General features: G+C 42.5%; 3 protein-coding genes and 1 pseudogene across 5 annotated transcripts; 2 read left to right on the forward strand and 2 right to left on the reverse strand.

Moving 5' to 3' along the window:
- Window positions 1–2351: 2351 nt before the first annotated feature.
- LOC123483423 (growth/differentiation factor 6-A-like) lies at window positions 2352–8702 on the reverse strand. Its single transcript, XM_045213403.1, has 2 exons — window positions 8232–8702; window positions 2352–3903 (listed from the first exon to the last, which is right to left on the reverse strand). The coding sequence occupies exons 1-2, from the start codon at window positions 8581–8583 to the stop codon at window positions 3011–3013; spliced, it is 1245 nt and encodes a 414-aa protein (XP_045069338.1). The 5' UTR covers window positions 8584–8702; the 3' UTR covers window positions 2352–3010.
- A 16067-nt stretch (window positions 8703–24769) lies between these two features.
- Window positions 24770–33692, forward strand: LOC123483421 (annotated as a pseudogene).
- Window positions 33693–39818: 6126 nt separating this feature from the next.
- LOC123483424 (receptor-binding cancer antigen expressed on SiSo cells-like) lies at window positions 39819–48887 on the reverse strand. Its single transcript, XM_045213404.1, has 7 exons — window positions 48580–48887; window positions 46929–47023; window positions 46533–46611; window positions 46111–46263; window positions 45432–45539; window positions 44547–44641; window positions 39819–40595 (listed from the first exon to the last, which is right to left on the reverse strand). The coding sequence occupies exons 2-7, from the start codon at window positions 47009–47011 to the stop codon at window positions 40478–40480; spliced, it is 636 nt and encodes a 211-aa protein (XP_045069339.1). The 5' UTR covers window positions 47012–47023; window positions 48580–48887; the 3' UTR covers window positions 39819–40477.
- A 398-nt stretch (window positions 48888–49285) lies between these two features.
- LOC121555949 (dual specificity protein kinase Ttk) lies at window positions 49286–60525 on the forward strand. Of its 3 annotated transcripts, none has more exons than XM_045213407.1 (25): window positions 49286–49385; window positions 49755–49862; window positions 50138–50360; window positions 50906–51012; window positions 51339–51482; window positions 51701–51812; window positions 51943–52027; window positions 52584–52690; window positions 52776–52857; window positions 53051–53159; window positions 53347–53569; window positions 53679–53785; window positions 53891–54034; window positions 54268–54434; window positions 54638–54777; window positions 56791–56923; window positions 57119–57211; window positions 57540–57697; window positions 58433–58584; window positions 58722–58846; window positions 58956–59030; window positions 59174–59350; window positions 59463–59562; window positions 59693–59778; window positions 59868–60525. In XM_045213407.1, the coding sequence occupies exons 2-25, from the start codon at window positions 49772–49774 to the stop codon at window positions 59952–59954; spliced, it is 3027 nt and encodes a 1008-aa protein (XP_045069342.1). In that variant the 5' UTR covers window positions 49286–49385; window positions 49755–49771; the 3' UTR covers window positions 59955–60525. The 3 variants fall into 3 exon arrangements, with proteins under 3 accessions (XP_045069342.1, XP_045069341.1, XP_045069340.1); XM_045213406.1 differs by having other exon boundaries at window positions 49343–49385; window positions 49770–49862; XM_045213405.1 differs by having other exon boundaries at window positions 49369–49385; window positions 49736–49862.
- Window positions 60526–67696: the final 7171 nt, after the last annotated feature.

Consider the following 67696-nt stretch of genomic DNA (forward strand, 5'->3'; position numbering starts at 1 on the left):
ATGGCCATTTGGTTATGCTCAGGGGAGTGGTTGTTGTGTCAGTCATTTGCAGGGGCAGCTAAAGAGTGCACTTAGTGTCCTCTCTTTCCCCCGGCAACCATGTGGGGAGTGACATGATACTGTACAAGAGCCTGGACAACGTATAACATTTCAAAGCCATTTCCTAATTGTTTCCAGGCCAAGGTCGATAGCCTATATGGAAGCAATCCCTGCTTTCAAACTTTTTTCATCCTCAGATTGGGAAACATTAAAGTGTTAAGTAAACTTGACCCAGGGGGGTGGCTAATTCATTGGGAAATAGCTGCGGTTCATTCATTCAGTACCATATCAGTGACAGTCAATGTATTTCCTTCTACTTGAACGGCCACCACATGTTAACATAGCTTTAGCATAGCACTGAGTCCGAGTCGGCCAAACACTGAACAATAACACTCATTGTCTGTGAGGGGAGGTTGAACTGTTTACATGTTAGTGAAAACACTAAATTATCCTGTGGCTTGAAGCAGAGAGCCCTATGACTTCCAATAAGTTCATGGACTACACAGTACCATTATATCAATCATAGCCTATATCAACTCCTACCAATAAAGATGAATGATTTGTTTACATTGCATAAACTTTTAAAGAAAGCTGAGCTCCATTGTCACCACCATTGAGTTATACTGCATGAGTTCTAAAACAACTATAAGGCTCAAAGTCAACAGCTTCGGTGCTGTAACCAACAGCACTAATTATAATCCTACATGGGTAGAATGTCCTGTATCCCCTGCTAGAAATAAAACACCATGCTTTGCTAAAAGCTAGTTTTGTAATTCAAGCACATTTAATGGTTAAGATTTGGAAATACATAATGGATTCATTGTGATCCGATAAGACTGATATTAATGAAATATGCATTGATAGGGTTGAGCAACAGAACAATGTACAAACAAACAGGATCTGTGCTTATATACAGGCTTTGAAAGCAAGGGGGAAAAAAAGTGATTATTTTTCCATAGTTAATATAATCCAATGATCAAAGGAGACATTCTTCTCACTTCTTATTTTGGTCAACATGAAAAATCGCACAAAGGTCTGATTGAAGTGTGAGTTTTTCCCATTATTCAAATAAAATCCTTGTAGACCACTTGATTAAGCATGATACTTCCAATAACGTTAGGTACTCTAATTAGTGTGGTTCATAGCTGTAACTTCATTGGAAACAAGCAGAGTTATAAATCACTTAAAAACTATATTTTCTCTCTGTCACAGAGGATCAGCTCTGGGAAATTCAAGGGGGAGTTGAGTCATCCAAAGCACAAGAGTGTTGGATGTTTTTTTCTTCACTTTATTAGTACAGTAATAGTGTGGAATAATATCCATTAATATATATATAAATATATATATATATATATATATATATATATATATATATATATATTAGGCCTATATAATCGTATAATTTCATATATCATTTAAAAAGAACTTAACACAGTTGAATGCACCTCAGAACTCAGAACCTAGGTAATTATGAGGTAGACATCAATAATGGTATTTCCACCCTCAAATGTTTTATACAGCTTAAATTACTCTTATCAGTGTAAGAAATATATGATTATCATGAAACTCTGTACATCACAATTAATAAAATTATTATAGAATAGATATTATAACGATTTGAGTGCATTTAAAGTATGTACATTTACAAAGAAATGCATTTTGTCATTTCTTCATTCGGTGCACTTGTAAAGTTTTAACTATACAAATATTTACAGCTCAAATAATGAACAGCAGTGCATTCAAAGCTAATGTGCATTTAAATATCATCTCGTTTGCGAGTCTTTTCTGGTCAGTCGATGTATCGTGAAAAAGGCGTTCTTCCTGACTACATGACATTGGCGCAGTCAGTTGTTGAAGTGCCTTTCGTAAAGATGCAGACGTTGAAGATGCAAATGTTTGTCTTGATTATTTAACGTGGCCTCTGGTGTCCCCACGTGCTCCTGTGCGCAACCGGGTCCAACTGCCTTTCACTGTGCCTTCAGCAAGTCATCGAGATACAGTCAGCCGTCAATGGCAGCCACAATACGAATGTCTATGTCCATTGAGCCCATGTTTATAATCGTTCTCTTGCATTCGTTTCCCCGGCTGTGGTGACTCGAGCGCGCACTCCATTCCGATGAAGCAGGGCGCACAGGAAATCTCTTGTAGGCATACCTGCGCTATCTCTTTTCCTCAGAGCCCATTGTGTGTTTGGTAGATTACATTCACATTTTGAGAGAGAGAGAGAGAGAGAGAGAGAGAGGGGGGGGGGGGGGGGGGGGGGGGGGGGGGAAGAGAGAGAGAGACGGGGGAGAGAGAGAGAGAGGGGGGCTAGGGCCGATTGATAACGCATCAGAAGAGCTCGATAGTTTCTGCTGGACACTGGCAGTGAGCCTGGAAACACCCGCTACAAATGAGTCCTCTTTGCAAGACTGTTGAAGGGAGCTGCAACAATGCACAAGGGCTATCCCGTGACTGCGGCCTAGTTTGAACAGGTGCATTCCACTGTGCCCATTTCGGACGCAGTCCACTGATGGAAGACCAACAATTCCAAGCCTGCTCAGGCATTAACAAATAATAGCCTATCACTAGCATGTTGATACCCACTCCTCTCCTGCGGACTAATGGTTTATGACGACCTGTCTATCCATGTCGGGGCCTGGCAAAACAATAGACTATGCCACTGAAAAACATATCAGACGGATGGAAAAGTAGGCTAGGAGTATGTATTAGTTTAACACAACAATTGGACAGCTAAGGCTATGTGAGATTGTACTGAGTTTAAATTTGACCAAAATAAATATGCTTGCATAGGCCCACACTACAAATAATTTCTCTCGCGGATCCCTTTTGAGTGAAGTTTAGGCGCACCAAGGCATGGGTCTATATGCTTCAGATATACCACAGCTTTCATATTCTGACCTGGACCGACTGACATATCTTTGATTTTACGGGGTTTAAATACTTTAAAGTGTCGCAGTAGAATAGAACGCTACCTGCAGCCACACTGCTCTACCACCATGTCCTCGTACTGTTTGTACACAACGTTATTACCCGAGTCTATGTAAAGAATGCTGATGGGACTTAGTTTGGTGGGAACACAACAACTAGGAGGTGTGCTATTGGGGTCCATTGAATTCATAAGAGTTTGAATGATGGCATGGTTTGTTGGCTCTAAATGCGATCTCAAAGGGAAGTCGCACACACCCTCGCAGTGGTACGCCTCATAATCCAATGGCGCAATGATCCAGTCATCCCACCCTAGCTCTTTAAAATTAACGTGCAGAGCCTTTTTGCTGCATCTAGATTTGGACTTTTTGCCATGTCTTTTCCCATGCCGATTGTTCAATGCAGTCCTCCGTCGGCGCCTGGCTTTGAACTGCAGGCCCCTCTCCTCCTCCGACCTGCTCCCCGATCCACGCGACTTGATCTTCTCTTTCATTTCGTTGAACAGGTTCTCCCTTTTCTTGGACCTGGTGTAAACCACCAAGATGGCCTTCTCTTGCTGGGTTCGGCCGGTTCTGTCAAATCCCATCTGTTTTAAATCGATTTCCATTTCTGATTTACCAAGAGTGCCCTTGAGCTGGAGACAAATCTGGCTCCCCTGATCAGAGTGATGCCGGTTTTTAAACATTTCCCACACGTCCAAAACCTCCCATCCTGGTTTTCGGGAATCCAGAGGATCAAGGGATCTGGAATCCAGTAGCCGTTCTGATCGACAGGAGAGTAATTGAATGTCATAGAGACCTGTCGGGGACGTTTGCAAATCCCCGGGCACTTTTCTAAATATCCTTAATTCAGCTCCAACCAACTCCTCTTTGTCTGAAAGGGTTGAGACATCAAACAGATACTTTTGTCTTCGCAAAGGAGAGTGCAAGAGATCGTCTGCAAGATAAAAAGAAATAATTGCAGTCAGATTCACTTAGGGTGTACAGTGTTCAGGAGAGGGAGGGAGGAGGAGGGTTCACATTCTCACAAAGAGGCCAGATCCACTGGCCTTCTTTCTTGTTTTTCAGTGCCCACTCGAAAGTCGAGCTGAGACAAACTACGATTGACACGTCATCAAATTAAATAAAAAGGTCTCATGGTTAACATCATAGGCTACTTGATATAATTTCTGAGCAGAAAGAGTGCATTATCATTTTGGTACTGTATAATAACCATCTTCATTCTTAACATCAATAATCAACAGATGCAAACTTAGCAAAACAGCTACCATAATAATCAATTATTTAGTTTTGACCATTAGGCCTAATATGATGAGGTGTCGACTGTCTGAATCAAATGTATTTCCATGTTACTAAGCTATAATTGTTGAGACAGTCGCCTGAATATTGTAGGCTAAGCCTATGATCACAATACAACAGCTGGCAATTACATATTTCTCTCTCTCTCTCTCTCTCTCTCTCTCTCTCTGTACCACACTCTCTGTACCACACTGTCCTTTTGGATTAGGCTTTAATACATTTTCGATGTGCAAAATACCGTTCAGTAGCCTATAATCCTATAATTTTGCCCTGTACTTTAATTGATGTCACTTTATATTATTAGAACAGAATCGAAATATAGCCTATGTATTTTAATTCTTATGGGGAGAAATGTGAAATTCGGAAACAAACTTCAATTGAATTGTCAATTGAATCTTATCATTAATTTTAAATGTTAATGGTTATTAGGCTATTGTTTTCTAATAACACCCCAAATGAATCACACTTCTGAGAATACTTTGCTTTTTCAATGTATGCCTATCATCACTAAACGAAGAGCCTGGTTAAATTTGTGAATATTATATCAAACAAGTTTATTAATTATTCTTTGCTTGGAAAAAATAATTTCTGAAACAATTATCAAAGTTGTGGAGCATAGAAACTAGGTGCCTAGTGACATGACGGGAGGGGATTCTGCCAGACTCAACCGACCAAAGGCGACATAGGCTACTGTACACTCAACTGAACAATACACAATTAATACATTATTCCCTGCTCGAGACCCACGAGGCCTAGGCGACACATATATGATCCCATCGAAGCAATGTGCTTTCATATAAGTTATAATATTTTACATTTCTGCTGTAAAGGGTTTACCTGCGGTATGCAGTGTTTTTTATACCTAAACCCCAAGGTTTCATAAAATACATTATAGCTTTTTAAAACACCGTTTTCTAAAGATTTTTCGATTACTTACGAGAAATTTAGATTTTCGTAATGTTTTATCAGTCAAATATACTTATACATACGCATAATAGGGGAAATGCTCAAATAGGCTGAAGTAAAAACGAATCTGTTTTACTTTTATGGCTACCATGAAAAAAAGTATTTGCCCAAACAAAATGCGATTTTCTTTAGGATTCACGATAACAGGAATATACTAGGCCTACATAAGACAGATAAACCTGTTGTGTTCTGAAATATCCATCAAATGTGATTCCGCTTACCATTTGTCCATCAAATTAAATGCACTGAAAAACATTTTATTTAATAAAAACAACAATTGTTGGTAGCCTGTTCTAGGCCTAAACAATTGCGCCCTGTGTGTAGGCTATTAATCTATAACTCCAACATAGATGCCATATTTCAAAAAAATATGATGTTATTCGAAATAGATATTTGAATTTGGTTGCCAGTACTTTCCCCCCTCTGTGAACCCTGCAGAGTTTAATAGTAAAAGTAGATTGAAACCTTGTGTTTGTTTCAGTAACTTTGCACGTATGGTCTGCATTAAGGTTTTTTATAAGACCTCAAACAAATCGAATACAAGGTCACCAAATAATTAACAGTTCTGAATTCCCCTCTTCCTCATTAAAATACTTCCCCGCTTATATTTCATCTCCTCTTGCCAACGACAACATTCCCGGTTCAAAAGTGCTTGGCCTGATTATGCTGACTTTAAGTTACAGCGGGAATCTGTTTTAAAGAACTTGACATTGCAGTTTGTTGATTTTGAGATATGATTCGACAAATTAAGAGACCCGTTTTGATTCACCTCATTTGCTTGGAAATTATAAAAATGTGGACATAATGGAGCCTGTGCGTAATTTACATATGAATCTGACCAAAATATGAACGATAAGGCGTCATCCGCTTATGTTAGGCCTATTGTCATATTATCTGAGGTTATGGACAACATATAACATTGATGTTACGCTTTCGTCTATCTATTAGGCTTTCTAACTGATAAAGAGAGCGAAGAGGAGAGGAGCGAGAGAGAGAGAGAGACAGACAGAGAGAGAGAGAGAGAGAGAGAGAGAGAGAGAGAGAGAGAGAGGAGAGAGAGAGCGAGAGAGAGAGAGACTTCTAGTGCTGTGGCTTCCAAGGCCAGCGAGCACCATCTGCGTTTTAATGAGTTTCTTCAAGTGCCAAAAGTAATTTTCATACATTCGGTTTATTCTTGTCTGACCTTGCGACCATAACGAACATAGGGACGACTCCTAATCTGTTTTGCATAAATTGTTTTCATTTTACCTGCAGAGGGGAAAGCCTACGCAATAAAAAATATTTCAGTTTTATACAAACATGTCGTCTATCGGTCCAGTTCACCGTACACTTACAAGTGTTTCCAAAAAGAGCTGTGCGTAATAGCTGAAAAACCACAAAATTCATATTTACGCACGAACGTTGTCTCTTGAGTATTACTTTTCGTACTTTTTAAAGTGAAAAAAAAAAACATTATGTTGTAGCCTATTATACAATACAACTCAACACTCGAGGGCCTGGTAGAATCTTAACAGAAACCACCACTGTGCTGAGAGAACGGAAGAAAAATATTTTTTCAGCAATTAAAGTGGTGGTAGCGCAGGGAGGTACACGGTAAAATACTAACCACTTCATAGCGAAGGACGTGTTCTTACATTTTTTTCCTTCGTTTCTGGTGATGTGCCATTGGCTGAGCTGGGTCATTATGGGAGAATAGACAGTGTTTGATATGTTATGACATGAACACTCAATTAGATCACGAGTTCAAATACTCCAATCAGCGGTTTGATGCTAAGCAACCCTCAGAGAGTCCAGAGAAGGGTCAGAGCCAGTGACACATCAAATCAAAATCAGGGGGAAAGTGAGGCTTTTCACCAAATCAGCTCTATGTTACAGATGGGAAATAATGCCAACAATGACGTTAACTGATTGTATTTCTCCTCTAAAGATAAAGGAAACTTACATGTGTTCGGTTTGTTGGTGTTTATCTGCCTTTGTTTGTCTAATCAAATCCGCCAAAACACTTGGTTACAGAGTTAACTGTCCCTAATAACCTGCAGCCCACCCTAACCCATTCTAATATATCCGTTTATTAACTACAGAGTTGGCCATACAGATTGCACTGATGGCATGATGATCTGTAACACAAACTTATAATTCCTATCTTGATGTGAGCCAACTGTAATTTCCTCTTTGACGTGTTCACTGATTCACATAGTCCTACACCAATTTGTAAATTAATGCACAAGTTCTTTGGAAATATAACTTTTTCTATGATTATCTAAATTGGCCCTGTTTTGAGATAGTCTAGTCTGACGACATGGCAAGGTTTGAACAGGATGGGTTTGGTGCACGCGGGGACCCATAGAGAATGATTTACTACCTTCATTTAGATAGGGCCTCAATTAGTGTTTTATTGTCGTGTTACCTGGGGGTCAATGTATGTCTAATATAACTTTATATTTTACAAAACTGACGTACTCCTATGGCTCTTTAAAATGTGTCCCAAGGGCTCAAAGGGAACTGAATGCGACAACAAAACGTAATGCGTCCCTCATAAATGGTGATAAAGTTCCAGTGCAACTTATACAACTTTGAGGCTGACAAGATAATTGAACTTTAGCTTGTGATATATCGTTTTATGCATTAATTAATAGGACATTTTACAACTCAAACTGTTACATATTTAGATTGGATCATCTCTAAACATGCGCCATCGACTGATAGGCCAGCACACTCTATTTTGATGTGGTTATTTTATTTTATGGCACTCTTTACAGCACAAGAGCAGAACAGGAACACCATTTTTCAACATTTCAACTCAACTCCGGCAATTCCTTCATTAAGAGAGCCATTGTAAAATGAATAGTTTATGCTACCGTTTTTGTTTTTTTTATTTAAAAAATGCATACAATGGCTGCAGCGATGTGTGCAAATCTAGAACAAATGTAGCAACATTCTCAATTGGTCGTATGCAACGGTAGTAGGTTACATAGCTAAGTCATTTTAGTTGAGACCAACCTGTTCCTCTGTCCACAAAACTTGTTATGGTGTTTGCAGACTTTGAGGAGCGGAAAAAACTTGCGTTTAGTCCGAGTCTCTCTGCAGCCGAATACGTCCTGTATATGGAGAGCATGTAATCGTGGGGCACAATTGCGTCCTTATTAAAGTCTTCTTGGTGATGGCTTAAGATAGGAGAAGATGCGAAGATCTCTTTGAGAAATTTGGTTGACCTTTGTCCATCATGAAGGATCTTGGCTCCCTTGTTTCTCCTTGGCACAGAGGGAGATATGATGGCAGCTGACTGAAAACATGGTATATTCCAAATGAAGATGAGTAACAAATATAACGATAATACTTGAAATGCGTCCATGGTGGTAGTGTCCCAAAGATGTTTCGAAGCCCTCTCCACAATGAAGCGATTTTAGACAGCAAGGGCTGAAGATAGACTGCGCGTCAGACCTAGACTTCTGCGTTCCGGTCTCACCAGAAAAGTGCGTTCGCGCCCTCGACTTCACACAAGAGCGGAGACTGTTGAATCAACAGAGAAACACGCCCACTTGCAGACGCTCATGTAGCCTACTTATTGGAGAACTTTTCCCAGTCTTTCTATGGACGTTGAGACGGAGGAGACATCTCCGACGGCCGAGGAGTCGTTTCTCACCGCCATAAGTAACGCCACAGGATGCCAAGTTTAAAGGTACAATAACACGTTGACAAAGGTCAAGAGGTGGACAAAGATTTCAACAGAGTGGAGGTCATGGAATGTTCCTTACCAGCTGAGAGAGTAGCCTATTGGCCTATATTGATGAATGTAACCAATTATCTAAGACCCCCTATAAACTTTTACGCATGAAAACATGAAGACCCGTGATTTATTTCAAACATGCAAAGGTTTTGGGGCCATTTTTGTTTTACTTTAAAAACACCTTAGCAATAGTTCAGCTATTTGGGGCGATGGTCTACATCCCTAAAGATGTTCACAGGTGCAATTTTGACTTTTCAAGACCAAGGACCTCAGTTATAGATATTGTATTTCTGTACGTAAACCAAACTGCCAATGTCCACGAGGGTATCAATGGATTCTGAAAGTACTGAAGAGAATGCGTTCCAATCAAGAAAATAAATAACAAGAAAAACACTATTCATTACGCTATTCAGCCTCTCTTTTTGCTGTACTCTACCGACCTCCAATGGCATTGCCATGAACTACAAGTGGCTTCAAAATCATACGACCCATGCTTCTCTGAATATCTAGGCCCACTTGATGAAGACATTATAATAATGTCTCCTCAAAAATGTGTCATTCAGTTCATGATAAGGCCATCATGTCTCCAGATAAAGGACTTAATGAAAATCCCTTGTGGAAATCTCCACTCTTGAATTGTTTAGTCAGAGATAAGATGTGTGCATAGACCTTGCCAGTAACATATTAACTAACTGTGGTGTTAATAGGTCAACAAACGGACAAGGTCCTTCACAGTGATAAGATTTAAAATAGTTTGAGACAGGAAACAACTTCACAGTGATTTGTAATGCATGCAGCTGTTGTTGAATTCACTAATTATGTGTCTGCCATAGTTTTTACTCTGTGTATGTTTAGGACTATAGCCTATCTCTACGCAGGCCCTATTTCTAATGACAGTTGGGTAAGACTGGATCCAGAGGATTCATCCAACAAATACCTAGCTGTTTTTGAAAAACTCTGATGCTGATTTCTTGTAGTATGTCACGTTTTAGCTTTTATCTATATGGCGTATTTGAGGTTTTAAATTAGGGTTTAAAACGTTTAAATGTATTTATTAAATGTATCTAAAAACGTACGTATCTAATCATTCACATTATCTATTTGCATTTCTATAAATTGGCATGTGGAGGAATAAACATGATTAAACCAGTCCATAAAATAGCATTATTTGCTGTTCCATTGTGTGGCAGTACTCTCCAGCAGAGGGCAGCATTTGTCCACCACCTTCTCCTGATGTCTGTGGCTTTGACATGGAGCATTCACTCTTTAAATTTACTCTAAGACACATGGACAGGGTCAGTATTTTATTCCAAATGTTTCAAATGAGAATAGGCCTTAGATGTCTCACACACTTAACTAGCCGTTGGTCACAGGGGAAGCCTACTTGAATGTTCTGGCCACTGCTGTGAAGCAACACAGTATCCCCCACCTCTTTGACAGCCTCCCTCTGATTATCTCTACAATCTGAACATTGGGTTTGGAGAGTTTTGGCAGTTACTTGTCCTCAAATGAATTTAGCTCTCAACGGGCCCTGCTGCATTATGTTATTCACTTCTTTCGTCAGTAGGAGTCAGTATAATTATCAGAAGAACCTCAGAAGGTAACCTCATCAATTTGGTCGAATGGTTACTGTTGACATTTTTTTCTTGGTCTGCTAAACATTTTGTAGAAGCAATTCTCACCATAGAGCAGCTTTTGATACAGATTGGGTTTTGATGTCTTGCGAAGGCTTCACTGCAGAGTCTACTCACAGGCGCTATCCTACTACTGGACGGCACCGGGGCTTTGACCTGCTTCGTTTCCGACCTGGGGCAGTGCACCCCTCCTTAGACGACCTGGTGAGCCCGGGCTCCCCATATCGATACTGAATTTAGTGCTGACACCCGTTCGACATAGAGCGCCTCAGCTCACACAATGCGCCAACCTCAGCCTCCCGGTGACTTGGGTTACAGGCATGAGCCACCGCGCAAAACACGAAACTCAGCTGCAGGTAAAGGTGTTAAGGGGAGTAGTGTGTGACGTCATTTCAAAGGAACGCTAACAATCCTTTGCAAAGTCAACGAGAATAACTAAAGACTATAGTTTCTATAAACTAGGCTTCAAGTGCTTCAAATTACCCTCAGATTTGACAATATTTTAATAGAAAGTCGGAGTACAGATTGTAGTATTGTATTTGTATTTGTTTATTTTAAAACAGTTACAGAAATGCAATATTTTTTTTTTTAGAAATAGCAATAATGTATTTTTAAATTTGCTTAGGAAAGTACAGGCATTATAATTGGGTCAGTGCAGCTGCACTCCAAATTGATGATTACTGCCAGCTGTGAGCATGTGGGCAGGATTGAAACAAACCCAACCTTCATTTACGTTGTGATGCAGTCACGACCACAAGTCTCACAAAACTCAGTTTTGGACGAGACTGACTTTTATGACAAATTATCCTATTTACACTTTGTAGTCAATTTTGACAGGATAATACATGTTTCTGACTCATATCTATTTAGGGGCAATTGCTATTTAAAGTTAGTTTAAAGTTACGACCAGGGCAACTCAACTGTAAAGAAAAATTCAAGTGTTCGCATAATAGCGCAACACAACTCCAAACATGACAGATAAGAAGCTACATAGCCCCTAGGCCAGGGATGCGCAACCCCAGTCTTCTGGGGCCGGAGTGGTGTCACACTTTTCCCCATTCCTAGCAAACACAGCTGATTAAACTAAATGCATTCTGAACTGAAGATCATGATTAGTTGATTATTGGAGTCAGGTTTGTGAGCTGGGCCTGGGGGCAAAAGTGTGACTCCAATCAGGCCGCGAGGACTGGGTTGCCCATCCCCCAGGCAGTGCATTCCTAAGTATTCAGACTCCTTCCCAGTTTCATTTTGTTATTACAGTCTTATTCTAAAATAGATTACATGAAAAAAATCCTCATCCGTCTACACACAATACCCCATAATGGAAAAAGTGAAAACAGGTTTTTAGAAATGTTTGCTAATTTATCAAAATAAAAGCAAAAATACCTTATTTACATAAGTATTGCTTTGCTATGAGACTCGGAGGGTGAGCTCAGGTGCATCACTGTTTCCATTGATCATTCTCCGGATGTTTCTACAACTGCTGAATGAAGTCCACCTGTGAGTAAATTAAATTGACTGGACATGATTTGGAAAGGCACACACCTGTCTACATAAGGTCCCACCAGTTGTCAGTGCATGTCAGAGCAAAACCAAGCCATGAGGTCAAAGGAATTCTCCGTAGAGCTCTGAGACAGAGGTCGTTTAGAGGCACAGATCTGGGAGACGGGTACCAAAAGGAAGAACACAGTGGCCTCCATCATTCTCCTAAATGGAAGAAGTTTGGAACCACCTTAAGACTCTTCCCTACAAAGCTGTTACTAGTCCAAACTACAGAGCAATCGAGAAAGGGTGGCCATCGGGTGGGCAAAGCAATGGTCACTCTGGCAAGTCCAGAGTTCTCTCTGTGGAGATAGGAGAACCTTCCAGGAGACCAGCCATCTGCTGCACCCTCAGGCTGCTTTAGAGTAGAGTGACCGACAGGAAACCACTCCTCAGTAAGGCACGGCGAAATTACGCTTCAGAGTTGCAAAAAAAACACTAAGACTCTCAGACCATAAGAAACACGATTCTCTGGTCTGATGAAAGCAAGAATTGAAGTCTTTGGCCGAATACCAAGCATCACGTGTGGAGGAAACCTGCCAGCAACATCCCACGTTGAACGCATGGTGGTGGCAGCATCATGCCTGTAGGGGATGTTTTTCAGCGGCTGAGGATAGAAGGGAAAGAATGAAGCAAAGTGCATAGAGATCCTTGAGTGAAAACCAGCTCCAGAGCACTCCAGGACCTCAGGCCTGAGGCACAGGTTCACCTTCCATGGACATGCCAACGACCCTAAGCTTTTTGTAAGACAAGCGCAGGAGTGGCTGATGTGTCCTTGAGTGGCCCAGCTAGAGCCCAGACTTGAACCTGATCGACATCTCTGGAGAGACACTGAAAATAGCTGTGCTGCGGGCTCCCCATCCAACCTGACAATAGAGCTTGACAGGATCTGCAAGAAAGAATGAGAAACTCCCAATACAGAAGCTTCTGGAGTGTATGCCAAGAAGCTTGAGTGTCCATAGCCAAAAGAAGACTCCAAAGGTGTAGCCCTCGCTGCCAAAAGCGCTTCAACAAAGTGCTGAGTAGAGGATCTGAATGCTTAAGTAAAATTGTGGGGTATTGTGTGTAGATTGATGAGGAAAAACTAACGTCTATTTTTAGAATAAGGCTGTAACGTAAAATGTGGGGAAAAAGTCAAAGGGTCTGAATACTTCCCAAACTCCACTAGTATATGAATATAAAAGACATGGAGATAGCCAAAAAATTGACCTGTGCAATGGAATAAGTTGTAAGACCTCTATTATTCATTGAATTTCGTCAGATTCCTACTGCCAGCTAATGTGAGATTTTTTTAGATTGCATAACTTAAGGGCCTGCATTGGCTTGCGGAGTATTCACTGCCCCCCTTTGCTGCTATGTAAAGCCTCCACTCTTCTGGGAGGGGGCTTTCCACTAGATGTTGGAACATTGCTGCAGGGACTTATTTCCATTCAGCCACAAAAGCATTAGTGAGTTGGGGCACTGATGTTGGGCGTTTAGGCCTGGCTCACGGTGGCGTTAATCCCAAGGTGTTCGTGGGGTTGAGGTCAGGGCTCTGGGCAGGCCAGTCAGAAGTTCTTCCCACACCGATCCTCGACCAAACCATATCTGTTATGGACCTCACTTTGTGCCGGGATTGTCATGCTGGGAAACAGGAAAGGGGCCTTCCCCAAGCTGTTGCCTCAAAGGATTGGAAGCATAGAATCGTCTGGGAATAGCCATTGTGCTGTTAACATAGGCAGGTGAGATTTCCCTTCACTGGAACTAGGGGGCTGGCGAACCATGAAAGCCAGCCGAGGCGCTAGCCGAAGTGTCTAGCCAGCCAGGCTAGGTAGAAACAAAACCCATCAAATACACTTTCGCTGAAAATAAACACTTTTTCTAATATGATGACATCAACATCCTTCTGCTTGCCCCATTACTGCTAAATAACATACTGTTAAGTAGCTCTGACTGTGCCAATAGCTTAAGGATGCTGGCGCTAATGCTGGTTGTGCGTCCTAGCCAGGCCACCATGCTGAGAAACAAGCTGGTTATTCTCCACCAAACCTGCACCCAAACCTGGCTAACTGCTGCTGTTTCTGCTGCGACTCTCTGGATGACTTCTGCCCTCCTCATTCCTGATGCCTCAGCCTGCTCCAACATAGCGCCAACTCTTTCAGGAAAGAAGTTCAGAATATCCAGACTCTGTTTGGCCAGGTGACAGGCGTTTTCTGAGTGATGACAGTGACATCTAACCGGTGCTGTTGGGGTGGGCGGGGGGACAGGGGTGTGAGTGGTTCGCTGGTATGAAATCTCGATCCAATCACATGTGAGCATAGCCAATAACTTTCAGGCTTCTTTCGGTTATACTGGTGAGTACAGTATATTGTATTGTTTATTTTTTGTCTGTAAAAGTGTGTTAGCCATGTTTTCTTATAAATACTGCATAAACGCATATAGTGATGTGTTAAGTTGTGGAAACTCATATCAGACTGAAATGTAAGAAAGGTTGGGGCTTGAGCAAAAAACATCCTGGGGATAGAAGACCCGGGAAGCTGACTAATGGGCTGTACTCAATTCCACAATATAACACCCAGTGACTTCAACACCATGGACAGGGAAGCCTGCCTCACATGGCTATGTGCCAGTATATTGTTTCCAAAATTTGGATATTTTTTGTTATTTCATGAATTTGTTGTTTGTTCACATCCTGTGATTGTCTGTGTCATTTGGGGAACAAATAAAATCTCGCTACATAGGCTGGCAGAGCAGAAGTAAGGCTTCATGTTTATAATCTGCACGTTATTATAGAAGCTTGGTGGCAGCCAGATATGTCTTTAAATATTGAAGAATGAGTCAACAATTTCCAGGACAGAACAATCATGTCTGCGTTATGCTCAACCCAACACGGATTTGAGGACATTTAGTCATGTTTGACTTCGAGCGGCAGCCGCTGTCATTGGTCCTCGTTCAGTCCTGTGTACGCAGTGTCATTCCACATCTCAAAACACAAAGTGGAATGGGCTCGACGAGCAGACTCGTGAGGAACACTGGAGTAACGCGGGACTGCGTTATTTGTGTTCGTGATTTGGAGTTTACGCATCGCTGCGACTGGAGAATCAACACCAAACGCGGCGTCAGGCAGTATATTTTTATGTTTATGTAAATAGCGATGACAGCATTTTTGAAAAAAAAATAGGAACAGTTAAAAAAAGAAAAAGCATGTCATTCCTGATTTCTAGCTGGCCTATGATGTGCTTTTTACTTTCCATTCTTATCACAATTTAATATCCATCGACATATTATTTGTATTCAGTTAAGTCCGAAATTATGATTGTAAAATACATTTTAATTTAGTTAGTACTGCGCACTAACCAAATGTTAAAGGTGGGGATGGTTGAAAAAAGAGGAATGAGTTAAGTTGGACTCATACAGGCCTTGATCATATTCAGCACCACGAGACAGTGAAAGCAGCGCCACACAATTTCCTTTATATTTGATAATCCCTTAGGCGACCATTCCCCTATATGCTTAGAATGTCTTTCCTCTTGGGTTACAAAACTGACAAAAATATAAACATGTTTGTGCTATATTTCAATAAACTTATGGGCTAGACTATATGTTTTGCATTCATTGCACTGGATTTTCCCAGAATGGTCTAAAATCTCATTGACAAACCATCAATCTTAGAATTCATACATGTGGCAGAAAACTTTTGATAGTCAAGGCCTGCAGCACATTTATTAAAAGGAAGAAGAGGCGGGTAAGAAAAACAAAACAACAACTATAATAACCTTAATCCAAGTCAATATAGAAGCACATCTCATGCTGTAACATAAACATGGACAAACATGGTCAACTTTGCAGAAACAGATATTATATGGATATTAAGGAACGTTTTGCCATCATAAATTGGCTGATAGCGAGCTGGGTGTATTTTCTCTGTAAATAATGTGTGTATTTAGAAGTGCACTGAAAGGGATGTTATCGACCACCAACAGCAAGTGAAAGCTTTTTACCTTGCCATTTATTATCTCTAAGGTCTTTATATGGGTAATTTATGGCACCATAATGTTCAGGTTAGTCACGGATAATCTATATTTAGGTTTAGGAAAATCTGTCAGAGCAATTTATAGATCTGGACATTTTCGGATGTGGTTTTATTGGAGAAACTGTAATGTATTCGTTTGTGAACATCATCAAAGATAGATAATTAGTACAACAGTACATTGTTTCTATCATCATCTTAGATATCTCTTCACACACACACACACACACACACACACACACACACACACACACACTCTGCTCACACCGACCATACGGCCTACACATACAGTAGGGAAAAAAAGTATTTGATCAGCCACCAATTGTGCCAGTTCTCATAAAAAAAGATGAGAGAGGCCTGTCATTTTCATCATATGTACACATCAACTGTGACAGACAAATTGGAAAAAAAATCCAGAAAATCACATTGTAGGATTTTTAATGAATTGTTGCAAGTGTAATTGGAAAATAAGTATTTGATCACCTACAAACAGAAAAATAAAGATTTCCTGACTCTCCCAGACTGCCTTGCTTCTTTGAAACATACATCATCCACTCGTTACCTGTATATTAATGGCACCTGTTTGAACTTATTATCAGTATAAAAGACACCTGTACACAACCTCAAATAAGTGCTGCCTCCAAGCTCCACTATGGTCAAGACCATGAGAGCCTGTCCAAAGGACACCAGAAACAAAATTGCAAGCCTGCAGGCTGGGAAGACTGAATCTGCAATAGAGTAAGCAGCCTTCTGGTTTGAAGAAATCAGCTGTGGGAGCAATTGGACAAGTAGAGCCATGCAGGAATGCTGATAATCTCCCTCGATCTGAGGGCTCCACGCAGATCTCACCGTGGGAGTCAAAATGATCACAAGAGCGGTAGGCAAAAATCCCAGAACCACACAGGGGGACCTAGTGAATGACCACTGCAGAGAGCTGGGACCAAGTAACAAAGTCTTATCAGTGTACACTACTCTTTGGACTCCGTCCTGCATTGCCAGACGTGTGCCCTGCTTTTGCATCAATGCATGTCCAGGCCGTCTGAAGTTTGCTGAAGTGCATTTGGATGATCCAGAAGTTGGGAGGATGTCATAGTCAGATAGGGCTTCAGCTTATATAACTTTTTAGTAAAGACGCTCAACTCATCGTGTTTGGACAAAGAATGCTGAGTTGTCAAATAACTCCAACCTGCTGAAGCAACAAGTGCAAAACCATGCTTCAAATTTTATTTCTGCAAAAGGGACAGGGTGACCAGTCGTGTAAAAGGAAAGAATAGATAGGGCCATGTATCATGGGAATTTGATGAAAACCTCCTTCCATCTTGAGCATTGAAAATTCATGATAGCTGGTCTTACCATATATGTGATCTAAGCTTACCCGGGCAACGAAGGTAACCCAGTAGAGCCTAAATCCTGGGTAGCTGCCAGTCTCTGGAGTCAGCCTCCCATAGAAAATCTTTGGGAGGAGGTTGCAGTCAAGTGTTACACTTGCTTGACAGCCCCCGTATCACCATCTGAGAAGGTCTGCATGGAGGAATGGGCAAAAATAACAGCAACAGTGAAAACCTTACGAAGACTCCCTGAAAAGCATTTGACCTGTCTACATTGCCAGCAAGTATATAAGTATTGAAAAAATTTTTATTTATTGATATAAATACTTATTTCTACAATTTTTTGCAAAACCATTCATAAAAAAATCACAATGTGATTTTCTGGATTTTCCTATCATTTATTTTATCATAGTTGTATATATATTATAATAGAAATTACAGGCCTCTCATCCTTTTTAGTGTTTCACTACAGTGGTGGCTGACTAAATGCATACACTGTATTACAGTTATGTACAGTACTCAGCCAATATTTTCTCTGTTTTTATATGGCTTTCAACCGTGATTTTGTGCCACACATACCACCATCTCAACCTCAGAGAAGAGAGATTGGAATATATAACTCTCCATACAGTTGGCTGACCTGATGCCTCTAAGTAGCTGAACAGATCTGCAGGGTATGGCTCATGTTGTGGGTCTTCATTAGTTATGAAAGCCCTTTGAGTGGTATAATAGTTTCATTTAATTCTAAGTTGTTTTATTTATTTGTTTGCATTATTACATGTGACGTAGGTTATTTCTGGGCGAGGGTACCTCACGATACCATCTTCATCTCATTCAATCTGTATTTCCCAGTCTGCACTGCTTGGCAGTGTGCCTTTAAGGCGAGTCAACCATGAGCGTGCAAGTGGAAAAATCATGTTAAGTGAAAATTACAATTTTAATGCCTACTTTTAGTTTGGAAAAAGACCACTGAAATTTCAGACTGTTTTACAGTGGGATGGCGTTTTGGACTATAGCCATTGCAGACACCACCAGGCGGTAAGTAGTTAATAGACAACTAACAGAGAGTGTTCCAAAACTACTCTGCCCAATAACAGCTCATTTCAGTTTTATCACCCACTCCAGGTTTCCCAGACAGTCCTTGTAAAGGCCCTGTTTTCAAATTGTTCTTTGCTAAAAGCTATTTTTTGTTTCTTTTTATCAATTTAATTTAAAACAATCACAGCATGGTAGCAATTATTTGCAAATGATTTGATATTGAATGTCATGTTTCACCATGCAAGCCACTAGAATAGATGAGTGACACTTGCACTGAGGCTAAAATGGTCATTAACTCCCAGGCTGGAATCTGAGACTTTAGCAGGTAGGGTAACTAGTCTTAAATTATGCCAGAACACCCATGTTTGATACCAGTTTCATTGCATAAGTTTCCTTACGATGAATTTTGTGTGTTATTATTGATCATAGCGTTCGTCAGTATTAATTTGATCATATCACGGGGCGTCAGGAGATGATATCAAAACCAGCCACTAAAACGGCGCATTGAAGCCTTATTGCCTTCAAGGTTTGCTGGTTGAAATCATTTTGAGCAATGTGAACACGGATGGGGATGGGTGTGAGCATCTACCTCTGGTGCTGAGGTTACATGGTGAATCCTGCTATGGGTGGTTTTTTGAAATTTCTTTTTTAATATGCTTTGCCACATATCATTTGGGTGTAATACGCACAAATTCGCTACGGTATCTGCCTCTGTTATCTGCCTCTAGTGCCAAAGATTGCATGTTCCAAATCTAGCAATAGAGCGTTGTTTTACTACATGCCTTTCCTTAGCCATTGGGTGTGCACAACTTAAGAGTTAGGTGTTTGTGCTAACCTTTCACCAACCTTAAAAATTCAGTTTCCTTAAAATGGCGGTGGAACAACCAGTATCATGGCGAAACGTAGACCAGACATCCTAATTCTGGACGTGAGACTGTAAGAGCTGCTGTTGCAGCAACAGCCCAGAAGCGCCAGACAGCTCCCATCTACCAAGGCATAGATAAGCCTCTCTGTGAATCTGGGGCTGTCAGCCTCCACAGCCCTTATTAGTGCTCTATCTGCTATTAAAGGATCACAGGGTCATTTTGCCTGCATAAGAAAAATGTAATGTTTTTTAAATTATTTTTGCAAAGGAAAGCGAAATTAGTGCTTCTTGTTTGACAGGTTCAGGTAGTCCGACACATTCGAGTCATTTCTTTGGCCTTTCTTTGAGAAGAGGTTCACAAGCACTGCTGAGTTTCGTCAACATTGAAACACCGTGTGGACATGACATGATAACAACTGTGGGTGGCAATTACAAACTTGATTGCATTTCTGGCTGATGATTGCTGCTGATGTGCCTAGAGACAGCAGCTCACGTGCGCTTGTTCATATGGAGCACCTGACCATGTCTCAGTCTGTGTTAGCCTCCCCCACACACTGCCTGGGGCCTCCCAAATTAAGCAACATTGACCTTTGTTTATGTTGCAGGAGAAAACCATCCTAATGCCTCTCGGAAAGATGGGAACACTGAACTGTCTGCAAATGTAAGTGGCCCCCATTTTGCTCCTGTGTCTTCCTTGCAGTCATTTTCATCTGTTGCTAAGTCTGTTGCTAGGGCATAGTTTGGTTTAAGTGGCTCTGCGGCTGTTGCTGCTGCTGCCTAATCTGATTCTTGCTGAAACTCAATGTTTACAGCTGTGTCAGGGCGGTAGAAACAAGAGAAGAACATATCGGGGCATAAGTATGCTGGTGAGCTACGTTTTTATTGTGATGCTCATGACACACTACTCAGTTGCCTTGGTGCAAAAGCTGGAGGCTCATTTCAGGTGAACTTTTGGGGTGTTCTCTCATAACAGGGCTGGAGGACCTACATTGCAAGAAATTACTGCATACCACAATCTAGTATAAAGCCTGCCTTCAAGTATTCCTTTTTGTGGTTCCCTTTTTTGATTGCTTGCCCTTACTTTAAGAAAACATATGCCTGTTGTCACGCCTGACCTATAGAACTCTTTAGTTAGTTTGGTCAGGGTTGTAGATATCTGTGTGTGTTGATTCTATGTTTATGTTTCTATGTTTCTTGGCGGGTGGTTCCCAATCAGAGGCAGCTGTAAGCTCGTTGTCTCTGATTGGGGATCCTTATGAGCAACCAATTTTCTACCTGTGTTGTAGGATCTTGTTTTGTGCTCGGTGAAGTTTGTTTGTTTATGGCCTTCGGGCGTCACGTCGAAGTTGGTTATTGTTTTGTTAGTGTTTAGTAGGTTTAAATAAATGGTGGCCATATCACGCTGCGCCTTGGTCGATCGTCTAGCAGGCAGCGTGACGATCCACACCACCAATGGACCAAGCAAGCGTGCCCGGGAGGGCAAAAAGTATGGACTTGGAGGAAATAAAAGAGAGAGATCTGGCCAAGCAGATGGAGGCCCTGAGGATCAGGGGTGGAGAAGGAAAGGGCCCAGCCACAATGCATTTTTGGAGGCTGGGTGAGTGGGGAAGCGACAGAGCCCTGACCACTGCATTCGTGGGGGGCTCAAGTCACTCACTGGAGGGGCAGGCGGCGAGTGTAAGGGGCGGAGACAGTCGTAGACCTCGCGCCGGTTCCCGGTCATTACGCCCGTGCCTGCTCCTCGCACCCAGAACTTTGTGGTTCGTGACACAATCCCGTGGCCATTGCCCGTTTCACGGTGCCTGGTCCAGCTCGGTCAGCAGTTTCCGCTCCGGGCCCGACCAGTCCGCTTCACGGTGCCCAGTCCCAGCTCTGGTCGCGGTTTCCTCCCGAACCAGGGCAGTCCGCTTCACGGTGCCCAAGTCCAGCTCGGTCAGCGGTTCCTCCGGAGCAAAGGCGATCCGCTCACGGTGCCTGATCCAGCTCGATTGATTGCTCCTCCGGGCGGCGGTCGCTCCACGGTGCCTAGTCCAACTCGGTCGCTCACTCCCGAGAATAGAGCGATCAAACTCCACCGGAATCGGTGCAGCTCGATCGTGACTCCCTCCGGGTCAGGCGTTAGCTCTCTGGGTTCGGCGTCTCCTGGGGTCGACGAGGATGGGTTGCATCGTGGGAAGGAACTGAGAGAGAAGCTCCCCATTGAAGTCCAGACCCGGTCCAGGGTACATGGCGAGTCAGTAAGGAGGAAACTGACAAGCCAGACCGCCACCGAGGCTTGAAGCCACAGAAGGACCACTCCTGTTAGTCAGGTTTGTTTGGCCCGAGTCCGCACTGTTTTGGGGAGGGTGCTATCACGCCTAACCTATAGAATTCTAGTTAGTTTGGTCAGTGTGAATATCATGTGTGTTGATTCTATGTTTGTATTTCTATGTTTGTGTGATTGTGGTTTCCCAATCAAGAGGCAGCTGTCGCCTGGTTGTCTCTGATTGGGGATCCATCTTTCAAACAGCCAAATTTCCTGCCTGTGTTGTGGGATCTTGTTTTGTGCTCGGTGAAGTTGGCTTCGTAATGTATAGCCTTCGGCGTCACGTCAGGATTTGCGTTTAGTTTATTGTTTTGTTGAGTGTTTATTAAGTTTAAATAAATGTATGCATATCATGCTGCTTAGTCGTCCGATCTATGAGCGAATGTGCCGAAATCCCACCACCAATGGACCAAGCAGCATTGCTTGGGAGGAGCAGGGAGTATGGACTTGGAGGGTAATAAGAGGAGATCTGGCCAAGCAGATGGAGGCCCTGAAAGGATCAGGGTGGAGAAAGGAAGGCCAGCCCCAATAGAATTTTTAGAGCTAAGTGGTAGGGCGACAGAGGGGAGAGCCTGACCACTGCACTGGGTGGGGGCTCAAAGAGAGTCCTCACTGGAGAGGGCCGGGCGCGGAGTGTAAGGTGGGGACATTAAGTAGACTTCAGCGCGGTTCCCAGTCAGTCACGCCCCCATTTACCTGCTCCGCGCCCCAAGCCAGTGGTGTGTGTTCCCAATCCGGCTACCGGCCGTTCCTGCTTCTTTCACCAGACCAGTGGTCACGTGTTCCCAGTCCGGTCGGCTGACCGCCTGCTCCTGCGCACCAAACCAGTGATGCGTGTCGTCAGGCCGGTCCGCCCACGTGCCTGCTCCCCGCACCAAGCCGGTGGATGCGTGTTCCCAGTCGGCCCGGCCCGTTCCTGCTCGCCGCAGACCTGTGGTGCGTGTTTCCAGTCGGCCTGGCCATTGCCCGTTTTACCGGTGCCTGGTCCAGCTCCGGTCAGCAGTTCCACTCCCGGGCCAGAGCGATCCGCTCCACGGTCGCCGAGGAGTCAGCTCTGGTCGGTTCCTCGAGCCAGAGCAGTCCGCTCCCGCCGGTGTAATCCAGCTCCGGTCAGCGGTTCCCACTCCGGGCCAAAACGATCGCTCACGGTACCTGGTAAGCTCGGTCGGTTGCCACTCACTCCGGGGGCGGTCGCTCGGTGCCAGTCGCTCGGTCATAGCTCCCACTTCGGAGCCAGAGCGATCTGACTCCACCGGGATCCAGTGCAGCTCCAGTCTGGCGGCTCCCTCCGGGTCAGGCGTTAGCCCCTCTCTAGGTTGAGGCGTCTCTCCCACACCAGGGTCGGAGCTTGAGATCGGTGCATCGTGGGAGGACTGAGAGGAAGCTCCGCGTTGATGTCGAGACCGGTTCAGGGTGTAGCCCAGTCGACAAGAGGAGGCAGCAAGCAGACGCCATACGAGGGCTGAGGCCCTGGACCCTCCTGTTAAGTCCAGGTTTGTGTGGCGGAGTCCGCTGCTGAGAAATTGCTGTCACGCCTAGCCTATAGAGGAGTTCTGGTTAGTTTGGTCAGGTGTGAATATCATGTGTGTGTTGATTCTATGTTTGTATTTCTATGTTTGGCGGGTGTGGTTCCCCGTCAGAAAAAGCTGTCACTTTCGTTGTCTCTGATTAGGGGATCATGCCCAGGCAGCCAGTTTCTGCCTGTGTTGTGGGATCTTATTTTGTGCTCATTGAGTTTTGGCTTTTGTGTATAGCCTTCCGATGTTTAGTTTATTGTTTTGTCAGTGTTTTATTAAGTTTAAATAAGCATGTATGCATATCACGCTGTGGTGGTCCCGTCCCATCTTGAGCGAGCGTGACACCTGTAGTGAAGACATGATAGTCAGGGTACACAGTGTATTTCAAGATAGTTTGCTTGGGGATAGGGACAGCAGATGTCCTGAGCTATATATACCAACATCCTGGGTGCCATGCAGTCAAAATAAAGAGATAGCATCTGGATGGTAAGGGGGAAAAAGAAGTCCGGATTCAGTAAAGCGATAACGAATCAGACCTTGGGGTCATTCAGTTACATAACCAACCCTTTAGCGATGATGCTAAGAGCTCAACATTCAAGGAGAGAGGGAATGGATAAGGAATGGAGTGATGTTATAATGTGCAGTCAGGCATTATGGGAACCTTGAATTATTCAGCCGTCAAACATCAATAAAACATACACTTTTGTACATGTACTGGATCCTGGAGGCCTTTGTACGTCTATGTCAAAATGGAGAGGGTGAATTGAACTACGTGTATAGGGTCTATGAAAATCAATATACATTGATACACTATTATTCTGTAATTCTTATCTCAATATTCAGTGAGCGGTTTGCCGGTGTGTTACTCTCTGGTGTCATCTTTTTGGCAGGAAAAAGACTCTTGGCACAGGATCCCAAAAGGAAGAAATGATGTCATATTTCTGTGGTGTTTCTTGGCAGAATTACTCATGGCACCGAGGAAAACCTTAGTCAGCCTCTCTCTACTAGATGTTTAAGATGCTTGCTGTCTGTTTTCCACCTAGTGGGACATCATTTAGAAATAAATTAATAAATGAAGAGTTAGAACCACACCCGTTCCTCTCTGCAGCATCATTCACGACCTAGATTTCAATCATCATTCCATTATATCGATACATAATTGGATAATGGATTTTAGGTTGTTGTATTTTTTGTGGCACATGCATGTGAAGGACAGTAAGCCTGGGTTTTATTGGATTTAAGAAACAGTCTCATGTCTTTGTTCCATGTTTGAGGAAATACATGCAAACTATTTTCAAGTAAAACATATATATTTTCAATCTGGTAGCCTACATTTGATGTGGGGCTCACTGGTTTAATAACCAAGGTCCGGTCAGTGTCTGTGCCATCTGTGCCAGGCAGGGGTGGACGTGGGCGGGGGTGACATGATTTACGTAACAGATTTCGGACAGAGTCGCCCTTGTTCGTAAAGGGCTCAGTGCCAGTGTGCCACGTCAGGATGCCTCGGACAGAAATACATCTCACCTAGGTTTACTTTTCTCACAGATCCAGGGGAAACGCATGGTGAAGCACAATGGGACCGTTCCAGGAATATGAGGTGCGTGTCTTGCAACACTTTGAAATCATTTTGAATCTTAACAATTCAGCTAATATTTTTGTTAAAATATCACATAATTAGAATGATAATAGCATACAAGTTATCTAATCTAGACATGTCAACGTACATTAGTAGACCATCATTATTTAATGACTGTGTTGCTGTGACAGAGCAAGTAAGACAAAAACAAAATTCATATGAATTTGATTTGTTCTTGTCGCAAAAATTCAAGTGGTGAGCATAGTTGTGATACCTGTATGGTTCTCAGGAAAAGAAGTCACCAGGGAAGGGAGAGCCCCCCGCAGCCGCATCCCACGTGATCCTCCATCCTTTCCACCTAATGAGAAAGGGTTACCCCTGTCCGATCCCCATTTCTGAGGAGGAGGGTAGGGACTGCGACATCAGCTCGGACAACTCCAAACGGACCATCAGCACCAACAGCTTTTGCTCAGGTATGTGGTTCCCATGTTTCAGATCAAGGTTAGGTTGCATCCTAAACGTCTAAAATAGATTCCTCTTCTAATCTCACTACATTTAGCTGAAAACATAACATTTATGGGAATTTGCTTTCACCTGTCACTATTGTCACATTGTTGATGGCAGCCAGGGAGGTTCTGGCAATGGCAGATGGGCTGGTCTATCTTTAGCTCAGTGGGTCTATCTAAATATCATTTTTGTGTGCAGAATTAATGGCCGCCGGTGTGTTAGAAATGCCCAGGACGATTTCTGATCCGCAGTCCATCCCTGCAGCCAGGGTTCATCCTTATAAAATATCTGAATTCATGCCAACACACTGCTATGTAGGCCGAATCCACATCTTATCAAGCACACTAGTCAGGCGTTGATTACATAATCATGCATTGGAGGTTTTTGTGAGTGTTGCCAAGTCAAATTATGTAAAGATAAGTCCTCATCATATGAAAGCTAGTTGATTACTGTTGTTTCAATCAACTAGCATACTTTTTTGTAGATGATGACATCACTGTTGAAACAAATCTGTACACAAGGCTACTAACTCTAATAAACAACAAAGTTGGAAACATAACAAAGTTGGCATAATAGTTGGCATTATTCCAGAAATAGACCTTCTATAGTAGGCTAGGTTATTTTCTCTATTGACAGCGTTATTTTGACAACAGTTAAAGCCTAACCAAAATTAGGTTACAACATATTGATGTATATTGAATAACATTAGTCATCATGGAGTTTCTTGTCACCCCTTTCACCTCCCTTCTGCTTCCATAACACAGTGCTGTGGTGTTGGTAACTGAGCACTGTTGGTTGGATGAGTTACAGTATGAACAGATAAGAGGGACTGAACTCGAGCTCTGAATGATTGATTGACTGCTGTGTGTTCCGTGCTGCATGCGTATTCTTAGCTATACCTGTTTACATAGATGAGCACCGGCTGCCCCAGTAGTCAGTCTGTGTCCCCCCTCCAAAACCCCGTCAGGCTCAGACAACAGTCCGCATGGCTCACCCACACCCACCGCTGAGTGCAAGACCAAGGTGAAGAGGGTGAGGTGATGGCAGAGTGGCAAGCATCCCCGTTGAGGCACAAGAGGGAGCAGCGATCCTCCACATTGCCCAGAGGTAGACTACAGGGAATGGCTTCAGGTTGTTTTTTTTGTAGGTGGGATTTGGAGGCTCATACATACGTTGTCCTAGCAGATCTTAGGCTTTTCTCTCAATTCTGATTCTGATATGTATTTGTTTGATTGAAGTACTAACTGTCAATTAAAAAAGATCTACAAAATAGATCAACGTCAGAGTAAAATATATATGAAAAAAACCATGTGAAATGGTTTCTTGTAGACCAGGGTTGTGCTCAATTCGAATTGAAGGCAGTCAATTCAGGAAGTAAACTAAAATCACAATCCTATAATAGAAAAAAGGGCATTTATTTTCAATGACTTCTCAATAAATTCAAAAGTAGAAGTTATTTATTTCTAAAGTTTTTTAATGTCTGCATTTTAAATTCAAATAATTTCTTGATTGACTGCCTTTAACTTAATTGAACGCAACCCTGATTTCTACATGCTTTGTGTGTATACACTATCTGCATAGTATTGTTTTCATGTAATTTTAATCTCAATTGCAGAACACCCATTGGAGGAGACAGTCAGAGGGGCAGGACCTCTGGCTTTCTCATCCAATGGATTTTGAGAAGGAGGCGAGACGCTAAAAGCTTATAGTTTTTTTATGAGTATACAATTGAGATTCTCCGTATGGCTACATCCCAAATATCTCTCCTACCTTCCACAGTGTACACTTGTTCACTTCCCTTCATGGATTTGAAGGAACTGACTGGTATAAGCAATATGGTAGAAACTTCCTCTAGCCCATGCCTACACCAATCCAATGCTTTTACATTTCTGGGGAGTAGTGAATGAGTGCAGGAAGAAGGAGATATTATTGGGACGCACTCAATGGTTGTGTTCCCCTGCACAGACATTGCATGCATTAACAAATGGTTGCATGACACTTCATCGACTGTGCCTTTGGGCACCAGATTGCTCTGACATATGTGGTTAGCTGATATGTAAAATACTTATGCAGCCTTTGTCAAATCTGGCATGTCAACAACGTCTGTGCAGAGGAATGCCAACAATGAGGGATTTGATTAATCTGGCCCGGGCACCCCGTTTAAAGCCCACGTTGAAGTTGGCTCAAAACAAAAGTGATGTAATTAAGCACATGGAGTAATGAGTAAGACTCTGTGTTTTCACATGCAAAAGTGATTGCTTTTGATAAAAACGCTTTATCTGCCAAATTAAAAATAGTTTGAAAATTCAAACATATACTGTATGGAAAAGAGATGTATGTTTCTGGACAATGCGCCATGCTGCCTTGTTTGACAGCATGACCGAGCAGTGCAGATTACTGTTTGATTTGAGAAGGGCACTCCTCCCTCACCCCTTTTGCCCGTTCATGTCACGGGCCATATACTGGTGCCCCGAGGCTCAGCATAATTGAATCCACCCAACGGCTTGATCAAGGTTCAAATCCAGAGAGGCTGCTGATTGGATAATTAATGTTGGACCTGAGGTTTTCCAATTAGGCTGATTAGCAGTAGTTGACTTCACTTATTGGTTGGCAGCACATTGTATCTGCAAGTGACTCACTCACCCAGTGTTGAAGGTTCAGTTTTGTTGTTAGTTAATCATAAATTCACAGTGAGCACTTTACTATGGTTTTATCGAATGGAAATAGATGCTACTCAGGTATGTCATGTTTTCACAGAAAATACATCATTAGTGTCCCATGCTTCCTTTCCTTACAGAAGGTTACCAATCATTGATAAGGGAGAATGATGTTCTACCCACATAGTGAGTTGCCATGCTGGCTCATTCTGAGTGATTCTTTTGTTTGATGGAATGTCTGAGAATGCATTATTGCAATAGTATTTATGTACTAATTTAGCAACATGTCTTCAGAGATTCAGAGATTATTTATGGAATGATTTGGTACAGCTGTAGGTACATTAGGTTAGGTTGACCCTGTTCTTTTCATGAGATTAATCTTGTCTGAATTTTTACTAGATGATGATATGCTTAAGCTTACTATGTTTCGTTTTCTAGGTATTACCTGGATTAGATTATTTTTTTGTTGGTATATATATATATATATATATATTTTTTTTTTTTACATAACTTTGCATCGGCCCTTCATGTCTGCTCACGTCAGTAGGTTACTGTAGTGCATAGGGGATGGAGGGAGAGGTTAGAGAAAGGGATACCACAGCCTGTCCTGCAGCCATCAGACAGGTGTTGAGTGACAGATCTCACGGTTGCCTAGCCCAATAATTGACAAAAGGAGCCTAATGTTATTCCTTATAGCCCAAGCAACACACATGTTCTGTTTAGAGGTGAATTGGCTCTGGCAGCCAAACCAGCCAAATACTCCATCTAAACATAGCGCAGGTAGTTGACTGTCTTCTGTCTGTTGTCCGTAAACAAGCGCTGTAACATGGAAATATGGCCATTTGTGAACCCTATAAAGGTGTGTAGCAATTTAACCTTTTTATTATTTCTCGCTGATATGAAAGATGCGTACCTTATGTTTCGAAAACCATACCGTAAGTGACGCATGTTAACGTTCAGAACGAGTGTTGGGGCTCTTAATAAAACTCCCCCAGCCAGAAGATCCTATCGTCAATGGGCGCTAAAAGTAGTTAGCGTCTATGAATGGATTAGCGGTTGCCTAGAGGGTAAGAGGCTTCATTCAGTAGGTAGTATCTCATGCCGTGCGAGGTTGGACTGACCGGGCCTGCTTATACTATGGCAGCTGTGTAATCCCATAGCCTCTGCTTGAATCCTGCCATTGTTGCTAACCACAAATGCACCATAGCCTCTAACAAGGAAGGGCTTTGCAGCAGGATGAAGCTTGTCAGTTTGCTTACTGTTTTGAAGTGGCTCACATGGTGATTTCGGGGACTTTTCTGTGATGTTTTTGACTTCTGAACACAGAAGTAGGTTCTGATAGGATGAAATTCAAAGACTTGAAATGGACATGGATCACAACTGCACGATGTGTAGCCATAGAAATGCAGAATGTAAGTGGTGTGTGTGTATAGCACCAGTGTTTGGTGTTTCCTGCCCGCTGATGCCAGGTCAGTAGTAACATCCTGACGCATTTGTCTGACTGCAGGTAGCGAGGCAGACTTCAGCTCCTCCAGCCTTGTACGGAGGCAGCCTGAAGAGGGGAGCTGGCCTGGCTCCAGCAGGAAGAATCTCCTCCCACGCAGGTGATATATGGGGTGGCTCTGGTTCTGTTTTCTCTTGTGCACTCATCTCAGCAGGCCCTCCATTCTCTTTCACCACTAGTAGGTGTCATACTTAGAGCCAGTTTCCCAGACCCTGATCCTAAACTAAAATGCACCTGAAACAAAAAAACATTTCATTGGGTCTGGGAAACTGTTCCAAAAACTATAGCTATGCTATTTCTTAATTGCTGTATCTTTTTTCCCCGCTGGTATTTGTTTTTTTCAATGATAAATGGACATTACAAGACTAGTTATGTCTTATTAGCTTTGCCTAACTACTACATGTCTCTTCCCACAGTCGTGGTGCCCACATCAGGAGCCTCCCGGTTTTCAAGATGGCAGGGAGCCCCTCAGCATCCCGCGATGCAGAGCTCTATGCCCCGTACAGGACAGTCCCCTCATCCACCAACAGCAGCAGCAACTCCAGCCCCACAGTACCCTCCAGGTAAACAGCCATGTCATACCCACACCCCCATACACTGGCCAGTTCCAGAAACAACCTCCAGCGGTACCCCTTCTGGTATTTCTTGCCATATTGCTTACGTAGACAGGGCCTGGATCTGAAATGATTGGATAGCTCAAAGCAATATGGCAATAATTCCACCTAACCTATCAAAGGACAAGATCAACTACCATGTTCCTATCCTTTCAGATCAACATGAAAGAAGGGGCTAGGTGTCCCTTTGTAATTGAGCGTCTGCTCTGTGAGGGGTGGGCATTCACTAGTTGGGACATGGGGCAAGGGTGGATAGATTAGGCTCTATGGCAGGACTGTTTGTCATCTCCTTATAAACAGTCTGAATTGTGTTATTGTCTGTGTGTGGGTGTCAGTCAAAACCTTGGGTTTATAGGAGAGGAAGGTCATGAATATTTCATCATAACTCAGTCGATAGCCAGACTGGCTTGCCTGACTGCATCCCTGCCTTTTTTTCACTTACTGTCTCACATTTGTGGTAGTGCTGCTGGGTTCTCGTGTTACTATGTGGCAGAATATTCACTCAAGGGATCCTGTGCTGCCATGACAGCAGCACTGCACGAGCAAGCTCAACCTTGCCTTTCTGCTCTGACTATATAAAATAACTAACCAGCGCCCTCTTGAATTCAGCCCACAGGCTTAATGTGAGTCATTCTCTATGCAACACAATCCCTACTTATGTATCTTATGCGGACGTGAAAACGTCCATGACTGCATTTTTGTTTCTAGAGTCATTTTATTGCTACAGGATTTTTTTTGTTCTTGTTCCCCTCAGCTCTCTTCTGCCTGGCTGGGTTTCGTGTGGTGTCCTTGTTCTCTCGCTACCTTCTGCTAGCCTGTTCTATTTCTGGCAGGGATGCAGAGCGCTCACATCAAAGCACAAGTCCCAGTTTGATGCTAGGATATAGTGCTAACTTTTAAGCCTGTTTGTAAGAGGGGCTGCTCTGCATATTAGCCAAATCCATCCTCAGACACAAAAATATGTGTTTCATCAATCCTCTTTGAACCTGAGGAAGACCTGATCACAGGTATATTCCAGAACTGCTCATGTACAATTGAAGGTTAATGCACTTGTATTAATTTTAAAGACGTTTTAGGCATTTCAGGGAATTCTCAGGCAGAAACGCTGTTACCTTGTAGACTAGAGCCAAGCGAATGTAATTTGGGCTTTCCCTCCCAATTAATTGTTTTCCTATCCATCTCTGCCAGCCTTTGACCAACCTGGCATTTTTGCTTTTTGCAGCATGAAGTCTGCTGGTTGGCTAGCCTGTGTCCTGACCGTGACATCCCCAGTCAGACACAATCGACTAAGTAATAACCTTGCCCGGCAGTGTTTTCTCTCTAAAACAAGCTATTTTGAGCTTTGCGTCGTGCAAGTTGCACCAATCACTATTCTTTTCATGGCCTACTTCCTTCCCCACAGAACTGAGGGAGTCTGCTTTAGATGGGGGCTCAGCACTGTTCATGTTACTGAACACAGTACAGGATGGTGTGTACAATATATGGGGTGTCCTCTTCCTCAGATGTCTCACCAGCAGAACATACAGTATGTGACTCAGGGCTAACGTGTAATTTCCTGTCTCCTCCCCCCAGAAGGATGACCCCCGTACGATACCACTCCTGTGGGGACAACCATGGCATCAGACCCCCCAACCCAGAGCAGTACCTCACCCCCCTGCAACAGAAGGAGGTGGCCATTCGCCACCTGAGTAGCAAGCTGAGGGAGGCGGAGAACACCGTCCACGACAGGTTACCTTCTCAGTGTACATCTCATGTTTAGCTTATTTCCTAAATGCATTCCAACTACAGTGTAGCCAAACATTGCAATTCCATTCAGCTGTAACTATTAGCTAACCCTCTTTTCCCCCTTAGGGAGTCTGAGATCGAGGAGCTCAAGTCCCAGCTGGGACGGATGAGGGAGGACTGGATCGAGGAGGAGTGCCACCGTGTAGAGGCGCAGCTAGCCCTGAAGGAGGCACGCAAGGAGATCAAGCAGCTTCGGCAGGGGGTGGAGACCATGAAGAACAGCCTGATGGAGAAGGACAAGGGCATCCAGAAGTACTTTGTCGACATCAACATCCAGAACCGCAAGCTGGAGTCCCTGCTGCACAGCATGGAGATGGCCCAGAGCGGCTCCACACTGCAAGACGAGCCAACCATGGACTTCATCTGTGGCGACTCCCCTGTCAAGGACAAGCAGTGGGAGGTGGGTGACCAGGCAGCGGAGGAGATGGCGGACAGTGGGCTGCTGGTCAACGACAACCTGGAGCACGTGCTCATGTCCACGGCGGTGGACTCCAGCCAGAACTCTAGCGGTAAGCTGCGCTGCCACCCAGAGGCTGGTCTGGGGGTGTCCACTCTTCTCCACAGCCTGGAGGAGGAGGAGAAGATCACACCACTGCCTCCACCACCCTCCTCCAACACGTTCTGCTACAGCACACTCCCCTTCCCTGCTCCAGAGGAGAAGGCTGTTCAGACCGAAGTGGCGTCATTCCCTCCTGACCTGCACGCCCTCCTGCTGCAGCTGCTGAAGCTCCATGGTGGTGCAGTTGGAGACTCTCTCCTCCCAGCTTCTACCAGCCTCCTAGAAATCCCAGCACTGCAGGGCCCAGACTCGGCCCCTATCCCGTCCACTTTAAGTCTGCCCAGTCCCAGCCAGCCCACCCCAGTTCTGCCAGTGAGCCCTGACATGTCCAGTGATTCAGGGCTGTGTTGCTCAGACCCCGAGGTGGTGATCTCCATGCGCTTCATGGAGGAGCTGGATTTTGAGGTGAGAAGCGAGGAGCCCTGCAGGGCCCCTGAGATGGACGTGGTCAACAAACGCTATTGGAGCAGCAGCTTCCTTGTTGATCTGGTTGCTGTGGCTGTACCAGTGTTGCCCACGGTGGCCTGGCTGTATTCCCGGCATGGCGTGGATGGGGCAGCACCAGTCTACAACATCGCAGCGCTGAGCCGTGGCTGTTGCATCATGGGATTGCACTCTCTCCGTCACGTCACTCCTCCTCATGCGGCAGATGTGTAACGGCCTCCGACCCGCATGCACAGCCCGACCCGTTAACTTAAAGCACTTCAACATCCGTTAATCCGAGTATTTGTGAAATCTTTAGTTTTTCTACACTTGTGAATATTAATGCCACAGTTATTACTTTAGGTTCCCACACGGTTACTTTGCACTGTACAGTTGCTGTGCGTCAAGGCAAAAATTGTGAAGTTATTTATGGTGAAGGGATTTATTTTGTTCATTTTATTTACTTTCCATCTATATTGTTATCATAATTGTGTATAAACTGATAATCTGGGTAGGTGGTTATGCATCATTGATGTCCTGGGCTGGCACTAGTTACCCCTACTTAAACAACCATGTTTTTTCTGAAAGTATTAGGATGTCTGAGGGTGGGGATGAGATTGAATGTTTGAGCAAGTGTTTGATATGTTCCAAAATAATCTTAAACCTGCAGCCAAAGCTTTATTAATGAATGTTCACTCATTTATTTTTCTACCTGTGAGTAGAGCTTTTTACATGTGTAACAAATTGTTGATAGGAGTATGAGATCAATGCTTCAAAACAACCCATACTTGTTTGTGCCTGAGCTATGTGTAATACTCTTAACATCAAATGTCCTAATATATTTATTATTAAAGCACGATAATCCCATTCATGTTTGACTCCTCTTGGGCATTTTCTGGTGGGAAGGGTTTAGCAGACTATTTAATCCCAAGCAGTTTATAAGAGAATCTATGGCATATGTAGCAACAGAACACAACCGTTTTGTATTGTTCTACAACCAATTGCGATGCATTGTTCAGCGCTTGTCTTTTTCATGGGTGCAAATTTCAATTGGTGATTTATTTGAGTAGTTTCTTTTTAAATGCCAACAAGAAGGATATTTGAGTGAGCAAATTAAACTAAAGACTTCTTGGATTTACTGTTTTAATCTCCAGATTAGAGGGGGATCCTTAATTGCAAAGCCACCCAAAAAAGTCAGAGGGACCAGCTCTGAGAACGGCAGAACAGAATGTTCCCGGCCCCAAACACGAGGGCACATGTTTCTGCGTTCGCACAACAGCTCTTAACTACGGAACAAATTCACATGAGTTGGTAAACAAATCTGTCTGAGCCTTTCCTTATGACTGCAGATTAAACTGAACAAAAATATAAATGCAACATGAGCTGAAAAAAGATCCCAGGTATTTTCCATATGCACAAAAAGATTTCTCATGTTGTGCACAAAGGAGTTTGCGTCCCTGTTTGTGAGCATTTCTCCTTTGCCAAAATAATCCTTCCACCTGACAGGTGTGGCATATCAAGGTGATTAAATGGCATGATCATTACGCAGGTGCACCTTGTGCTGGGGACAAAAGACCACTAAAATGTGCCATTTTGTCACAACACAATGCCACGTGTCAAGTTAGGGAGTGTGCAATTGGCATGCTGACTTAGGGAATGTCCACCAGAGCTGTTGCCAGAGAATTCAATGTTCATTTCTCTACCATAAGCCGCCTCCAACGTAATTGTAGAGAATTTGGCAGTACGTCCAACCGGCCTCAACTGCAGACCATGTGTAACCAGGACCGCCACATCCGGCTTCTTCACCTGCGGGATCGTCTTGACCTGACTGTAGTTCGGCGTCGTAACCAACTTCAGTGGGCAAATGCTCACCTTTGATGGCCACTGGCACTCTGGAGAATTGTGCTCTTCAATGATGAATCTCGGTTTCAACTGTACTGGGCAGATGGCAGCGTGTATGGTGTCATGTGGGCGAGCGGTTTGCTGATGTCGGCGTTGTGAACAGAGTGCCCCATGGTGGTGGTGGGGTTATGGTACGGCCAGGCATAAGCTACGAACACAATTGCATTTTATCAATGGCAATTTGAATGCATAGATGTACCGTGATGAGATCCTGAGGCCCATTGTCGTGCCATTCATCATGTTTCAGCATGATAATGCACAGCCCCATGTCACAAGGATCTGTACACAATTCCTGGAAGCTGAAAATGTCCCAGTTCTTCCATGGCCTGCATACTCACCAGACATGTGAGCATGTTTGGAATGCTCTGGATCGACGTGTACGACAGCGTGTTCCAGTTCCTGCCAATATCCAGCAACTTCGCACAGCCATTGAAGAGGAGTGGGACAACATTCCACAGGCCACAATCAACAGCCTGATCAACTCTATTCCAAGGAGATGTGTCGCACTGCATGAGGCAAATGGTGGCCACACCAGATACTGGCTGGTTTTCTGATCCACGCCTCTAATTTTTTTAAAGGTATCTGTGACCAACAGATGCAAATCTGTATTCCCAGTCATGTGAAATCCATATATTATGGCCTAATTATTTTTTTCAATTTCTATCATGATTTCCTATTATGAATTGTAACTCAGTAAAATCTTTGAAATTGTTCCATGTTGCATTTATATTTTTGTTCAATGTATATCAAACAAAAAATGCAATGGCTTTTTCAGGCTGTGTTCAATGTCCCCTGGGCAGTTTACAATGGAAGTGCATTAGACCTGCCATAGTGGAACTTCCAAAGCTGCAAGATGGTGGTTCTGAGTCCGACCATCTTTGAAGAAAGGTCATGCACCAGACCAGCAGTGACTGTTTATACACACATACTATGTTTTCACTTGTCACGTTACAGCTATTTAAATATATCTAATAAACCGGCAAACTGATGCAATGAGACTGGGGTTGGAATGAGAAGCCCCATGCAATGCTAAATAACCCATTTCCCCTACTGCCATATGGGGATGTTCTGTTACATAACCATATGTTCATTAGAGTGCAAGCAGACTGATTAATCATTCCATCTGCTATAATCTCTCTCTGCAACCAGGCCTGGTAGCAAAGAAAAGGTTGAATCAATATGAGGAAAGAGGTGGAGTCATACTGCATTGGTAACCAAGTGGGAATTTACCACATGCGAATGGGGAAAATTCATCTGAATGACCTTCCAACTGGTAATTACTCGTGGTGAACTCGTCTATCATCCTGAGCTCTCATTTCTTCCACATGCTGACCTCTGACATCAGCTACTAAGGAAATTACCTTGATAACAGCATTTTCAGCAGTTAAATGCAACAAAACTTGATTTATAAAAGGCAATCTATTAATATGGTTTTTGAAGATAATTTGTTTACAGGCATGATAGCTGAACTTTTAGTTTATGGTTTACTCAGCTTGTTGGCCATTAGCCAATCGGCGTTTCTCAAAGAGTTCATAGCATGTGAATGCATCCAACTGTTATTTATGACTTCACAACTGGTCAATTCCCACTTCCCACTTGGTTACGAGTGCAGCGTTAGCTGAGTTCAGGGCTGTCTCAATGTGTCTTTCTTTGATTCCATGCATCCTATCTCCTCACCTCCTTCTCAACTGTATTGGAGGTCCCTCCCCTTCTTCTCCAATGCATTTTGAGGAGGCGAGGCGATAGGATGTGAGGAATCAAGGAAAGATGGATTGAGATTGTGCCAGAGAGCACTAGTAGTGCTTAACATACCAGCAGGATAAAATATGGATACTTTACTTAGAATGGCTATTAATCACACAGAGGAGACAATTTCATTTTTACAATCGAAAGATAATTATAATTCTGCAGGAACAGAGCAGATTATCCCTCAGAGATGTCTACCCCAGCTCTTCCCGAAAAACTGATGAGTGAGACGTTTCGTTCCTAAAAGTAGGTAATGATCAGCCTCTGAGTGGTTTGATCAAGCGTGGGTGTTTTTGGAGACAGATAGTGAATTTGTGACGATGATGTTACATGTTAAGGCCGGAAATGAAAAGAGAGACAGGACAACTAGTCTGACTTTGGGTTTGAAAGGCATTTGAAAGGAATTAGCATTGCATGAGATTAAAATGCCCTATTAATCTACTTAGAGAACAAGCATATCTAATGACACTGGGATCCATGCACGTAAAAGGTTTATTCATAATGGTTGTTTTTCCTAATGCAATAAATCGTGGGTTGTTCAGAGAAATATGGCTTGAATGAATCTGGGGAGGACATTTTATTCCAATACTAAAGATTATGTTCAATCCCACACAAATCTGAAAAGAACAACAGTGATTTAATGCTGATTTAATCTTAAAATTGCTTGCTTTATTGGTTTTGAATCTTTGTTTCTGTCATGACTCTAATATTGGTTAACATTCAGACACAATTGAAAAGGGATCCAGAGATTTATTACAGAAATTAAGGAATGTGCAAAAAAAAACATCTTTATTGACAAAGAAAAATGAATAATCATGTATCCCCATCATGCTGACTTTGATAACAATTGGAAGAAGTATGTGCAAAGAAAGCAAAAGGACATGTCAGCTGTATTATTTTCTTAATTCTCTGGGGCCCCACCTAAAATAACCATGAAAACACCACACTGTTTCAAAGGCATCGTTCATTTAAACATTCAATATAAAAACTACTTTTGCCAGAGTCCCCATATTATATACAGGATACCCCAGTGATGGTACAAGGAAAACACAAATGTGTAAAAGGGACTATCATTTGTTATTCTAATCCAACAGGTCTGTTTAACTGCAAATGCCTTATGCATGTCAGTTCTTACAGCGCCATCTCTGCATACATGTTTCCATGGCAACTAGACCCTTCTGCTTGACATTCCAGTCCCATAAACCGGTTTGCTAGTCACACACACATGCACACGCACGCCCACTTCCATCACAAAAAGCTCCACTTGATTCGACATTGATTGACCATACCAAAATCATATTGATACGTAACAGGTTATTGGTCCAGTCAATGTAAAAGGCTTTGACTCATTAAATCTATCGTCCGATTCTGTTATTAACTGTCCACAAATTACAGATGAGGGGAGATCAGACCTTTGCATCTTTTTATTTGCTTTGATCACGAACAAGGATGTGAGTTGGCCATCCAAGTCTGATTACCAGGCTGTCTCAGATAACACAGAGACAGAGTTTGTGTGTGTTATGCTACATTGAACATGTAAAAAAAACAAAAACCCACATTCAACATAATAACAAAGACAAAAGTCGTTAAAGAAGAGTCACATCGATTTTGGTGTATTAAAAAGCAGGGATAAGAACAAGCAGGAAAATGTTTTGATTATTCAAGATGTCAAAGATGTTGAGCCTGGCAGATCAGTAACCATAGGATTACCATAGGAATCCACAGCCAACTCTTTAGTAAGGCTCAATTAAATTCCCAAATCCCTTTGACAGTGTCCACACCCTCAGTTTGAAACTTATTTTTAAGCCTTCAATTCAAATGTGCAACTCCAGTGTATTGAAGGCTGTACAGTACAAGTCTAATGTTTGGACACACCTACTCATTCAAGGGTTTTTCTTTACTTTTACTATTTTCTACATTGTAGAATAATAGTGAAGACATAAAAACTATGAAATAACACATATGGAATCATGTAGTAACCAAAAAAGTGTTGAACACATCAACATATATTTTATATTTGAGATTCTTCAAATAGCCAACCTTTGCCTTGATGACAGTTTTGCACACTCTTGGCATTAAGGGCTTGTAAGTAAGCATTTCACTGTAAGGTCTACACCTGTTGTATTCGGCGCATGTGACAAATAACATTTGATTTGATTTTCTCTCAACCAGCTTCACCTGGAATGCTTTTCCAACAGTCTTGAAGGAGTTCCCACATATGCTTAGCACTTGTTGGCTGCTTTTCCTTCACTCTGCCATCCGACTCATCCCAAACAATCTCAATTGGGTTGAGGTCGGGGGATTGTGGAAGCCAGGTCATCTGATGCAGCACTCCATCACTCTCCTTCTTGGTCAAATAGCCCTTACACAGCCTGGAGGTGTGTTGGGTCATAGTCCTGTTGAAAAACAAATGATAGTCCCACTAAGCCCAAACCAGAATGCAGAATGTTGATGTGGGGGTGCTTTGCTGGTGCCTTGAACAGTGTCACCAGCAAAGCACCCCCACACCATAACACCTCATCCTCCATGCTTTACGGTGGGAACTACACATGCAGAGATCATCCGTTCACCCACACCGGGTCTCACAAAGACACAACGGTTGGAACCAAAAATCTCCAATTTGGACTCCAGACCAAAGGACAAATGTCCACCGGTCTAATGTCCATTGCTCGTGTTTCCTGGCCCAAGCAGGTCTCTTCTTCTTATTGGTGTCCTTTAGTAGTGGTTTCTTTGCAGCAATTCAACCATGAAGGCCTGATTCACAGTCCCCTCTGAACAGTTGTTGATGGACTGCCGTTTCTCTTTGCTTATTTGAGCCGTTCTTGCCATAATATGGACTTGGTCTTTTACCAAATAGGGCTATCTTCTGTATACCCACTCCACACCACCCCACCTTGTCACAACACAACTGATTGGCTCAAACGCATGAAGAAGGAAAGAAATTCCACTAATTAACTTTTAAGAAGGCACACCTGTTAATTGAAATGCATTCCAGGTGACCATCTCATGAAGCTAGTTGAGAGAATGCCAAGAGTGTGCAAAGCTGTCATCAAGGCAAAGGGTGGCTATTTGAAGAATCTCAAATATAAAATATATTTTGATTTGTTAAACACTTCTTTGGTTACCACATGATTCCATTTGTGTTATTTCATAGTTGATGTCTTCACTATTATTCTACAATGTACAAAATAGTAAAAATATATAAAAACCCTTGAATGAGTAAGTGTGTCCAAACTTGACTGGTAGTGTACTTCAAGAATATCAAGCAACATCAAAGAGAGAATGTGTTTTCGAACAATGACAACGAGAAACGTAATTAAAAAGCATAATAACCAAGCCAACAAAGGGATGTATGTAACTGGGAGACTTACATTTAATTACACACCTTTGTCCTTTATGTTATAAATAAGACAAAGTCAGAGAAATAGGTCTCTTTTGAGAGTCCACTTGTACTATAGGTACCAGTATATTTACACGTATTCCTGGGAAATACAAATGGACTGTTTGTTTTCTATAACTCAGATCTAACTACTGAACCCAGAGTCATACCTAGCCAGAGTGACATTTGATACCAAGTCTCTGACTCTGATACAGGGCAATGCCAAAGGGCATTGCACAGAGTATTTATTGAACACTTCAGATTCAATAAAGTATCATCACACAAACTGTAATTAAATCAGGATAGTGTTCATTCGGCGCCAAACAGAAGAAAACGGACTGAAACAGGGAGGGAGTTGCTCATTTACGTTTTCCGTTGCATGCCCTAATGAACACATCCCAAGTATGAAGTGCCTTCCGACAGCTGAATACAACAGTCATTGAGCAAACATCACACTGGCCAAGCCATGCCTCGAATGATGGCTGGTGGACAGAGATTTTAAAAAATGACCATTGTGTGGAGTAGAGATGATCTTCGTGTGGTGATGACTAGAGAATAGCGTGTGACGTTTGTCTCAGTGTTTCTCTTTTTGCCCTCCAGCTCACGGGATGAGTGCTCGAAAAAAAATGTTACGAGAGCTTGACAGCAATCTTCTGGTCCTTCTTCATCATCCTCTGAATCTCCTTCTCCATCTTCTTCTTCTGCTGCTCCATGGAACGCTTTTCTCTCTCGGCCATCTTTTGTTGTCTGAAATGACAAAAAAGGTGTGAGTTTAAAAGGATTGCAACAAACCTCATTACTAAGCTTTGTGAGAGAGCAAAGGTGATGGTTCACAGAGGTAGAGAATTTTTTTTTTCATAAAAAGTACTGCCAACCAAGTTTCCCTTAAACCAGAATTTTTCTGTGTGCAAATAATGCCTTTCTTTCATGTTGATGCTGTGCTGAACATTCTTAATATACTGCCACCTGCTGGATAATAACTAAACTTGCAGATCTCTTGACTATTTGACAGCAATATGACACTGAACATGACAGGGGTTTCACATTGAACTAGGGCTGGTCGACCTTGAGTCATCTGGTCGAAATGTTTAAACGTGTATTTTTCCCTATATAGACACATCCTATGTGTTTTAATCAAATAAACTATATGCACTGAACTTGTCTGATGCTTTAAGCCCACCGTTTGATGAAATAATTAAAGACACACATTGATTTGATTGTGCAGGGCCGGGCTCAGACTTGCTGCGCTGTTTAAAAAAATGACAGCGAGTGACTGTGTGACTAGCAACCATTGTCTCTCTCTCCTCCCTGCTGCAGTGACCACCACAGAACATCAACAGTGTTTATCACGCTGTCCGTGATGCTTAAACTGAAACATAACTACAGCCATTTCTGACTGAAAAGTTCTGTTACCAAAATCCTTCTTTTGTTTAGGAAAAACATTCCCTATTCCCTCAACCCTTGCTCTCTTTACGTGACAAATGTATGCATTGCATGCACATCACCAATAGGCCCTGACCTATAGCATATCATAATCACAACAATAAATTGGTTATAACAAACTCTAAACACGTGACAGCAAAATGGATGCAGAGGACGTGACAAATAAACTCGAAACGGGGGAATGTTTTAATGGTTGCTCAGGAGGTAAAGGGGAAGTCAGATGTGTGGAATACATTTGACTAGTTGTGGAAAAAATGGAGATCAAGAAAAACAGGTGCGGTTAGATTACAATATACTTTTCCTGACCATTTGGAACAACGTAAACAACACTAAATAAATGATAAGCGTACCAGAGTCTGTTGTAACGTTATTTTTTTTTGTCCAGCCTTTATTACAGCAAAGACTAAAAACAGTCGCATTCATTCGTGAATGCAATTTCCAAAATGGAACGGTTTAATGGTCTGGGGCTGTTTTTAATGGTTCGGGCTAGGCCCCTTAGTTCCAGTGAAGGGAAATCTTAACGCTACAGCATTCAGTGACATTCTAGATGATTCTGTGCTTCCAACTTTGTGGCAACAGTTTGGGGAAGGCCCTTTCCTGTTTCAGCACGACAATGCCCCCGTGCACAAAGCGAGGTCCATACAGAAATGGTTTGTCGAGATCGGTGCGGAAGAACTTGACTGGTCTGCACAGAGCCCTGACCTCAACCACATTGAACACCTTTGAGATTAATTGGAACGCCAACTGCGAGCCAGGCCTAATCGCCCAACATCAGTGCCCGACCACACTAATGCTTGTGGCTGAATGGAAGCAAGTCCCCTCAGTAATGTTCCAACATCTAGGGGAAAGCCTTCCAAGAAGAGTGGAGGCTGTTATAGCAGCAAAGGGGGGACCAACTCCATATTAATGCCCATGAGTTTGGAATGAGATGTTTGACGAGCAGGTGTCCACATACCTTTGGTCAAGAAGTGTACAGTGAGGGAAAAAAGTATTTGATCCCCTGCTGATTTTGTACGTTTGCCCACTGACAAAGACATGATCAGTCTATAATTTTAATGGTAGGTTTATTTGAACAGTGAGAGACAGAATAACAACCAAAAAATTCAAGAAAAACGCATGTCAAAAATGTTATAAATTGATTTTCATTTTAATGAGGGAAATAAGTATTTGACCCCTCTGCAAAACATGACTTAGTACTTGGTGGCAAAACCCTTGTTGGCAATCACAGAAGTCAGATGTTTCTTGTAGTTGGCCACCAGGTTTGCACACATTTCAGGAGGGATTTTGTTCCACTCTTTGCAGATCTTCTCCAAGTCATTAAGGTTTCGAGGCTGACGTTTGGCAACTCGAACCTTCAGCTCCCTCCACAGATTTTCTATGGGATTAAGGTCGGAAGACTGGCTAGGCCACTCCAGGACCTTAATGTGCTTCTTCTTGAGCCACTCCTTTGTTGCCTTGGCCATGTGTTTTGGGTCATTGTCATGCTGGAATACCCATCCACGACCCATTTTCAATGCCCTGGCTGAGGGAAGGAGGTTCTCACCCAAGATTTGACGGTACATGGCCCCTTCCATCGTCCCTTTGATGCGGTGAAGTTGTCCTGTCCCCTTAGCAGAAAAACACCCCCAAAGTATAATGTTTCCACCTCCATGTTTGACGGTGGGGATGGTGTTCTTGGGGTCATAGGCAGCATTCCTCCTCCTCCAAACACGGCGAGTTGAGTTGATGCCAAAGAGCTCAATTTTGGTCTCATCTGACCACAACACTTTCACCCAGTTCTCCTCTGAATCATTCAGATGTTCATTGGCAAACTTCAAACGGCCCTGTATATGGTGCTTTCTTGAGCAGGGGGACCTTGCGGACACTGCAGGATTTCAGTCCTTCACGGCGTAGTGTGTTACCAATTGTTTTCTTGGTGACTATGGTCCCAGCTGCCTTGAGATCATTGACAAGATCCTCCCGTGTAGTTCTGGGCTGTTTCCTCACCGTTCTCATGATCATTGCAACTCCACGAGGTGAGATCTTGCATGGAGCCCCAGGCAGAGGGAGATTGATAGTTCTTTTGTGTTTCTTCCATTTGCGAATAATCGCACCAACTGTTGTCACCTTCTCACCAAGCTGCTTGGCGATGGTCTTGTAGCCCATTCCAGCCTTGTGTAGGTCTACAATCTTGTCCCTGACATCCTTGGAGAGCTCTTTGGTCTTGGCCATGGTGGAGAGTTTGGAATCTGATTGATTGCTTCTGTAGACAGGTGTCTTTATACAGGTAACAAGCTGAGATTAGGAGCACTTTACCTGTATAAAAGACACCAGGGAGCCAGAAATCTTTCTGATTGAGAGGGGGTCAAATACTTATTTCCCTCATTAAAATGCAAATCAATTTATAACATTTTTGACATGTGTTTTTCTGGATTTTTGTTGTTGTTATTCTGTCTCTCACTGTTCAAATAAACCTACCATTAAACTTATAGACTGATCATTTCTTTGTCAGTGGGCAAACGTACAAAATCAAATACTTTTTTCCCCTCACTGTATATGTGTGGCCTCATTGAAATCGAGTAGGCTGCCTATGCATGTGCGGAGAATCACTGGCAGTTATCTTTCCTAGGAAATGTACTACCTGAATATGATTAGGCTATAGTTTACTACATTGCCTAGAAATAAATATTGATAACCCATATTTGTCTCAGTCTGAAAATCATCCCACTCCTAAAAGGTAAACTATGAAAATAGCTCAAGAGAAAGTGCATGTCTCTCCAACTCTGCTCTCTTCAAAACTAAGTCTAGCATATTGTCTGATATAGCCCAGTAATAACGATAGCTTAATATAATGGGCCACGTGAGAATCTCAGATAATGTAACCTAGGCTATTTCTTAGGTTATTTTTGCGTATTTTGATATTGCCTATAGGGCACAAAATTGCTGGGACCATGGCTGGCAAGTGAGCTGCGTCACATACGCCTAAAATAAAATTGCGGGACTGCGGTTGGGTTCGGAACTAGTTATGCGGTAGCGGGTGGTAGCAGGATGAAGAAATCAGTTCTGCGCAGACTACATCGAAGCCAGTTCCATTGATTGTTTTTTTCTCCATTCTTCCCCTCCAACCAAGGACTGATTTAGACCTGGGACACCATGTAGGTGCAATTTATTATCAGGTAAAACAGAAAACCAGCAGGCTCTGGACCGTGTAGGGTAAGATTTGAATACCCCAGCTCTAGACAATATAATAATAATAATAATAAAAAGTGCTATCACCTGAGCACTAAATCGGCCTCCCAGGCAGCATCTGACGACTCATCCTCCCAGGCGTTGGCGTCCTCATGCCAGGTATCCATGTCTCCAAGCTCAGACTGTGGGACAGAGAAGAGGACAGGAATGCAGTCAGGACACGGTCACTGACACAGTATAGGATGGCAGTGGGACCTAACCTCCATTAGCAACTATTCTTCACATCGTTATAAACCTTTATTCAACCTGAATACAGAGAACTGTGGCCCTGGAGGACTTGTGTACTCCTGGTAATATAACAATGTCACAGCACTGGTCCAACTTAAACAGACTACTTTTGAGATGGTGAACTAAGAAACCCAGACTTCATCATAGTGCTGTGGTGAGCTGGTCTGTAATCCTTGAAACAAGAAATTTGACCGGCGCTGGCTAGCTTCTCAGCTTTTGGTGGCTGAGGTTTGAAATCTGGACACAGTGGAAGGAGCAGTACAACCCCTCTCAAAGCCTCTGCGAAAGTCCCTCCCCAGCACGTCCCCTTTCAAAAGTCCAGCTATGTTTACAATCCAGGCTGTACAACATTTGATACAACAATTTCAGAGGTTAGCAGTGTGCATTAGAACATCCAAGTTAAAATCCCCACCCTAACTTCAAATAACACCTCTGCAAAATCAGTATTTGTCAAAATAATTAGTGAAGCTAATCCACCGTACAAGGAGATCACCTCCCCCCATTTAAAATTCAGCAGAGGCCAACAGATGATACCATTTATATTAACAGTCTGTCACAAGAGACATTATAATTTAATCTATTTTTAGATTTAATTTTATGGCGGCAAAATGTGAAAAAATAGTTAAAGGGGGTGTAAACTTTCTATAGGCACTGTACTTTAGACGGCGCTACACTGTAACTCACAGATGGTTGGATGAAGGAGGTGTCTTGAGTGGCTGCCAGTCTGCTGGAGAAGCCTGCACTGCCGTCGGGTACCAAGTAGTTGAGTGGCTCCCTCTTCTTCAGCACAATCTGGGGTGGGGACAGAGAGAGAGGAGACAAGTTAAAACTACTAAAGACTCAACCATATGATATAGCGTGACTACAAGCAGCAGTGTGGCCAGCGATATTGTCGACAGAGTGTGAGGCAAGAGGCTGCACTCGTCATCACCAATACAGATACTGTTAAGCATCAGCGCATGTGCACGGGAGTTTGCTTCGCTCTCTCATGCCATGTGATAGCTGCGTGACAACAAATGTTGAACAGTGCAGCCTCGCCCTTTAGACAATTTTTGTTTGTGTTAGGAGTTACCCTGATCCTCCCTTGTGGTAAACATATATTGCTGAGTCTACCTTCAATTAATGTTGAGAAATGCACTTAAAGCTGGAATCCGTACTTAGTGAAAATGCCTCGTCCATTTGGGATATTACAACAAAGAAGTTACATCAAACAACAAACAAATTTTTCCGCTCGGACATCATTGCATGCGCATACAACACCAGAATATGTACTGCGATTTTTTTTATCATGCTGCCTGACACTCCTCTCCTGAGTTTCATCAACTCAACAAAACAGATTTCAGCTTATGAAGACCCAGCCTACTTTCTGTGTTTTTCTGATGGTGGGAGCCATGTCTTTGAAGTAGTCTGGTTCCTCTTCCTCGCCAGGCTGAGGTGGCATGTTGCCGTTACCGCCCTCGATCTTGATACTTGTGGGACCGTCTTCATCCCACGAGCTCCATTCTTCAATCTCTGGCTGCACAGGGTTTGGTCAAAGTGACAAGGTGTAAATTAAGTTTCTTGTAAAAAGAATGAGACAAAAATAATATGATGAAAATAAAGAGAAAGGATTTAAGTGTGCCACAATGTAAACATTGGCTGTTGGTTGCACAATAAATGCTTGATGATGTCATTAATGACAATAGGGGGAAAGCAGGTTTGTTATGGATGTAAAGCGAATCGGCTAAGCACTTGCCTCATGTTATCAATAATGGGCTGTATCTTATAAACTTGTATATCACTGACCTGTTTGGGCAATGATGAAAAATCAACCGTCGTTGGAAGAGATATCTGATCGCCGCTTAGCTTACGCAACCTCCCAGATCTATGTCAAAACAGGAAATGTGCTTACCATCAAACTGTCGGCCACCACAAAAACATAAATTTTAGAGCAAAGGCATTCCATGGGATGCAATTTTCACATGCAAATAGCATTTGATTTCTATGCTAATGTATTTGGTTGTGCTCAATGAATGACGTTCCATGAGGTTAACATTCCTTTCAACATGAAGTAAAATGACTGGAAATCTTACAGACTGTGGCTTTCAGATTTAACCAAATCTATGCAGACATAGTCTGACACGGCAAAGGGTTCTAGATCAGTTTTGCTTCTTTCAATTCACCATAATGGGTGTTCCTTACCTGCATATCAACCTTTTGAAGAATGAAAGGAAGGTTGCAAGCCATGTGCAAATCTTAAAAAGGCGAAACTGAGAGATGGCCATGGTGAAGTTGAGCTAAAATGAGGACATACCATTGTTAGCAAATCCATTGGATTTATAATGAGAATTTTCTAGCAAAACTGTCATCAACATCCTTCTAATAACGAGTAAGCTTGCTAGCTGTTATAGCTTTTGTCATTAGCATAGCTAGAAAGCTAGCTAGCTATTTTCTTCCTGGTTACTTCTTCTTCAGTGGGGTTTATCGTCGGTTGGCATCCAACGTTATGGTGCATTACCGCCACCTACTGTACTGGAGTGTGGGCCAGAGACCGGGAGAAACTAAATCCTACCTGCCAGCCCCGTTGCTCTTAAAAAAGATAACAAAATATTTCAGACTATATCTAATGAAGTTCTACTCAATATACTCTTTAAACTAATTTCCTGTAACCCCTTCTCCCTCATACTAGATCTCATCCTCTCTCTTTCCCTCTGATACTGCCCACACTGTAGCAATACATGCTCCATGGTCTCTGTATCCTGATCTTCCTGGTTACTTCTTCCTCCTGGCAAGTTAAAGAGTACCACAGTGCGAGTCATAATACCCATAAAACCTAGCGGTCAAACAGGGAAATGGTTCCAATTGTTTTTCCCATAGGGGATTTTAGAAACACTTAAAATAAGGGCTGTGTTTCATAGGCTTACCCTGTTGTGACATTTTGGTTACCGTGTAAATCTCTCTAGGACAAGGTGACTTATCAATATATCCGCCTAGATTTACCCCTCAAAAATGAAACGCTAATTAGGCTATCATAAAGAACTACAAATGCCATGATGATCTGGACGAGACTGCCGAATCGAGACAAAGGTAAGCATCTCTGGATTGACTATGTAATGTTAGCTAAATGTAGTAATTAATAAATTGGCTACATTTCTTTAAATGGGCAATTCTGTGAACTGTCTTGTGTAAGTTTAAAATTGGCAATGCCTGTTAGCAAAAGTGTCTGCTAGAAATGACGCGCAGGAGCTTGCAGGGATTTGTAGTTTTGCATGACGTCTACTTTGATGCTATTTAGCATTTTCGAATCTGAGAGTAAATAGTCGAACGTATTGATAAGTCACCTTGTCCGAGAGAGATATCAATGGTTTTCAAAACGTCACGCCAGGGTAAGCCTACACGAAACACAGCCCTTATTTTAAGTGTTTCTAAAATCCCCTATGGGAAAAATGAATGGTTGAAAAACGATTGGAACCATTTCCCTGTTTGACTGCTAGGTTTTATGGGTATTATGACACCACCACTGTGGGCTCTATTGCTGCATAATCTAATGCCCATCCAAAACAACTGAGAACTCATTAAAATATCATGAGGTCAGTAATTTTCAGGTCGGAAAGTCTAGAAAGAGGTCCGAGTCCCCGAGTTGGAAGATCGTTCAAATCGATTTTTCCCATCGAAGATCGTTTTTTTTCTTGAGTTCCGAATTGTTTTGAACGCACTTAAGTCGGAGGTTTCAGAATTCCCAGTTGTTTTGAACGCGGCATTCTAATCAAGTCTAGGTAGCTAGATTCTTTTAACTGAAACGGATATAGACAGGTAGCCACAGTTTGTCTTCATAGATAAAATAGACACTCACCGCACAGATCAATATGTTTGCTTAGCTGACAGCTGGCGAATCAGATGTGGCCGTCCACAGAATTCATTTATTTGGCTAGCTAACGCTAGCTTAGCAAATGAGCATACCGGTATGCAACGTATTTTTCCTTGTAAATTTCACTCTAGAAACAACACACTTGCAATAATGATACCAGTCATATCACAATCGTATGTGTCTAACAGCTGCTACCTAGTATCTGTTTTCATTATTTATTCCATAAACATTTGTCGCTTCTTCATAGCCTCATGGCTGCCATCTTGAAACTGGGTAGACGATGTGGAACCAAAACCGGGGCAAGAGGCACACTCAGCATCTCTGGGTTTTGGTAGGCATTGGTCTTCTGCCCCCTAATGGTAGAACACATCATAGGACTTTGGCTTTATTTGTCTTCCCTGAAATAGATGTTATGTGAAATGTAATAGGTTAAACAAAACAGTATTTGGTTAATAAAAGCATAAATGTCATCCAGGCAAACTATGAATTTATTATGATCAAATAATTAGGACATCCCGTAGCCCACTAACACATTGCAATATGGCAGGGATCATCAACTAGATTAAGGTCGGCCCGATTTTTTATTGAACCTTGAACTGATGGTCAGGTGGCGGGAGCATAAATACAAATAATTTTCTGCGAAGTGGGCGGAGTCTTTCGAATATTTGGGGGCGTGGTCAACCATACAAACTGACCAATGAGCTGACGAAGTACTTGGAAGTGGTGGATTTGAAAGTGTGTTATAAACAGATAGACGGACGTTTTTTGTAGTGGAGTACATTTTAGAAAAGGTGAGATGCGTTTGAATCTAATGTACGGTGGAAAAAAAATAGTGATTTGGATTGCTTTATAGCTTTGTTTCCTTGCAAGTTTGTGTGTTCCGCCACAACCGGGAGCTAACTAGCTAACGTTATTAGCTAAGCTAGCTTTGCTTTGGCTAGACAAGATGCAGATGGTTAGCTAGCTAAGGACGTTAATTTAGCTACACATATCCCAGCGAGCTGGTTATTTACATCAGGGTCCGTTTTCTGCTTGCTGATTCACACATCAGAAGTATATATATATCGCACTATAGCATAGATGTCATATGTGTGAATAGCTAGCTAGGCTTAATCAGGAGCTGCCTCAACATATCCATTAGCTAACGACGGCAACGTTAGCTACATTCTTTGCAGAGATGTTGGAGGAGGAGCATACAGACAGACAGCACCAACTTGCCATGTTGTGTCAGAAGCTCGACCGAATTAAAACAAGATATCTAATCGAAGGTAATAACACCATTTCATTCGTTCCATAGCGAAGACAACATGCCTCATATAGTCCCCTGTAGCTCAGTTGGTAGAGCATGGTGCTTGCAACGCCAGGGTTGTGGGTTCGTTTCCCACGGTGGGCCAGTATGAAAATGTATGCACTCATTAACTGTAAGTTGCTCTGGATAAGAGCGTCTGCTCAAATCTTAAATGTAAATATTGTACATAATGATATGCCGATATAAGACCACTGAGTTTCAAATAAATGGTCACTCACTGTTTCTTTCATGCAGATGACACTGATAATATCAACCAGGCCATTGGCTCAAATTCCCCTGAAACGTGTCTCGCATATCTGATGGACTTGGAGAAGAAAGGAGACCCTCACTTGGATCCTAGTCATCTCACAAAGCTTACAGGCTTCTATACCCGTGTATTCTCAACTATGCCACTGGGAAAACACTGCCAAAATGAGAGCTATGCCAGAATGCTGGTCAGATTTGCAGAGCTGAATGTGTGAGTGAACCATTATCAAACTGTTCCATGAGATGGTTGAGCCTTGTTTTGCAACATGTTCTTCTGTTGACTGTACTTAGCTACACCAGTTAAAAATACAATGTGTGGGGTGTATTAATAATATTAAAGGGGCAATCTGGGATTTGGGAAAACAACAGTGGGCACCCTGCCACCTTTTGGTTAACAGCTGAGGGATAAGGCTAGAGAAATGTAACCACTCTCAAATTCATGGATGCAAGGACTGACCATCCATGAGATCAAAATGATAGTTTTATCCATGTTTTGAAGCTATTCAGTGTTTGTTTACAATTACATGGTTTACAAATAATGGAAGTAAAATAAGTTTAGATGTTGGGTTCTAATCAATTACAACAGTTGAACTAAGCTCATGGGGCATTTATACCAGTAAATTATGTTCTTCCAAAAATCAAAGGCACCTCAATACTACCAAAAATGGATGTACCAATCCCAGATTGCCCCTTTAACAGACACCTTTTTGGTATTTAGTTTAGTTCAGTCGAATTAGTATTTTTAATGTCTTTCAGAATCCAAGACACCAATGGGGCAGAGGGCAACTTCAATGTTGCGACTACACACTGCCAGGATTTTGCTTTTGTCCACATTGCACACGCTCAGTTTGAACTTTCTCAAGGTAGAGAGATGCACAACAATCTTTGGTTCGACTGGCGTAGATGATTTATACTCACAGACGACACAATTTGGGTTATTTACTAAACTTTAGCTCCATGGTTGTACCAGCTTTTTCATATTGATAAATACTCAGACACCCGATACAATACACACCCATAGCAACTATTGAATCTCTAACATCTTATTTATATCCTGACAATGATGCATGCATCAGTCCAATCTGTGAAGCTCACATTCAGAAACTATACTGCTGCAGGAAAGTATTATTGGTATCTAGTCAGTAAATATTTTTTTATATATATTTTTGGTGCTATCCCATCTCAAAAGGCAACACAAAGAAAAGTACTTGGATACTTCAGAGGGCCATTGAACTGAATGCCAAACCCAGCGACCTGCTGGAGGCTGCTATGCAGAACTTGATATTGGGCAAAGCAGAACTTCCTTCCTCTGAGGATAAGGAAAATATTCCAGGTTAGTTTTTATGTCCAATTTCCAATCCCATTTCAGATCAGTATTAACCGGAAGCCCATCTTGATTTTTTTTACGTCAAAGACAAGAAGTAGTATAATACATGACCATGTTTCTTCACCCTAGATTTTTTAATGCAATCACCACTTTTATGCTGCTTTAGGGTACTAGTACTGTATATTCATTGTCTTAATGTGTTGTCAAAACTATTTTTCTTTCAGTCTCAACTTATAATACACATGGTTCTGCAAAAAATGGCACAGAATTTCGCAAAGTCTCCAGAAACTCTGACGGTACAGGCGACTTGCAGCTCTCCAGTATTTTTTCTTCAGGGTAAAATACAATTGTTTAGTTTTTTACAGTGCCAAGTTCTCACACCAAGGTTCTGTCTTTTGTTTTGCTTTACATTCTTCTATTCTGTCTCGTGAAAAATGATTTGACACTGTTCTTCTCATTCTCTTAGAACAACGGAACCACGAGGTGGACCCCTAGAAGACGAGGTTCCATCTTGGAGGTCTGGGTCTCAACGAAAGAGAGCCGTTGGCATGGTAAAGTTTGATTTTTTTATTTTAAAGATCCTACATTAGTTTTTATTAGTAGTAGTTTTAAATAGTGTTGGGGGAAAAAATTGAAACAGTTACATATCGGAATATTATTTTGGACGATAATGTATCGATACTTAGACTCAAAGTATCAATTGTTTTTTTGCTAGGTAGTGTTAGCTAGCGCTAGTTGGCTGTACCTGTGCCAAAACTCGGGTATTTTTCATCCTATAGCTTGTTCTCCATCTTCTTTTTAAATAGTGAGTCAACATGTTGTCAGCACTTTTATTTCCATGACTGATCAAAACTTGTTTTTATTATGTCTCTCTCGTCTCTGCAGCAGACATATAGTGAGCGATATGTTTGGAACATCAAATCGCAATAAAATCACAGTATCTAATTGCAATACATATAGAATCGTGAGAATTGCAATATATATTGTATCGGTACCTAAGTATCGTGAGGCTATCATATCGTGAGGTCCCTGGCAATTCCCAGCCCTAGTTTTCATCACTTCTCTGGTTTTAAATAATCTCCTGTTCTTTATTATCCTGCCCTCTAGCCAGGGAGAGTGCCTGTAGTCCACCGCTCTATCCCAGAAATGGATGATGACAGTGATGGAAGACAAGTGAAGAGGAGGGAGGCTCTCATCCCAAGTAGCTTGTCCAGGTGAGCATTTTTTACCTATGTCAAGGGAACACATTCAGAACACAGGATTACAAAGCCTAAACTGATGAATGGAACTTTGTTTTAGGCAAACGGCTGGTTCAAGTGCCACGTTTACCTTGTCCTCAGCCAAGAAGCATGATGAAGATGGGGACTTCCTCAATCTAAAGGTTTGAATGAAAATCCCCACATTTCAGTTGTAATTATAGATTGTGTAAGAATCTTCTAGCGCCCGGCCCAACTGTTTACAATTATATAAAATAACATGGAGAGCAGAGCATAGTAAAGTGATATCTTACATAATCCTATTTTAAAGACTGGAGTTGATTGGACAGTCATATCATTTTTGATTTGCTCTCTCAGACACTTATCATTAGCCCTGAGCCACGCCCATGGGAGGACATGGGAATGGTGGACTCCACCACTACACTGCTGCACAGGCAAGACAGAAGAGATGCCACTAGGATGGAAGGTAGGTACCTTTACATTGAAGTGAAACTATTTTTACCTAGTTGTTGACGGTGCATGAAGCTTGTTTAGTAAAAAGCATGAGTTAGTGCACACCCACATATTCAAGGAGGTGCTGACTAACGGAATGGTAAACTTGTGAAAAAATTAATTCTCACTCATATCGAGTTTATGTTCTCTGCTGTTGGTAGATACCACTGACAATATAAACCAGATAATCGGTTCCAACTCCCCTGAGGCTTGCCGGATGTATCTGACCAAGCTGGAGAAGAGGGGTAATCCTCAGACAGACACCAACCTTCTCCTAAAGCTGAAGGACTGCTATTCCAGAATCTTCTCCAGACTGCCATTGGGAATGTACAGCAAAAACGAGAGCTATGCCAAGATGCTGGTCCGATTTGCTGAACTCAAAGGGTGAGTGTCCTTCAGGATGTTTTGGAGTATTAAAAACCCTGCATATATTCAGATATGTTTCCAGTGTTCTAGAACAGGTTTGATGGCTGTCTAAAAATGTCCTCTGTAGCATTGATGACCCAGATGATGCTCGGGACAACTTCATCGTTGCGAGATCCAACTGCAAAGGCTTTGCCTTTGTGCACATAGCACATGCTCAGTTTGAGGTCGCTCAAGGTAGTTTTTTTTTTTTACATAAAAGATTGTGCATAATATAGAGTTTAGATACTGAACATTTATATTTAGATACTAAAGAGATTTTTGTTCATATTCTTCCAAAAGGTCAGGTCAAGAAAGGCACCTCAATACTACAGAAAGCCCTGCAAGTGAACGCAAAGCCCACTGAACTAATTGAGACGGCAATGCAGAAGCTAAAAGCCGGGAATTACCAGTTTCTCCCCGAAGAAGACCGAGAGAGTCTCCCAGGTAGGTTTCATTTACTTTTAGTCAATTATGCTGTACGTCTTGGTCATGTTCATTAGGGCATGGAATGGAAAATGTAGTCCCTCCCTGTTTGTCTGTTTTCTTCTGTTTGGTACCTATTGAACATGACCCAGTTCATCCTGACTACAAAGTGATAACGGCTTCAAGCTTAGCTTGCAAACCTGATGTAAGTTTTAGTTGAATAGATTCCTTTATATGTGTATTTCTTTTTACAGAGCCACAGTCCCACGGGTCATTAAGTCTGTCAAACTATGGTAGAGAGAGGGAGCCGGAGATTCCCGCCCGTTTACCTCTGAGCCAGACACAGCCCAAACCCTCTAGCATGGAGCCATCTTCAGGGTGGAAAATACCAGCCCGCGTCAGCCGAGTCGTGTCTCCAGAGGTTTGGCTTGCTGTTTTATTTTTGGGATTACTACTGTGTTATGAACATGAAAAGTGCTTGCATCAAACTCCAATTTAGTTTGTTAGTTCTTATGGCTGCGGTATAACCACATTTCTGTGGTTAACACTTGTGTTTTTGGTGTTTTTCTTTTGGATTCTTCAATTTTAACCTCTGGGTTTAACTGTGTGTGTGGTCGTCATCAGGAGAAGCACGCCCCTCCTGATTTCAGGCCCACTCCACGTCTGGTGGACTCTCTGCCCACCCCATCCCTCCCTCTCCCGTCCAGACTCAATCCACCCGTCGCCTGCCAGACGCCCAACTACAAAGACCCCTGTGCCAACAGGTGAGCGGGCTGGAGTGGACATGTATCTGACATAAAAGCTCTTGTACAATGATCCTAATCATTATCTAATGATTCTATTTCAGCTCTTGAGATATTAGGAAATGGTATTGTCAGTGTTGGGGAAGCTACTCTGAAAATATGGTTTATCAAGCTACCAATTACTTCGCACTGGAAGAAGTTGAGCTACAGTAAAGCTACCCTCAAGAAAAATATACACTGCTCAAAAAAATAAAGGGAACACTAAAATAACACATCCTAGATCTGAATGAATGAAATAATCTTATTAAATACTTTTTTCTTTACATAGTTGAATGTGCTGACAACAAAACCACACAAAAATTATCAATGGAAATCAAATTTATCAACCCATGGCGGTCTGGATTTGGAGTCACCCTCAAAATTAAAGTGGAAAACCACACTACAGGCTGATCCAACTTTGATGTAATGTCCTTAAAACAAGTCAAAATGAGGCTCAGTAGTGTGTGTGGCCTCCACGTGCCTGTATGACCTCCCTACAACGCCTGGGCATGCTCCTGATGAGGTGGCGGATGGTCTCCTGAGGGATCTCCTCCCAGACCTGGACTAAAGCATCCGCCAACTCCTGGACAGTCTGTGGTGCAACGTGGCGTTGGTGGATGGAGCGAGACATGATGTCCCAGATGTGCTCAATTGGATTCAGGTCTGGGGAACGGGCGGGCCAGTCCATAGCGTCAATGCCTTCCTCTTGCAGGAACTGCTGACACACTCCAGCCACATGAGGTCTAGCATTGTCTTGCATTAGGAGGAACCCAGGGCCAACCGCACCAGCATATGGTCTCACAAGGGGTCTGAGGATCTCATCTCGGTACCTAATGGCAGTCAGGCTACCTCTGGCGAGCACATGGAGGGCTGTGCGGCCCCCCAAAGAAATGCCACCCCACACCATGACTGACCCACCGCCAAACCGGTCATGCTGGAGGATGTTGCAGGCAGCAGAACGTTCTCCACGGCGTCTCCAGACTCTGTCACGTGCTCAGTGTGAACCTGCTTTCATCTGTGAAGAGCACAGGGCGCCAGTGGCGAATTTGCCAATCTTGGTGTTCTCTGGCAAATGCCAAACGTCCTGCACGGTGTTGGGCTGTAAGCACAACCCCCACCTGTGGACGTCGGGCCCTCATACCACCCTCATGGAGTCTGTTTCTGACCGTTTGAGCATGCACATTTGTGGCCTGCTGGAGGTCATTTTGCAGGGCTCTGGCAGTGCTCCACCTGCTCCTCCTTGCACAAAGGCGGAGGTAGCAGTCCTGCTGCTGGGTTGTTGCCCTCCTACCGTCTCCTGATGTACTGGCCTGTCTCCTGGTAGCGCCTCCATGCTCTGGACACTACGCTGACAGACACAGCAAACCTTCTTGCCACAGCTCGCATTGATGTGCCATCCTGGATGAGCTGCACTACCTGAGCCACTTGTGTGGGTTGTAGACTCCGTCTCATGCTACCACTAGAGTGAAAGCACCGCCAGCATTCAAAAGTGACCAAAACATCAGCCAGGAAGCATAGGAACTGAGAAGTGGTCTGTGGTCACCACCTGCAAAACCAGTCCTTTATTGGGGATGTCTTGCTAATTGCCTATAATTTCCAACTGTTGTCTATTCCATTTGCACAACAGCATGTGGAATTTATTGTCAATCAGTGTTGCTTCCTAAGTGGACATTTTGATTTCACAGAAGTGTGATTGATTTGGAGTTACATTGTGTTGTTTAAGTGTTCCCTTAATTTTTTTGAGCAGTGTAGTTTAACTAAAGTTACTTTGAAAACTACCTCGTGAAAAATGATCATATTTAAATCTGAACTGTCATAATGCAAAGTTAAGCCTGTCATTCATACTGTGACGTGGTGTGAGTAACAGTCACGGCAGATGGTGTAGTGAGATTTGTGAGTGCGTTTCGTCTTGGAATCAAGAGGAAAGTTGGGAAGCAGTGATGTAAAACAGGACTTTCTTTGACATTTGAATTCCCTTCCCTTCTCTCCTCACAGTTACGTTACCCCTGTGGTCAAGAGGAACCCCCCATTTGCGGCCCCTCTCTCAGCAGCCCATAAAGCCGGCCCTGCCCAGCAGCAGCTGTGCACCCCCCTCAGCCAGGTGTCCTATGCCCAACAGACCCCACAGGTAAACCACAAACGCCATCCATGGGATTTCCGTGATCACTTGACCTGAACAGGCAAAACGCCGTCAGGTCAGGAGGAACAAACGCATGGCCCTAGTTATGTTCTATTTGTGAGTTTGCTGTTTAAGTTATAGGCCTATGTCAAATGAAATGTGAACTTGATGGTTGAATGACTCTGCACTTGTCCCTTACTTCAGGGTTCCGTCGCTGCTCTCTCAAACGAGTCCATCATGATAAAGGGCAAACAGTTCCTCGTCCTGAAGATGATTGGCCGAGGTGGATCCAGTAAGGTAGGGTCTAGTTGTCTTGTTCATTAGGGCACAATGTAAAAAAAAAAGCTCTCAAAACATTGTGCAATGGAAAACTAAAAACAGAGTTTCTTGTTGGACAATTTAAGATGGTACTCCCCCCCCACGGGGGGCCAGTATGAAATAAATAAATAAAATGATGCACTCACTAACTGTAAGTCGCTCTGGATAAGAGTGTCTGCTAAAAATGATTAAATGTAAAAATAAAAAAAATGAAACAGTAAGATACCAGGGAAGTACTACAGGAGGTTTGATGGCTGATTGGCTGTTTTTTTCAGCTGGTTTGATGGTAGGTTCTCTGTCATTTCAGGTGTACCAGGTTCTGGACCAACGGAATCAGCTGTTTGCTGTGAAGTATGTGAACCTGGAGGAGGCTGATGCCCAGACAGTGGAAAGCTACAAGAATGAGATCGAGCATCTCAATCACCTGCAGCAGTACAGTGATCAGATCATCAAGCTGTATGATTAGTGAGTGTTCAGTGTTCACTACTCTGACTTATTCCGCTAGGGTCTAGCAATAAATTAATTTGATTTTTTGATAAATGCATACTGTACATCCAAAACATAACAAAAACTGGTGGTACTGGTACGTATATAGTCACATGGCCTACATTAAAAGAAAATATGAATGATACGAACATATTTTTTTCTTCTTTTAGTTATGTATTTTTATATTTTTTACCCCCTCGTCTCATCGATCTTGTCTCAACTCCCCAACGGGCTTGGGATAGGTGAAGGTCGAGTCATGCGTCCTCCGAAACGTGACCCGCCAAGCTTCGCTGCTTATTAACACCTGCTCGCTTAACCCGGAAGCCAGCTGCACCAATGTGTCGGAGGAAACACTGTTCAACTGACGACTGTGGTCAGCTTGCAGGCGCCCGGCCCACCACAAGGAGTGGCTAGAGCGCGATGAGCCAAGGAATGCCCCCCGGCCAAACCCTCCCCTAACCCGGACGACGCTGGGCCAATTATGTGCCGCCCTATGGGACTCCCGGTCACGGCCGGCTGTGACACAGCCTGGGATCGAACCCCCGGCTGTAGTGCCTCCTCAACACTGCGATGCAGTGCCTTAGACCGCTGCGCCACTCGGGAGGCCCCAACACAACGTATTTCGATTGTGGTCCTCTGTTCTATCCCACTATACATGTCATGTGATTCCCAGTGAGCAGTGCTTTTTATCAGTCGAGTTCTCTTTTATTCCAGTGAAATAACCAACAGCTACATCTACATGCTGATGGAATGTGGTAACCTGGACCTCAACACCTGGCTACGGAACCGTAAAACTGTCAACCCGCTGGAGAGGAAGTTCTACTGGAAGAATATGCTGGAGGCAGTCCAGACCATCCACAAACATGGTTATTATCTCTCCATCTATCTTGAACTCTGTATCTCTCTTCATCAGTCACCCTTGTGTTTTCTATGTTCCTCATACCCAACCATTCCAGTCTCTATAACAAGTCTTTTTTGTTTTTCTGTTACTTTTTTTGTGTAGGTATTGTCCATAGTGACTTGAAGCCAGCCAATTTTGTGATTGTGAATGCCTCGCTGAAATTGATCGACTTCGGCATTGCAAACCGCATCCAGCCTGATGTGACAAGCATTATGAAAGATTCTCAGGTAAGAGCACAACCCCCATCTCCAACTGTAGTTAATAATGTATGTATACATAACCAGAAGCTTGCCAAAATAAGGATCTTGATCTTCAAGAAAAAAATCCTAAACACAGGTGGGGACCTTGAACTACATGCCTCCCGAAGCCATCAAAGACACTTCATCCCAGCCAGGGAAGGCAAACTCTAAGGTGAGCTGATGTCCCTTCCTTCTTATCCAAAACAATGTATTTTTAATACATGCATATTCCATATGGACTCATTTATATCAATGTTGGAAGATTATGCATGTGTAATGATTTATAATAAATATTTTTGTTGATTTGATTCATAGATTAGTACTAAAGGTGATGTGTGGTCCCTTGGTTGCATCATGTACTGCATGACCTATGGGAAGACTCCATTCCAGACCATCACCAACCAGATCACCAAGCTACATGCCATCATTGACCCGTCCCATGAGATAGAGTTCCCTGACATTGCAGAGAAGGATCTGCTAGATGTGTTGAAGGTGAGTGATTCCTTTCATTCTGCTATGTATTGGCTTTTTGGTTGAGTTTTGATTTAGTGTGAATGACGTGGATAAATGGGATCTGATGGTATATATATTTTTCTACCACCAGAGGTGCTTGGTACGAAACCCAAGAGAGCGGATTTCCATTGCGGAGCTGATGGAACATTCATACCTAAAGCTTCAGTCTCAGCAACAGTCACCTGTGCCAGGTACATAAACGCACACACGCTATGCATATTTACACCTCATACCTGCCATAATACCAAGTGTTTATTTTTTTTAAATAAGAAAAAGAATTGCAACAACTTTCATTTTGTCTTCCTCTCTATCTCCTTTCAGCACCTCCTGACAATAACGATCTGAAGAGGATCCTCAACGAGCTCGCTGCCTTACAGTCCCCCAACAGCATTGCCAGGGCTGCTAATGTAAGCGTAACAATGTGGAATTTCCAATAATGTTCCAGTCTTATCGTCATTTGCTTTTAACTGACTGGCATCTTCTCTGCAATCGACAGAACTTGGCGAAAATGTGCAACAGTGGAAGGAAACTGGACGCTGCAGGGTGTGTAAAGTCATCCAGCCAGCTCAACTGGAAGATGTGATCTGGCCATGTAGATGCTCCACTGATGGCCTAAAAAAAAAACATGGTGTCAGCAGATGGGACTCCAATCCTAGCCTAAGTCGAGCTTTACCCAAGAGATACACTGCCCATGCCATGCTTCAGCACAACTAAAAAAATATGTCCTGCTTGGCAGTACACTGGCCCTGTTTGAATACTTAGAAAATGTATCCTTACTTCCTTCCCCTCAAAGTAATCGCTAATCTGACATGTCTGGATTGGTGAAAGCTATGAAGTGGAACCATTGCTTTTATTCTATCCAAGTATGTTAGATCAGAGAGAACACCAAGAATGGGAGGAAAGAAGGAAGCATTTGAACCGTTTTTAAGCAGGGCCCATATCTGCCCTACAGAGTTCTACCATCATCGCCATGTTGTATCCTCTCATGTCCTCATGACTTCCCCTTGCTAACATCTTGAAGGAAACGGATCTACACTTTTTGTCTTTTTTTTTTAAGACAGACACTTATTTGTGTTTCCTTACACTCTACACATTTTACTGTCCTCAAACATGTAACTACAAAACATGGTCAACAAATAAACTAGCTAACTGTATTATTGATGTTTATTTCTTTAAGCGGTCACTTTCATCTGTAGTTATTTGTAGGAATATCCATTTTTTTACTGCCACTGGTAGGATACAAATAACTAGAAGTCTTGAATGGATGGATGAAAGGGGGCATTTTATGTGAGTGGGGGTGGGGGGGATAACCTGCTCTGACATAATGTAAGCTGGGATGATTTCAGTGTATGGTAATAATGCTGTCTCAAATTGATATCAAAACCAACCGAAGGATTTCAGCACCACATCAGGGAGAGCTCTGAAAATTGACCAATACTGCATGCACCATTTTCTAATACCTCCATCAGCATGACTGTTCCATGCTCTTCATGACACCAAACATCTTCCTCTCTTTTTCACCTGTTTGCACCCAGGAATGGTTTCCACTAGATATTACAGCCACAAAGTCAAAATGGGTTTTTGTAAAAATTCCTTAAAACAAAAATGAGCTTTTTCGTCTTTAAGGTTAGCAGTGTGGTTAGGGTTAGGTTTAAACGGGTAATTAGTTGTCTTTTTACCTAAGCACAGTACTTGACTTGGGAAGGAGCTCACAGAATTGAGTAAAGGTACGTTCCTGCACCTCCTGTAGAATATTATCTAAAAAAGTATTGAGTTCCTGCACCTATTTCAGACCAAGACAAGCACTGGCCTAAACATGCATTTACAGTCAGGTAAAATTCATAGCAAGCAGTAGGGAGTGGGTGGGGAAAACGAAAGGGATATATAGTATATATTGACAATAATACATTTTATTTGGCAGATTCCTTTCAGGACACTCAAGAACATATTACATAAAATCTAGTCCTGTACATTAAATCTATTTCATTTAGGCCTATGTAATGAATTTGAATTATGCTTTATTATTTACAGGGAAAAAACAAAAACACATTTAAAATAACAATCAGCTTATCAATTTCATAATAATTGGTGGGTTCTGACACGTGTCACTTCGCACTGATACCATGTGCAGTAAACAGTAGCTATTGCTGTGTAGGCTACTCACCGTTAGCTAGCTAGCTAGACTCACTAGGCTATCAAAAACAAGTAAAATGGCCAATTAAAGATCACTGTTCAATTTTTTCAAGAGACCGTGTATAGAAGAGGATGTTGGAGCATTTGCCAAGTCATTTTATATCAGTGATTTTGCCATGAAGGGCCTCCAGTCCCCCTCTATATCAATCACTGATTGCATGAATCTAATTGAGGGCCTTAAAGACAGTTTCAGTACATTCAGAGACAATGATCAGCACTACAATGCTGTTTTTATTCAGCACTTTTAGAAATCATGAAACACGCTTCTCCACTTCGACTCACATTCTCTCCCTTTCTCGGCTGAGAAATGGCCATCAGTCCAGTAAAGTAAAAAAACAAGTTATTTCAGTTTATACTCCGATGTGCCTCGCAAGTAATAGGCTACAACAACTGACCTATTACCAGTGTTTCCATATTGAAATATAAGGGACTTTACCTTATCAGACCTCTTATTATATGTGAAAATAGGCAAATGCATGAGACAATATTTCCAGTCAAAGTAAATAGTCTATAATTTTTTGGAATGTAATTTAATTGAAAATAGAACTTTGCCCTGTGCTTTTCCGCTCATGCACTATAGTTAGGCTGTTGATTATTTAATTGATATCACACAATACATTGTAGGTGCACTAAGAAAAGGTTGGTGACCGCTGTTCTAGTCTATATAGGCTATGGCCTATTAGTATGTGTATTAGCATACTGTTATGCTATAATCTAAGTTTCCTTTTATGGTGTTTTACAATGCAGAGTGTAACCTAATACAAAGCTGATCTACTTTGATTGGCCTCCGTGCCAGTGATTAATTACAGTGACTAGAAAGGCCTTGTTGGACACACCTTTCGGGCCAATTATGTGTCTTTTGAAAGTCAACATGCTAGCAGTGTAATAAATACAGTGCATTCGGAATTTCCCTCATCAATCTACACAAAGCAAAAACAGGTTTTTAGAAATGTTAGCAAATTTTTTACAAAAAAAACCAGAAACATCACATTTACATAAGTATTCAGACCCTTTACTCAGTACTTTGTTGAAGCACCTTTGGCAGCGATTACAGCCTTGAGTCTTCTTGGGTATGACGCTACAAGCTTGGCACACCTGTATTTGGGGAGTTTCTCCCATTCTTCTCTGCAGATCCTCTCAAGCTCTGTCAGGTTGGATGAGGAGCGTCGCTGCACAGCTATTTTCAGGTCTCTCCAGAGATGTTCAATTGGGATCAAGACCGGGCTCTGGCTGGGCCACTCAAGGACATTCAGAGACTTGTCCCGAAGCCACTCCTGCGTTGTCTTGGCTGTGTGCTTAGGGTCGTTGTCCTGTTGGAAGGTGAACCTTCGCCCCAGTCTAAGGTCCTGAGTGCTCTGGAGCAGGTTTTCATCAAGGATCTCTCTGTACTTTGTTCCGTTGATCTTTCCCTTGATCCTGACTAGCCTCCCAGTCCCTGCCGCTGAAAAACATCCCCACCGCATGATGCTGCCACCACCATGCTTCAACGTAGGGATGGTGCCATGTTTCCTCCAGACATGACGCTTGGCATTCAGGCCAAAGAGTTCAATCTTGGTTTCATCAGATCAGAGAATCTTGTTTCTCATGGTCTGAGAGTCCTTTAGGTGCCTTTTGGCAAAGTCCAAGCGGGCTGTCTTGTGCCTTTTACTGAGGAGTGGCTTCCGCCTGGCCACTCTACCATAAAGGCCTGTTTGGTGGAGTGCTGCAGAGATGGTTGTCCTTCTGGAAGGTTCTCCCATCTCCACAGATGAACTCTGGAGCTCTGTCAGGCTGACCATCGGGTTCTTGGTCGCCTCCCTGACCAAGGCCCTTCTCCCTCAATTGCTCCGTTTGGCCGGGCAGCCAGCTCTAGGAAGAGTCTTGGTGGTTCCAAACTTCTTCCATTTAAGAATGAAGGAGGCCACTGTGTTCTTGGGGACTTTAAATGCTGCAGAAATATTTTGGTACCCTTCCCCAGATCTGTGCCTTGACACAATCCTGTCCTACGGACAATTCCTTCGACCTCATGGCCTGGTTATTGCTCTGACATGCACTGTCAACTGTGGGACCTTATATAGACAGGTGTGTGCCTTTCCAAATCATGTCCAATCAATTGAGTTTACTACATGTGGACTCCAATCAAGTTGTAGAAACATCTTAAGGATGATCAATGGAAACAGGATGCATCTGAATACTTATGTAAATAAGGTATTTCTGTTTTTTATTTTTAATACATTTTCAAAAATGTCTAAAAACCTGTTTTCGCTTTGTCGTTATGGGGTATTGTGTGTAGATTGATGAGGAAAATGTTTTATTTAATCAATTTTAGAATAAGGCTGTAACGTAACAATGTGGAAAAAGTCAAGGGGTCTGAATACTTTCCAAATGCACTGTACATTTCATATATGCTATCGGAGGAACACTCATCTGGTTGTGTTTATGAAGGTCTTAGGTAATATTATAATACCAAATAAAATATATTTCAAACAACACAATAGCATTTTCATTAGTTTATGTAACTGTAGGCTATATGTACAAAAGAAAAACCACTAAAAACACCACAATTTAAGTGTTAAAATCCATGAAGAAAAAAAATTAAACATTACAAAGATCATTCATTATTAATTTGTTATGGGCAGGTCTTAAGAAATGAATTTATGAATTTAAGAAAATGCATTTCAAAAGAACGGAATGGCATATTTTGAGTTTAAATATATTACTGTGCTTTGAGTGTTGTGAGTGCACACGGGGAGCACATGTAATCGCAGTAATTCTGCCCCCAAAAAAAGTTATATTTAGAAATCGATCTCAAGGGGTCTTTTTTTTTTTGTTGACCAAATCTTTATTCTTTTTTTCATTGTCTTGTTAAGGGAAAGGGGGGGGAGATACATGCACAATACACACATTTATATAATTTAATAGTTAGTTTGCATCACAGAGCCAAAAAGTAACAATACATGTAGTATGTCGAGAGAGGGAAAAAAAGTGAGCCTCCACCCCAAACTGCTACCCCATTCCCCCAACCCTACCCATCCAGCACGTCTCCCTTCAATAACCCCAGCCCCCCTACCCGGAAACCATGTTTTCCACACCTTCCCACCCCTTCTAGCAGCTAGGGTTGCTTGTCAGAGAATGCCAAGAGTGTGCAAAGCTGTCATCAAGGCAAAGGGTGGCTACAAAATATATTTTGATTTGTTTAACATGTTTTTGGTTACTACAAGACTCCATATGTGTTATTTCATAGTTTTGATGTCTTTACTATTATTCTACAATGTAGAAAATAGTAAAAATAAAGAAAAACCCTTGAATGAGTAGGCTGAATTGTTGTTACTAATGAATTCATTCAATTCAGTTTCAAATTGTACACAGAAAGTAGGATTTTGTAGTAAGGAAACATTAAAGCGCCATCTTGTGGCTCATTTAGGAGATTCTGACATTTGTTTCTGGTAGTAGTTAGTATTACAAAATATAGGCTCATATGTTGAATTTCTATTTTCTTGATCAAAGAAAATAAAGGGGTTGATAATAGTACAAAATCGATTCGGGAGAATGTTTTGTGCCTGTTTGAATAGAAAGTGTTGTCTTTTGCTTTAGAGTTATGAGCTCTCCAGGCATCATTGATGTGGTAATCAGAGAGTATATGTTGGAGAGCCTTGGTTGCTGTGGATTGTAGTTTGTCTTATTAGATTTGTCCCGCATGTCCAGAATGGTGTTCATGTCTGTCCCAATAACTAGTTGGAATTCAATTAATTCTAACAATATGCTGTTCAGAGAATTAAAAAAATGGAGGATCAATTTTCTTTCCATTATGGATACATTTAAGGAAAGTGATTCTGCCTTCTTGGTCGTCGCCTTTATCAAGGATGGTGATTTTGAGTGTCATGTATCATTATGATTACACACTTAGTTTTGTTTGGGGCTGATGAAAAGCAGCCAGTGTGTACAAATGGTTCTCTATTCTATGTGCGTCCTTTTGGAGCAGGTGTGTTTCTTGGAGCGTTGCTGGAACATTTGATAGGACTATTAAGACCTTTCAAATTCCACAAGAGAATAGCTAGTGTTGCCATTGTTTTTTCAAAAATGTAATTGTTATCTTTAGTGTTGATAAGACCATGGATTTTAAATAAAAAGTAGGACCCACAAGAAAACCCACCCATTGGTCGCTACCCACCCTGAAGACCCTCTCCATAAACCCTTCCCTGCCCCCTCCTTTCTGCCCCCCTTCCGCCCTCCTCCCTAGCCCCCAGCCCCCCCTCCCTGGTTCCCCCCGCCCTGCACAATTATTACAGGGTTGTAGCATAACAGCGAGTGGCAGCCTTACATATGGAGTTTGTTATTAAGCAACATTTTTGGGGTCTTAAGGTATTAAAAAAATATATAATACAGAAATAAATAATACAACTAAATAAGTAACCAATTCAGACCTTTACAATGAAGATAGCAGAATTTATAAGTAAGGGTAGGCAATGAGAAAGAAAATGAAAACAAAAATAAGATATGACAGATATGCAAGCTTAACATTAATGCCTAAACAGTCACGTCCACTCCCACTCCCGCTCCCGCTCCCCCTCTCCCTCTCCCTCTCCCTCTCCCTCTCCGACACTCGACGTCGCCGGTCTAAAAACTGGTCCTGGCAACCCATCCTTGCGCACACCTGGCAATCTTCATTATGCACACCTGCGCCTCATTAGGCACACCTGGACTTCATCACCTCCCTGATTACTTCCCCTTTATACAGCACTCCGTTGTTTTCAGTTACCGGGTAATATTGTTTATGTTTCAATGTTTAGATGCGTTTCTTGTTTTGTATCGTTCAATGTTTTCCGTCATTAAACTCACTAACCGCACTTGCTTCCTGACTCCCTGCGTCTATGTTAAATAGCTGTAGAACCAATAGCAGTTAATCCATTATTTTCATTTATTATTAGCAATATGCTTTAAATGACAAACTTAAATTTGCCCTCCTTTAAGTGCTCTACACTATGTAACAAAAAATAAGAGGGTAGGAATCAACAGGAAGAAAAAACAAGCAAAAAAGCAATTGTGTAGTAGTCGCTTGACTTCAAATCATACAGCCAGAACCATTTCGGAGTTGGCCGTGCGGTGCGCAATGTTAATCAGCGGCATGGGACCCAGCTTCTCCTGCCCGAACAGTTCATAGAAACGATTGCTCATGAAGTTGGGTTGTCCGCTTCCACACCAGTTTCAAGTTCTGTGACATGCACATTGAATTTACGGGAATGATTTTCGAGTGATTCCGTTTTCTCTTTTAGGATTTTGATTATCCCTTCCAACTTAGCTTGCGCTGTTTCCAGGTCATGGAGTCGCACCTCTGTCGCATTGGCTGTTTTCTCCAGACTTTCCACTTTAGTTGATAGGTATCTACAGAATCTGCTCTTTATGATACTACGGTGCCTCCAGAAAGTATTCATACCCCTTGACTTATTCCACATTTTGTTGTGTTACAGCCTGAATTCAAAATGGATTAAATAGATTTCTCTCTCACCCATCTACACACAATACCCCATAATGACAAAGTGAAAACGTGTTTGTAGACATTTTTGCTAATGTATTGAAAATGAAATAAAGAACTATCTCATTTACATAAGTATTCACACCCCACAGTCAATACTTTGTAGAAGCACCTTTGGCGGTGAATACAGCTGTGAGTATTTCTGGGTAAGTCTCTAAGAGCTTTCCACACCTGGATTGAGCAACATTTGCCGATTATTATTTTCAAAATTCTTCAAGCTCTGTCAAATTGGTTGTTGATCATTGCTAGACAACCATTTTCAGGTCTTGCCATAGATTTTCAAGTAGATTTAAGTCAAAACTGTAATTCGGCCGCTCAGGAACATTCCCTGTGTCCTTGGTAAGCATCTCCAGTGTAGATTTGGCCTTGTGTTTTAGGTTATTGTCCTGCTGAAAGGTGAATTAATCTGGAAAAGCAGACTGAACTAGGTTTTACTCTAGGACTTTGCCTGTGCTTAGCTCCTTTCCATTTATTTTTTATCCTGAAAACTCCCTAGTCCATGCCAATGACAAGAATACCCATAACATGATGCAGGCACCACCATGCTTGAAATTATGAAAAGTGGTACTCAGTGATGTGTTGTGTTGGAATTGGCCTCAAGGTGAAATCCCTGAGCGGTT

Source organism: Coregonus clupeaformis, unplaced genomic scaffold, assembly GCF_020615455.1.
Source record: "Coregonus clupeaformis isolate EN_2021a unplaced genomic scaffold, ASM2061545v1 scaf0109, whole genome shotgun sequence".
Classification (NCBI taxonomy): domain Eukaryota; kingdom Metazoa; phylum Chordata; class Actinopteri; order Salmoniformes; family Salmonidae; genus Coregonus; species Coregonus clupeaformis.

Coding starts and splice junctions, on each gene's coding strand:
- LOC123483423 (XM_045213403.1), bottom strand. CDS start 8,583: ATGGACGCATTTCAAGTATTATCGTTATATTTGTTACTCATCTTCATT. Junction 3,904..8,231: donor TTTTGTGGACAGAGGAACAG/GTTGGTCTCAAC, acceptor TTTATCTTGCAG/ACGATCTCTTGCACTCTCCT.
- LOC123483424 (XM_045213404.1), bottom strand. CDS start 47,011: ATGGCCATCTCTCAGTTTCGCCTTTTTAAGATTTGCACATGGCTTGCA. Junction 46,612..46,928: donor TTCAAAAGGTTGATATGCAG/GTAAGGAACACC, acceptor GTTTTGACATAG/ATCTGGGAGGTTGCGTAAGC. Junction 45,540..46,110: donor CCATCAGAAAAACACAGAAA/GTAGGCTGGGTC, acceptor TCCCCACCCCAG/ATTGTGCTGAAGAAGAGGGA.
- LOC121555949 (XM_045213407.1), top strand. CDS start 49,772: ATGTTGGAGGAGGAGCATACAGACAGACAGCACCAACTTGCCATGTTG. Junction 53,570..53,678: donor CGATTTGCTGAACTCAAAGG/GTGAGTGTCCTT, acceptor TGTCCTCTGTAG/CATTGATGACCCAGATGATG. Junction 59,031..59,173: donor CAGGGAAGGCAAACTCTAAG/GTGAGCTGATGT, acceptor TTTGATTCATAG/ATTAGTACTAAAGGTGATGT.